The following is a 72,089-nucleotide window of genomic DNA, read 5'->3' as shown; positions in this document are numbered from 1 at the left end:
TAGCCCACACAGCCTATCTGGACCTCACAAAGGCATTTGACACAATACCCCACTCGGGCATCATAGATAAGCTATCCAGCCTAAATATAAACCCCTATGTCACAAGATGGGTTGCAAACTGGCTCAAAGACAGAACCCACAGAGTCAGAGTTGCTGGAGCCATGTCAGACTCGAAACCGGTCACAAGTGGTGTCCCACAAGGTTCTGTCCTGGGACCTCTCTTGTTTGGTATTTACTTTTCTGAGGTACAGGCCAACGTGGGAGGACTATGGCTCACCAAGTTTGCAGATGACTGCAAACTGGGTGCCATAATCAACTCTCCAGCTGATACAAACATCCTTCAAAAAGGTCTCGCAGAGATGGATAACTGGTGCCAGAGCCATGGTCTAAAGCTAAATGCCAAAAAGTGTATAGTCATACCCTTCGGCAAAATCGATGTGCCCACAAATTACCACATAGGTGGTAACCCATTAAGTACAGAGAAAGTAATTAGGGATCTGGGGACCCAAGTTGATAGCAATCTCTCCTTTGACAACCACATTGCCAAAGTGGTTAGAAAGACCTTCTACATAGCCCACCTCATCATGAAAGGATTCACATCTAGATCAAGAGAGGTAATCGTGCCCCTTTATTCATCCCTCATCAGGCCCATCATAGAATACAATGCCCCCTTTGGGATGTACCTTACCCGACACCTGCAGCAATTAGAAAGACCCCAAAAGTACCTCACCAGGAGGATCAAGGGACTCAAACAGATGCCATATGCTGCTCGGTTAAAAAAACTCCAGCTCTACTCAGTTGCATACCGCCTACTTCTAGGCGATCTATGCCTGACATATAAAGCTATGTCCAACCCAGAATTAATGGACATGCTCCACCTCAGTAAATCTAAATCCCTTAGAGCCACGCAATCGAGGGACTTGAACCTCAGCACAGAAATAAATAGAATGTGCTGGAGGGACAGATTCATAACCCGAGGCTCCCTTCGCTCTGGAATAGAATTCCAATTCATGTTAGGCAGAGCACCTCACTGACTCTCTTCAAGAAGAATCTTGATGTGTGGATGGGGGATCGTAGGTTTGTCCCGGGGATTACTTCCGTGTCACTATTAGACAGAGGCACAGTAAACTAAACTTTAAAAAGGGCACAGTATACTCAAATCAAGGGGTGGCGTAAGCCAAACACAATCGGGCTAGGCTTATAAATTCCCCAGGGCAGATAGCCTAGTATGAACCTATGAACCTATGAACCTAAAACAGACAAGATGACATGAACATGATATTGGTGTACGACATCATGTTAGGAAGGGATCTGGGGGAGGTGGGACCACAGGAAACAGATCATACAGACTAATGATTCCCAGGATCAGTGAAAGTACTTCACACAGAGAGTTGCGGACTTATGGAATAGGTTATCCAACTTAGTGGTAAGGAGGAGATCCATAGAGGCATTCAAGGACAGATAGACAGGTCTCAAGTGAAGGATATGGATAGAGCAGGTCTAGAATGTTAAATGCACTTAAAGAGTGTACTATATAGCCTTACTTTCTCCTGACATCAAGCAAATGTAATACAATGCAACAGTAACAGTTTCATTTCCCCATCCTATTCCTTTTTATCTCATTTTCCTTTCCAGCCATGCATGGACGTAATGAGCATAAACATACCCAAATCATCCATTATACACAATGTCGGATATACTGTACTTTGAGTCAGTACATCTATTAGTGAACTAGCTGACTTGTAACAGAGATGCATTCATAGGTCACAGTGGCCTAGAAGGTGAATACCACATTAGGAGGGTGTAGGAACTTTGAGAGTAGTTTACTGTTGCTCATGCTAAATCTGTTTTCAATGTGAGACTGTTTTGTTTGTTTAGAAAATGTCTGTCATTATTTTGCAAAAGATGAAATAAAAGTTTTAAATGAATTACAAATGTGATTATTGTTAAAGTAAAAAAGAAATAGTATGCACACTGACAGCTTTTATTTTTTATTTTTTTGTAATTAATGAGAGACAATTAAGTAATGGAATATTGATATGGCTGGGGAGGGGTGGCACTACATTATCCTGCCTATGGTCCTATTTGTCCATGACCCAGCTCTGACTAATCTCAGCAGCTTACTGGGCATATTCTTTAAGAAAGAAATTCTGTATGAACTCTAAACAATACAAAGTGGATAGCACATCTTCTAACTGCAGTCATAGCAATTGCCAGCACTGTTATTTCCCCAGATAGTTTCAGAAGTGCTTCAGGAGGCCAGCATGAATTATTCACAGCCCTCATTAGTTTATGGTGAGACACTACTTTCTTCATCATTCTGTGTTTTGCACCTGCAATTTGGAATATAGCTTGGAAATAAATGTTATAATATTTTTCACGGTTTTGGCTTTTTCATACTGGACAGCCAGTGTCATAGCTCTGTGGCAGTATGTGTATACTAAAATAATACTCTTTTGAATTATTCATGATTCTGGACATATTGTTTGCTAGTTAGAAAAGCCTGCCCCTTAAAGTGATGCACCTAAAAAATGTTGTCTTATTACTTGCTACTTCATCTATGATTAAAATTCAAGTGCACCTTGTCAAAGCAGTTTCATTATTGTATAAAACAATTTCAGATGAAAGAATATTACCTAAAAAAAGTACCCAGCTTTCTTATTGTCGTTATGGCAGACTGCTGAGCAGCCATCATTATGAAAGCTATCGCTTAACATGATAAGGGGAATAAAGGTCAAATTAAAAATAAATACTTATGAGGTGCATAAAACACTTCAAAGTGTTGGTTCAGCAAACATCTTCAATATTTGTACTTTCTTTAATTAAAATGTGAAACTGATGCAAGAAAGTGATAACAAGCAATGAGACAGTGACTCAACGATCATTGATGCGGAAGAAGCGTACCTTTAAAAATAAAAGATGCAATGTAAAAGAAGAAAATAAAAATGACAGCAAGACTAATTAGAACAAAATGCATATGTAATGAGGAGGTGTGAAATACAATTTTATATATGCCAGTTGTTCCAGATTCCATGATTTATTCAGAAGCATATTTTTCAGCTCCTGTTCAAGAAACTGTAAATAGAAAATATTGCCTCTTCAAAAGGTATTTGACATATAGCATTAATTATAAAAATAATTTTGGTAAGCTTCACTTGTCTGTCAACTGCATTTCTTTCATGATATTTATAAATCGTTATTTTAATTGGAGATATATAAATGGGGAATGTGCTGATAATTGCCAGGACGTCTAACACATGACCAAAAAGTATAATTTTTAAATACAGTGTATTATGCATCTTAATGGATGAGCTTTAGGAACAATTTGCATCCTATATGTGAGTATTTGCATGGTTTACTGACATTCAGATTGTTGATGATTCAAAGATAAAGGTTTGCTTAGTTTGTTTGTCTTTTCCTGGTTAGGAGTCACCACAGAGGAACTCTGGTCCACTAATGATTGGCAGTCGATTTTTATGGTGCTGAGTTGCCAGCCCAACGCCCAACCTTCAGCGAAGGCACGCCCATTCACGCATGTCTTTCGGAGGCCACTCGACTGTGGGGAGGACATGCTGACTCCACACAGAAGGCACTCCAGCCGAGAATCGAATAGGAGAACCTCTTGCTGTGAGGCAACAACACTACCGCTGTACCACTGTATGCAGTGCATTTAAAGTGAGTGACAGCATGCAAATAAGTGACTAAACAGATGTTGTAGCTTAGAAACTTTAACTAAACAAACTTGTCAGATGAAATGAACAAGTATAAACTGGACTGTACCAGACAGCGACAGAAATATTAAGAAATACAGCAGGACTGATTCAAATGGATGAATTTCATTTAGTCTGGGCAGTACAGGAAGCTGTCCTAATGAAAGTAAAACCACGCCTTACTTAATGTTGCCAAGTGACTATCAAATAATTCACATGGTCAAGTTGACAGTGAGTTAGTAAGCAGCATGACTGACATATCTTGGCAAAACATAGACAAGTGCATCATTAAAACACACAAGTGAGTGCAACACAGTGCAGTTTAGTCTGTACTGTAATGTTGTTAGTACATTAAAACCATTACAGCCCATATGATATAGTACATGGTCTGTTTACACTCTAGACCATGCACTGCCACACAAGATAAAAGCACAAACATGTTGCCTATGTCAGCTGCAAGTACTGGCACAAATTTCAGTGGATTCATGACTTATAATGACCAACTGTATACACTGTGAAAAGTGCAAGACACACATAGAATTAAGACAGACCAAATGTCACTGTTACATTGGGGGCTACCTATAGGCTTTTTCATAAGGTGAGGCACCCCACATGTTGCATATCATTACAGAGGTTGTTCTGCACTATTTTCCATGGATTTTTTATTGGTAGTCTAGGAGTATCCCCAAGGTTATTGTCTCTGGTATTCTATATGGTGTTCTTTTGGGACACCTCAGGATGTACTCTATGGTATTCTACAGTGAGGCATCACAGTGCTTACCTAGTCCACTGTCTGGAAGTCTTTCAGGACAGTATTCTCCAGTTTGTGCAGGGAAGATAACATTTATCAAGGTGTCATGCTCACGCTGTCTGGTATCACATTTTCAGAAAAGGCTATAGTTGTGTGAGATGATGATGATGATGATGATGATGATGATGATGATGATGATGATGCACAAGGCCATCCACATCATCAGATACTCATGGCATTCATGGTATCATAGTATCATACTAGAATACTAGGCTATTAACCCAACTGGCTTTTTTAGGCTTCATTCTTATTCCCAGTAAAATTTGATAGGTTTCAGTTATTAAGGGTATTGTGAAGTGTAGGTCACCTCCCAGCAGTCTGTATGAGACCAAATACAAGGACAAGGTTTTGAGGTCTGCATAGGACTTGTTTTCCTTTCCATGTATTATTTGTGATGAATATCTGAGAACACTCCAGTTATTACATACGCCTGTACAGGTACATACCAATGGAAACGCTGTACTGAATGATTGGTCTTATTAGAGAAGAGTACCATGAACTATGACTTGTTTAGATCTAGATGCCATCCATCTGCTTTTAAGTACTGCATCGTAGAATTATTCCCTCACTACAGTAAACACATGCTGGTCAAATACCAAATCACTGTCTACATCCTTTCCCAAATTCCTGACTACAGTCTACTCTTAGGGGTGTATTCACACAATAACTTGGCCCAAGCCAGTTGAGAATCTCAAAATCATCTCATAAAATCATCCAAGGCAAATTTTGAGAGAAAAATCGCCAAGGACTCTAAAGACAATCATAAGGCCTTCTTTAGCTATGTTAGAAACCTAGGAGGAAACTCCCAGATATGCTCAGAATTAGTTCAAAATGATGTGAAAATTACTGAACCTACACACATTGCTAACATACTGGCTGACAGGTTCAGTGCAAACTTCTCCCCCCCAAAAGGAGAGATATCTATTCCAGAGGATTGTAGCCCCCCACACATATCCAACGCCCAGGAGAAAACTGCCTCACTAAGGCAAAAACACAGCATCCATGGGACCGGATGGTGTCCCCGGCTGTGTGCTTCATGAACTCAACGAGGAATTAAACCCACAGTTAGGACAGCTGTTTAATCTTAGCCTCACCTCAGGATACGTACCCAAGGAGTGGCGACGCGACTGTGGTCCCACTTCATAAGGCGGTGCCTCCACAGACCCTGGAAATTACCGCCCCATTAGCTTGACAAGCCTTATCTGCAAAGCCATGGAGAGGATCATAATGGAACTCATAAATAAAGACATAGGGAACTTGCAGACTTTGGATCCAACCCAGTTTGGCTTTGTCAAAGGCAGATCCTGCCTCTTAAACTTGGTTGACTTTTTCGAGACAGTCACCAAGGCCATTGATGAGGAAAGGCAGTCCATACAGCCTACCTCGACCTGGCAAAGGCCTTGACACAATACCCCACTCAGGTATCATCGAAAAACTCATCAGCTTGAATGTAAACCCATACATCACAAGATGGGTTGCAAACTGGCTAAGCGACAGAACCCACAGGGTCAGAGTTGCTGGAGCCATGTCAGACTCAAAGCCTGTCACAAGTGGTGTCCCACAGGGCTCAGTCCTGGGTCCACTCTTGTTCGGCATCTACTTTTCTGAAGTACAAGCAAACACAGGAGGGTTATGGCTGACAAAGTTTGCAGATGACTGCAAACTGGGCGCCATAGTCGAAAACACATCTGACACAGATATCCTCCAGAAGGGCCTCACAGAAACGGATAACTGGTGCCAGAGCCATGGCCTGAAGTTAAACGCCAAAAATGCATAGTCATACCCTTGGGAAAAACAAGGTTACCCCTAGCTACCATATAGGTGACAATCCACTGAGCACAGAAAAGTCATCAGGGATCTGGGGACCCAAGTTGACAGTAGTCTTCGTTTGACACTCATGTTGCTAAAGTAGTTAGGAAAACCTTCTATATCGCCCACCTGATCATGAAGGGATTCACATCTAGATCAAGGGAGGTCATCGTCCCCTGTACTCATCACTCATTAGACCTATGATTGAGTACAATGCCCGTTCGGAATGTATCTGACCAGACACCTGATGCAGCTTGAAAGGCCCCAAAAGTTCCTCACCAAAAGGATAAAGGGTCTCAAAAATATGTCTTATGCTGCCCGACTGAAAGAACTCCAGCTTTATTCAGTCTCATACCGCTTGCTCAGAGGTGACCTGTGCCTGACATATAAGGCCATGTCAAACCCAGATTTGATGAATATGCTTCACCTCAAAAATCTAGATCCTCAGAACCACAAGGGCGGGAGACTTAAACCTTGACATGGTTATAAATAGAACGTGCTGGAGGGACAGATTCATCACCCAGAGACTCCCTATGCTGTGGAACAAAATCCTGGTACATGTGAGGCAGAGCACCTCGCTGGCCTTGTTCAAGAGGAATCTTGACCAATGGATGGGAGATCGCAGATATACCCCAGGGATTACTTCAGTGTCACTGCTTGACAGAGGCACGAAAAATGATAGGCATAGTTTTTATTCAAACTAAAGGGGTGGCGAAAGCCACATAACTATGGGCTAGGCTTATAAATGCCCTTGGGCAGATAGCCTAGTATGAACCTATGAACCTATGAACTAAGTTGCTGCAAGAACAGATTTATTACTAAAATATTTAACTACTTTCATCCCGTATATTCATTACTTCATCAGAACTAAGAAACTCATCTTGAGTTGATATCTATAATACAATTAATTAAAAAATCAATAATCAACAATTTTGTTTGCATAATAATTTAATCAATTCCAAATACAGTTGGAAAGACACTCTACAAAATGTATTTTTATGCATTTTTGTGTTATTTGGTATGAACTTGTAGGGGCTGGGTTAAGGTGTTCCCAGACAGGCTCATGTCTCTCAAGCCATGTTTCTCCAGAGTCACTTGAGAAACTGTTTATTTATTTAATTGTATTTAACATTTGTTTACCAGGAAAGTCAGACTTGGAATGAGACACTTTTCAGCAGAGGCCCAGGGAGAAATGCTCCAGAAACTACCTTGAGTCTTCAAGGTGGGTTGAGATGTGACAATGTGAGGTATTACCAGCTATACCAGGAGAAGTAAGGCAGTGGATGTGTAACATATGCCAGCATAGCTAGCAGGAGTTTTGTAAAGAATTATATGCCATTTGTATATCAAACTGATTTGTACAGATGTTTGTGTTAAAAATATATATTTGTAAAGCTGCTTACATTAAAAATGTGCCAACAGTGTGCCCTGCTGGGCAGAAAAACAAATACACTTGCATGTCAGACTGTATTATAACCATTCAAAGTAATATATTGTACCAGAGGATACTGGAAGAAAAGAGTTTAATCTCAGTCCAGCTAACTTTGAAATTAGGTTACCTAGTAGGCCATAAAAATTGTATCTTACAGTTCTGATTAAAGCCAGAGATTAAGTGTCTGTGAAAACAAGGACTAGGAATTCTTATTGTATTATCTGTAGCAGTGAACTAACTGTTACCCTGGAAGGGTGGACAAGTTGAAATGGTTTTCTGGCTTCCAGATGCTATAACACATCTTAGCAAAGCTTGATCTTTGTGTATGGTAACATATGTGCAAGATTCTGGTTCAGTTTCTAGTAATGGAGGTAGTATGGGAACCAGAAGTCAGATGACCAGATGTGCAGGATGTCATTCTGTCATCCAGGACTAAAATGATGTTTTAATACCAGATGAGACTGAAGTCTCAGGGCAGTCTGTTTTTGGAACCTGATACAGAAGGACCCCCCACCTACTTCATCTTGTGTTGCTCTAGTAAGTGACCAGGGAATAGTAATTATTTAGATTAGTCAAAATACTATAGTGAGATTAGTTAAATATTGTTTTTCTGTATCTGTGTGAATCTACTCATCTGTGTTATTTTAATATTCCTGTGGCTGAAACTCTGGTGTTTGCTGTAAATAGATATTCCATATTTTCATGTTCTTTAATTATTTAATATTAAATATATTTAAGCTTTTCATTGTGGCTGGTCCTTTACAGAATATTTTAAACTTTGAGAGTACTTATATCTATTTGGTGACTCTGCATCTACTCCTGAAAGCCTTAATGCGTTGGTCAGACAGTATCATTTGTATTAATATTAATTTCACGCATTATAATTGGGTACCCTTGTAAGATCCTTAGGTAGCTGGCTTTGGAGTGTCTGGTGGCAGTGTAACTACTTTATAGTCTGGGCAGAAGGGGGGCATAGTTAATAAATCTGTACCAGATTTTCCCAGGTGTCTATGTGTGTGTGTGTGTGTGTGTGTGTGTGTGTGTGTGTGTGTGTGTGTGTGTGTGTGTGTGTGTGTGAAAATCAAATCTCAAAGAGTGTATGTGTGTGAGCTGCCTGGAGCAAGGACACAGACCACTGGTTTCACAGAGAGAGTGGTAGAGGACTTGGCTTGGATACTGCTGAGTCCTCAACTCTGCAGCTGTGCCAGTGGGGAGACTTACTGCGGACCTGGGCAGAGAGAGAGAGAAACCTAAACCTTGGACTGAGTGTGTTCCCTAAGTGCTGTTAAAGAAAATTGTGCTTGATGCAGGAGCTGCATCTGGAAATACCATGGACATCTATATTTGTTCCAAGTGAATGTCCCTCTCCAGTGTCAGTGGTGAGGATTAAGGCTCCTTGATTACTTGCCCAGACAGGGGACATCACACAGCTATGAGTAACAGAAGATTCCCCAAAGTAAAGCTGCAATAAAACTGTGTGCAAAGTAAGGTCAAAAATAAGCAAATTATGCAGTTATATATGCATACCTGAGTGGCACACAAATGACTAGACCTTAGATGCCTATAAAAGAAACACCAGGGACAATACCCATGAAATATTATTATCTATATCTGTTCTGGATATAACCTTGTTTCATTTGTAAGTGATGCACTGACTAGACTGACCATCCTGTAAGACCTGAGATGTTATATCCTCACCAGCATCAGCATCATAGACACCACCAGGAATGATTCCATGGACAGTGTGGTAGCTTAGTGGTTAGGATGAAAGCATTATATCTTTAGGGTGAAAGGATCAATCCTAAACTCTGGGCACTGTGTAGGGTCTTCATGTGCTCCCTATGTCTTCTTGGGTTCTCTTCACATATTCCAGTTTTCTCTCACTTTCTAAAAAATATGCTTATCAGTTATGGTTAATGCAGGTACATGTATGAGACAGTCTTTCCAATTGTCACCTGGATTGCTCCTCATGGTTTTCAGGGAATTAGCAGTTCAGGTGCACACTTTTCCTGAAGAGGCACAACACTCAGAGAGTATTCAATGCTCCTTTCAGTTTTCACAGACAGCCGTGTGCTAATAAGAAGTGAGCTCCCTAAAGTCCTTGTAGGAGAGTTAAGCAATTTTCACTCTTTAGGAGAAGAGTTAGATTTAAAATGTAACCTTAATAAGTCACCAATAATTTATTGCAGGGGCTTGTACCTTAAAAAAAGACAGAGCAAATTTTGACAGTCAATGTTTTTGGATATTTGGTCCAAAAATCATAATGCACGAGTTATAAAAGTTGCAGATCTCATCCCTAAACTTGCATAAATTGACTCACTTTTAGGCAAAATCCTGGCAGTACAAACAATGATAACACCACATATCACAAATCTGTACGGGCAAATACCCATACAGGCTAAATATCTCACTCTCCTATGCTTGCAGGAACTTACTGATAAATATCCCTGGGATTCATTAAACCCTATACAGAGTGTAGAAATAGTGCAGCAGCTGCTGTACGGAACATGGCCGCTGAGTGATTCAGCAAAGGGCTCCTGGGACATGCATGAGCACTCCAACACTATTACTGCATAGACACCACTGTCTTATGCTAATTACCTAATTTGCTGGTAAAACTCATGCAAGTGAGGTGAATTAGTGATTCAGCAAGCAGGCAGGTGTTCGTGCAGAAATAGTGTAACCTGCAGAAATGTATTCAGTTACTAGCTGAATACATTTCTGCAAATGAGAAAATGGACGCATAACAGCTCAAAAGAAAGCATGTATTATATTAATTAGGCATGCCAATGGCCAAATATATGGCCATTGGCATGAAAAACAGTTGTAATTTTTTAAAATAAAACTTTTTTTGGCCGATCTCAGATGTTTAAGCATAGGGCAGTGGCTCACAAATGGGATCATGCTGAAAATAAAAAAAAAGGGGGGGGACAATTTTTACAGAAATCTGCACTTTGCCATTATATTTAATGGAATGCAGAATGAAAACAATACCAGGGAAGAGTGGTTGCTAATGGGGAAAGGTCCAGTGTAAGTGTGGTAACTATGGAGTAAGGCAGTAGTGTATGCAAATGAGGGGAGTTATATTGAATCACAAATTTCTTCTAAGTGTCAAACTGTGCCTAACCTTGTAGGCTCTCTAACACCACCGTGTAGACAGGAGGAGCAGCTTACATGAAATGGGGATGTGTCATGCTTGCTGTAAGCACATTGGAGCTCAGTGGCTCATGTTTGCCCTTAGCTAAGCACAGCTAAGGAAGTGAGTGTGTGTCTGAGCTTGTACTGTCTTATTCCATGAAATGCAGAGCATGTTTGTGTACAGGGAGGGCCAGTTATGCTTAAAACTGTTTACTTTAGCTAAATGGGTGTGCACGGCTCACACCAGGCATAAAAAAAACAACCCCCCCCCCAAAAAACAGGATATAGCAGAATTGATTACTACTGAGCACTGGGTATGTGCAGCGTGCATCGGGGCTTAAACTGGGAGGAAATGGGAAGGGGAAACAGGTAGAAGGAAAGCAATCAAGGAGAACTAGCATAGCTGGCAGGTGGAATGTATCAGAAACAGCAAATTACACAGGCAGTAGCCCAGCACACTACTATAAACTATGCTAACACCTTTCAGTCTGTATTTTAACACAAACTCTACACCACTGGTGTACACATTCAGGAGAATTCTAAACTGACAAATCTAACAAAACATGTTAGGGGATGCTGTTGCTCTGATCTATCAGTATGTGCTAGAGACTCAAGGTGGTGAGGAGGATAATGCTGACAACCAACTCAGACTGAGAGGAGAGGGTAACCTACCTGGGGCTACATGATCTGGAGATAATAGAGCACTACAGGGTGGACAGGGACATACTTCAGCAACTTGTTGAGCTGTGCTGGCCTCACCTCAGATCCAGAACCAAGAGAGGGGAACCCATCCCAGTGGATACCAAGGTATGTGTAGCCTTAAGAATACTAGCTACAGGTACTTTCCAAAGACCAACTGGGAATATCATGGGGGTCTCACAAGCATCTGCATCCAGGATACTCCACCAGTTCCTGGATGCCAAGCAACCACATGCCGCTGAGCACATTTACTTCCCCAGCACCTGTGAGGAGAGGACCAGCAATATGCCTCTCTTCCACCATGTAACAGACTACCCGGAGGTACTCGGTGCCATGGACTGCATGCACATCTACATCAAAGCACCACCCGATGACCAGGGTAGGGTCTACCTAAACTACAAGGGGTTCCACTCCATCAACTGCCAGATTGTGTGCGATGCTCAGGGCATTATCATGAATGTGTGTGCTGGCAGCCCTGGAAGCTATCATGGCTCCCACATCTGGCATTCATCACAGCTGTACCAGTCGTTTGCCAGTGGGGACATCCCATATGGCCATCTGGTGGGGGATGCTGGCTATGCACTGGAGGTGTGGATAATGACACCCATCAGAAATGCACACACACCTACACAAGAATGCCATAATGAGGCACACGCACAAACCAGGATCATTATAGAGTGTGCGTTTGGGATGCTCAAGTCACAGTTCCACTGCTTTGACATATCTGGTGGTGCCTTGCAGTAGTCTCCAGCCACATGTGCACACATCTTCATAGTATGTGCCATGCTACACAATATGATCCTATGGAAACAGCTGCAGCAGGAACAAAATGGAGAAAGGCCACACAGCCCCCCACCATTGCCAGGGTATCCACATGTACAGAGGGACTCGGAGGAGAAACCTCCTCAGCCTGCCCCTGTAGACAGATGGAGGCATGTCCAGTATGCCCTGGCCTTGGCAAAGAGGCAATGCATATCACATTCACTGACACTGTAAGGCCCAAGGGGCTTATCTCTCTCTCTGACTTGCACACACAGTAAAATGGATGCCAAACATCACAGAACCTATACCTTACCATGTATAGGCAGTGTACTGAATGTATGCAACATAGTCAGCTCTCAAGCACCATATTCACAATAGACTCAGGCACAAAGTAAGTCAGTCTCCTTAACAAAATAAATGAATGCAGTGGAATGTTCTGATAGCATATCTATGGTATTGATCAAGCATGCAAGGGAATGGGGTGGCTTATTGGGATAGCAGCAGACAACTGACAGCTCTGTAGGACAGCAGGAAGTGTATCCCCAGTACCGGCCTACCCATACCATGCAGTACCACCCTAGTTGACAAATACCACTGCAGTATATGTGGTGAGCCAAATAATTGGGGGGGGGTCATAGGTCACATGCATGGATGTCAAAGTGGGGGTCCCATACCACCCCAGCCTCACTCAGCAGATCAGCTGTAGAGAACCATAGAGAAATGTCTGGCAAAGGCCCCCACATGGCGACATCCATGAAATCCCCACCTACAGACTTTTACACAGTGATATCACAGCAGGTCTGGCAATGGCAGTATGGCTTTGAAAGGTAAGAAGTCTGAAACTACAAATGTTTATGCCAGAACAATCTGACCTGTGGTCAATACTGTTATGTCTGTAGTCTCAAAGATAGGGCACACCACTATGCTAAATGGGACCAAAATGTTAAGCAAATATCAGCACAGTCTCTGCAAATGTGTATTGTGTACAGATGTGTTCCCCCCACATAGTCCCATAGCAGTGCAGTAAGATGTCCCTAGACTTAAGCAGCATCCAGCTGTCAACTAGAGTGATGGCTCGACACAAACATAAAGCAATTGTCATTAACACCCACAGTCAACTTACTGGTATCATCCAGGGTAGTCTACTGCCTGGGAACATACGTTCATCAGAATGCACTGCCTTGCTACAGATGGCCTGCATCTGTCACACCTTGCCTACAGGCCTCTGGCGAATGTCTATGACTCACCCACAGTACCCTGTTAAGTAGTGTCATGGGGTCCATAACACCAACATAACTCAGTCTACAAAATGCAAAGAAAGGCCATGCTGCTAACTGCTAGGAGAAAACCTGACAGTGTCAGAGAGCCAGAAATCTGGACAAAGTCATGAATAATGGGGTGAAAAAGGTCCAAAGAGAAGGACACCTTTGACATACTACTTTAATAATGTTATAAAGTTGATGGAATGATTGTAGTAGCATGGAATGTCTGATGGGTACAAAGTCTGAAACTGCAATGTCGACTGTTAGTAATATCTGATTTCAACCCTGAGTGACTTGCAAAACAGTTTTGCTGGAAAACCACACTTGTGTGGGTAACCAACAAGATATATGAGTCATGGATGTGGACATTCTGTGATACTCTATACAGTCGACTGGCAGGGCTATGAGTCTTAACATAGGAATACACTCATTGCAGGCAGTCCTAACCCTGGAAGATGGTGACATGTCTGCACCCACAAAACCCTGGCCCACACCCATGGGGAGTAACGCACCCTTCCCTGATCATTCATCCTATGCAACATCCTGACCCCAAAATGTGGCCATCCAAGCAAAATGAGGTGGGCATACATATATGTGAGACAAACACACACCCCCAGGCTGGTCAAACAGTCTGACACACACAAGACCCTCCAAGTGCAGTCAACCATTGAGAAGACCCATATGTAAAGTCCTGGTAGCTACAGGCAAACATAGCTGACCCAGGACACCCCTCCACACATATCTTATCCCATACAAATCTTTCCAGAGTCTGCCTGTCACCCTGATCCTGTCTGACTTATATTACCCAACTCTGAACTGGAGATTAGACCAGGCCAGAACAGAAATGCACAGAGATTCCACCATTGTAATGTATCACCAAGGTGTTGGACCATTTCCACAGCATCAGCAGTCAATTGCTTGTAGGCACACCTCTCAACAGGCTGGATTGTGCATGAATGCCTAGAATTTGGCCCATGATCCTGGTGTGTGCATCATCTATCCTATATTCCTTTGGTAATTCACTGTGTTGATCTGACGAGATACGTCATGAGGTACTGAAACAATACATGACAGTGTCAAACAATATGTATGTCAGATGTCTGCTAAAACAAGCCCTGTAACCCTAGCAACCCATACATTACTGAGAGAAATAGTCGTAATCACCGTATAGCCCATTGTCTCCCCATTTGATAGGCTATCTCCAGATATCCTGCACCAACAGGTTGAGAGGTACGGCTGTAGCACAAAACAAACTGGACTGAAGTACAACAATCCCTGGAATAGAGCCCCACATATACTATAGAAGGTCACACTGGGCATGCTCATACACTTAGAGAAATGTCAATAGGATTTAGGAATAAACAGGCTTAAAGAAATGTCAGTAGGATTTAGGAATGAACAGGTCTTCTCCACCTAGTGCACTTCCCATCGCCCTACTTTAGCAGTCCTGAATATGTCTATCACCATACAAGTCCCTTTCGTGAGGTCTCAGCCCAATAAGCTATGTGGTGCGTGCGATTACTGTGTAACACTATAGTAGAAATAGCTAGTTAGGTAAGAGTTCTAATCTCAGTCCTGTCAAATATAAACGTGTGTGTGTGTGTGTGTGTGTCTGTGTGTGTGTGTGTGTGTGTGTGTGTGTGTGTGTGTGTGTGTGTGTGTGTGTGCGTGTGTGTGTGTGTGTTTACAAGTAAAAGCTTCTGGGTCCATTCAAACCCAGTACACTTCCCCTTTCCTTACTTTAGCAGTCCTGCAGATATCGGTCACCTTAGACATGCCTGTCATCAGGCCGTAGGCCCATCAAGTCTGTGGCACATGCACATGTGATAACTGTGTAACACTTTAGTATAAACAACTATTTAGATAGGAGTTCTAATCTCAGTTCTGGCAAATGTAAAAGTGAGTATGCGTGTGTGTGTGTGTGTGTGTGTGTGTGTGTGTGTGTGTGTGTGTGTGTGTGTGTGTGTGTGTGTGTGTGTGTGTGTGTGTGTGTGTGTGTGTGTGTTTACAAGTAAAAGCTTTTGGGTCCATTCAAACCCATTACACTTCCCCTTTCCCCACTTTAGCAGTCCTGCAGATATCAGTCACCTTAGAAGTGCCTTTCGTCAGTCCTTAGCCCCACAAGCTCTGTGATGCATGTGAGTACTGTGTAACACTGTAGTACAAATAATTAGTTTGGTAGGAGTTTTAATCTCAGTCCTGGCCAATGTAAAAGTGTGTGTGTGTGTCTGTGTGTGTTTGCAAGTAAAAGCTTTTAGGTCCATTCAAACCGAGTACACTTCCCCTTTCCATACTTTAGCAGTCCTGCAGATATCCGTCATCTTAGAAGTGCCTTCCATCAAGTCTCAGCCCCATAAGCTCTGGGGTGCATACAATAACTGCATACCACTATAATACAAATACCTGGTTAGGTAGGAGTTTGAATCTCAGCCCTGGTAAATGTAAAAGTGTGTGTTTACAACTAAAAGCTTTTGGGTCCATTCAAACCCAGTACACTTCCCCTTTCCCTACTTCAGCAGTACTGCAGATACCAGTCACCTTAGAAGTGCCTTTCATCAGGCCTTAGCCCCATAAGCTCTGTGGGGCATGCGATAATTGTGTAACACTATAGTACAAATAATTAGTTAGGTAGGTGTTCAAATCTCAGTCCTGGCAAATGTAGAAGTGTGTGTTTACAGGTAAAAGCTTTTGGGTTCAGTCAAACTCAGTACACTTCCCCTTTCCCTATTTTAGCAGTCCTGCAGATATCAGTCACCTTAGACATGGCTGTCGTCAAACCTTAGACCCATAAACTCTGTGGCATGTGCGATAACTGCATAATACTATAGTACAAGCAATTAGCTAGGTAGGAGTTCTAATCTCAGTCCTGGCAAATGTGAAAGTGAGTGTGTGTTTACAAGTAAAAGCTTTTGGGTCCATTCAAACCCAGTACTCTTCCCCTTTCCCTACTTTAGCAGTCCTGCAGATATCAGTCACATTAGAAGTGCCTTTCATCGGATCTTAGACCCATTAGCTCTGTGGCATGTGCGATAACTGGGTAACACTATAGTACAAATAGCTAGTTAGGTAGGAATTCTAATCCTTGTTCTGGCAAATGTGTAAGTGTGTATAGATGTAGTTTAAAATATTTTGTGGCCTCTCTCACCCAGTGCATCACCCATTGCTATACTTTACAAGGACTGGTGATGTTCCTCACCTTAGAAGTACCTTTGGACAGCCTTCACCCTATAAGCTCCATGGTGAGTGCAATAAATGCGTAACACTGTAGTAGCAATACATAGGTAGGGGTTCTAATCTAAGTCTGGGCAAGTATGTGTGTACTTTACAAGGGCTGATGATGTTCCTTACTCACCTTAGAAGTACCTTTGGACAACCTTCACCCTATAAGCTCAGTGGTGCATCTGATAAATGTGTAACACTGCAGTAGCAATAAGTAGATAGGTAGGGGTTCTAATCTCAGTCCGGGCAAGTGTGCGTTTCAACAGTATCCTGTCTGTGGTGGGGGTTGTGTTTTTGTGAGAACCATACCATGGGGGGGTGGTTTTGCTACTTTTTGCTGTTGCCCACCCAGTACATGTCCAAATGTCCACATTGCAATGCCCACAGTTGCCATCCACTGTAGAGGTACCTGTAGACACTCTGCAGCCCTATAAGCACTGTGCCATGTGCAATAACTTTGTGACAGTATGGAATAGATAAGATAGGCTGTCCATCTAATCCTTGGATATCACTCCTCACTCAGGAATCATACACAAACACACTCCAGTAGGCAGCCACACCTACATCAGTAGGTGGCCTGAAAACTGCCTCAAAGATAGAACTCACAGTGCGAAAGCAGCGGACTCCATGTCAGACTGCTGAACAGTCATGAATGGAGTCCCACAGGTTGTGGACCTGGGTTTCTTCATGTTTGGGATACACACCTCTGAGCACCAGCCCAATACAAAGGCGCCCTGGCTAACAATGTTTGCAGATGACTACAAGGTGGGTGCTATTATTACCCCCCCACGTGAGGTGGACAACCTTCACAAAGGCCTCTCTGAGACCTATGACTGTTGTCATAACTTTGGACATAAACTCAATGCCAGATGATGTGCCGCTATCCCCTTTGGGTACAATATGGTTCCCATAAAGTAATACATTGATGGTAGTCAACTGAACACTGAAGTTGGTATAATAGAACTGGAAACACAGGTTGACAGTGAGCTGCATGGTGACCACCACGGGGCACTGTTTTCCAAACGTCCTTCCACGTGTCACTTCTCTTGCCTCAGGGTGTTAAATCCGGGAAGTAAAAGGGCAGTGTTTCCCTGTACACACCCCTCAGTGAGTCAATCAGTGTGTACTATGGCCCATTTGCCATGTACCCCACTGGACACTGGTAACAACAGGAGAGGCTGCAAATGTACCTCACAAAGAGGATCTTAGGTACTGCACACTTGCCCCATATGGACAGACTCCAACAACTGCAATGAATTTCTGTCTCATATTGGCTACTTAGGTGCAATTTCTGCCTGACATACACAGCCATGTCTGACCCAACTCTGTCAGGAATGCTACATCCGAGGACACCAATCTGTCCACACAACATGCCCCAGATACCTCAACCCCATACACACAATCAACAGGACATGCTGGAGGGATAGGTTCCCAACCCAGAAACCGGCCACGCCATGGAATAGACGCCACATACATATCAAGCCGAGCACATCACTGGCCCTCTTCAAGAGAAATCAGGAGGAGTGGATGGGGAATAGAATACCCACCCTGGGGATCACGCCAGTAACAATACTCAGTAGATACACTGGGGAGTATCGTCAGGTTGCATGATGCCAGTGTATTCCCATGGGCTAGCCTTGTAAAGCCTCCATGGCCAATTGCCACGTACACACCTATGACTCTTTGAACTCATGGATCTCAGTACTGTGAAATGTGTGTGTGTGCATTAGTCTGTCTAAAAGTGTTTCTGAGTGTGTAAACATGTGGGTGAAAGTAGTTGGTGACCTGTCTCACCCAGTACAACTACCATTGCTATACCTTACAGGTGCTGTAGATATTATGCACTATATAGGTACCTTGGGACACTCCATAACCTATAAGCTCTGTGGTGTGTGTGTTAACTACATAACACTATAATACCAATAACCACATAGCTAGGGGTTCTAATATGAATCCTAGAAAATGCATGTGTGTGTGTGTGTAAGTGTGTACATCAGTAGGTTACAGTATATTGTGGCCTCTATCACCTAGTATATCCCTCATTGTCATAATTTGCAGCCTGGAGATGTCCCTTACCTTAGAAGTAACTTTGGACAAGTGGCACCCCATAATCTCTGTGGCACGTGTGATAAATGCGTAACAATGTAGTAACAATAAATAGATAGGTAGGAGTTCTACTCCCAGTCCTGGAAAATGTGTGTGAGAGAACAGTATCTTGTGTGTGTTTATGTGTGAATGAAATCCGTTGGATGGGCATGGATTCATATTTTATGCCATGGTATACACAGTACACATTCCTAAGTCTACTGTATTAGGTCCGCTGTTCACATCAACTGTAGTGGTATCTGTAGACCCTCTTCAGCACTATAAGCCATGTGCTACAGTATGGAATAGTATGGCATGAATAACAAGATATGTTGGTCTGTTGATGTCAGTACTGGCAAGTGTTTGTGTGTGTGAGTGTGTGTGTGTGTGTGTGTGTGTGTGTGTGTGTGTGTGTGTGTGTGTGTGTGTGTGTGTGTGTGTGCATTGGTGTGTATAGCAGTGGTTGTGAGAATGTGTAGACTTGTATGCGACAATATACTCTCACACCCAGTACAGCCACCATTGCCATACCCCACAAGACCACGTGATGTTATTCACCTTACAGGTACCTTGTAACACTCATCACACTAGTAGTCCTGTGCCACCTGCAATAACCACATAATAATGTGGTAGCACAACTTGACGGGTAGGGGTTCCAAACACAACACTGGCAACTGCGGTCCCAAGTGCATGTGTGTGTGTGTGTGTGTGTGTGTGTGTGTGTGTGTGTGTGTGTGTGTGTGTGTGTGTGTGTGTGTGTGTGTGTATGTGTAAACAGTATTCACTGTGTGCTTGGTCAACACGTTAGCAATCTGAAGTGTGTTCCACCCACCACACTTACCATTGTCCACTATACTAGAGCTGATGTCAACCACCACAGACTGAGATACATCTCCTCAGCCCCATAATCTGTGAGGCACATGCAAGAACTGATACAACTGTACCCCGACAATGATGTGGTCAATGCGTTACTACATAGCCATACCCCTTGTTGTTGATGTCTGCAGGGCCATATCCTACTGGCACACAGACACCTGGAACACAAACAGAATAGAGAATGTGAGAACACATTCACTTAGTGTTACTAACAGCAATAATGCATCATGGCTGAAAAGGTACACACACTCTGATGTGTATCCTTTACAAATGCCAGATGACAGCACCTTACACAGCATTAAATAACTACACTGTACTAAAGTCCCGGCACCCCAATAGGAGTTTTAATCTCAGTCCGGGCCCAAATTTTGGGTGTGTGGGGGGGGGGGGGGGGGGGGGGGGGCAAGTAAAAGCTTTTAGGTCCATTCAAACCCAGTACACTTCCCCTTTCCATACTTTAGCAGTCCTGCAGATATCAGTCATCTTAGAAGTGCCTTCCATCAAGTTTCAGCCCCATAAGCTCTGGGGTGCATGCAATAACTGCATTCCACTATAATACAAATACCTAGTTAGGTAGGAGTTTGAGTCTCAGCCCTGGTAAATGTAAAAGTGTGTGTTTACAACTAAAAGCTTTTGGGTCCATTCAAACCCAGTACATTTCCCTTTTCCCTACTTTAGCAGTACTGCAGATATCAGTCACCTTAGAAGTGCCTTTCAGCAGGCCTTAGCCCCATAAGCTCTGTGGGGCATGCGATAATTGTGTAACACTATAGTACAAATAATTAGTTAGGTAGGTGTTCAAATCTCAGTCCTGGCAAATGTAGAAGTGTGTGTTTACAAGTAAAAGCTTTTGGGTCCAGTCAAACCCAGTACACTTCTCCTTTCCCTATGTCCTGCAGATATCAGTCACCTTAGACATGGCTGTCGTCAAACCTTAGACCCATAAACTCTGTGACGTGTGCAATAACTGCATAATACTATAGTAGAAGTAACTAGCTAGGTAGGAGTTCTAATCTCAGTCCTGGAAAATGTGAAAGTGTGTGTGTGTTTACAAGTAAAAGCTTTTGGGTCCATTCAAACCCAGTACTCTTCCCCTTTCCCTACTTTAGCAGTCCTGCAGATATCAATCACATTAGAAGTGCCTTTCATCTTAGATCTTAGACCCATTAGCTCTGTGGCATGTCCGATAATTGGGTAACACTATAGTACAAATAACTAGTTAGGTAGGAATTCTAATCCTTGTTCTGGCAAATGTGTAAGTGTGTATAGATGTAGTTTAAAATATTTTGTGGCCTCTCTCACCCAGTGCATCACCCATTGCTATACTTTACAAGGACTGCTGATGTTCCTCACCTTAGAAGTAGCTTTGGACAGCCTTCACCCTATAAGCTCCATGGTGAGTGCGATAAATGTGCAACACTGTAGTAGCAATACATAGGTAGGGGTTCTAATCTAAGTCTGGGCAAGTGTGTGTGTATTTACAAGGGCTGATGATGTTCCTTACTCACCTTAGAAGTACCTTTGGACAACCTTCACCCTATAAGCTCAGTGGTGCATCTGATAAATGTGTAACACTGCAGTAGCAATAAGTAGATAGGTAGGAGTTCTAATCTCAGTCCAGGCAAGTGTGTGTTTCAACAGTATCCTGTCTGTGGTGGGGGGGTGTTTTTGTGAGAACCATACCATGGGGGTGGTTTTGCTACTTTTTGCTGTTGCCCACCCAGTACATGTCCCAGTGTCCACATTACAATGCCCACAGTTGCCATCCACTGTAGAGGGACCTGTAGACACTCTGCAGCCCTATAAGCACTGTGCCATGTGCAATAACTTTGTGACAGTATATAATAGATAAGATAGGCTGCCCATCTAATCCTTGGATATCACTCCTAACTCAGGAATCATACACAAACACACTCAGGTAGGCAGCCACACCTACATCAGTAGGTGGCCTGAAAACTGCCTCAAAGATTGAACTCACAGTGTGAAAGCAGCGGACTCCATGTCAGACTGCTGAACAGTCATAAATGGAGTCCCACAGGCTGTGGAACTGGGTTTCTTCATGTTTGGGATCCACACCTCTGAGCACCAGCCCAATACAAAGGCGCCCTGGCTAACAATGTTTGCAGATGACTACAAGGTGGGTGCTAGTATTACCCCCCCCACGTGAGGTGGACATCCTTCACAAAGGCCTCTCTGAGACCTATGATTGTTGTCAGAACTTTGGACATAAACTCAATGCCAGATGATGTGCCGCTATCCCCTTTGGGTACAATATGGTTCCCATAAAGTAATACTTTGATGGTAGTCCACTGAACACTGAAGTTGGTATAATAGAACTGGGAACACAAGTTGACAGTGAGCTGCATGGTGACCACCACAGGGCACTGTCTTCCAAACGTCCTTCCACGTGTCACTTCTCCTCCCTCAGGGTGTTAAATCCGGGAAGTAAAAGGGCAGTGTTTCCCTGTACACACTCCTCAGTGAGTCAATCAATGTGTATTATGGCCCATTTGCCATGTACCCTACTGGACACTGGCAACAACAGGAGAGGCTGCAAATGTACCGCACAAAGAGGATCTTACGTACTGCACACTTGCCCAATATGGATAGACTCCAACAACTGCAATTAATTTCTGTCTCATATTGGCTACTTAGGTGCAATTTCTGCCTGACATACACAGCCATGTCTGACCCAACTCTGTCAGGAATGCTACATCCGAGGACACCAATCTGTCCACACAACATGCCCCAGATATCTCAACCCCATACACACAATCAACAGGACATGCTGGAGGGTTAGGTTCCCAACCCAGAAACCGGCCATGCCATGGAATAGACGCCACATACATATCAAGCCGAGCACATCACTGGCCCTCTTCAAGAGAAATCAGGAGGAGTGGATGGGGAATAGAATACCCACCATGGGGATCACGCCAGTAATAATACTCAGTAGATACACTGGGGAGTATCGTCAGGTTGCATGATGCCAGTGTATTCCCATGGGCTAGCCTTGTAAAGCCTCCATGGCCAATTGCCACATACACACCTATGACTCTTTGAACCCATGGATCTCTAAACTGTGAAATGTGTGTGTGTGTGCATTAGTCTGTCTGAAAGTGTTTCTGAGTGTGTAAACATGTGGGTGAAAGTAGTTGGTGGCCTGTCTCACCCAGTACAACTACCATTGCCATACCTTACAAGTGCTGTAAATGTTATTCACTATATAGGTACCTTGGGACACTCCATAACCTATAAGCTCTGTGGTGTGTGCGTTAACTACATAACACTATAATACCAATAACCACATAGCTAGGGGTTCTAATATGAATCCTAGAAAATGCATGTGTGTGTGTAAGTGTGTACATCTGTAGGTTACAGTATTTTGTGGCCTCTATCACCTAGTATATTCCCCATTGTCATAATTTCCAGCCTGGTGATGTCTCTTACCTTAGAAGTAGCTTTGGAGAAGTGGCACCCCATAATCTCTGTGGCCCGAGTGATAAATGTGTAACAATGTAGTAACAATAAATAGATAGGTAGGCGTTCTACTCCCAGTCCTGCAAATTTGTGTGAGAAAACAGTATCTTGTGTGTGTTTGTGTGTGAATGAAATCCATTGGATGGGCATGGATTCATATTTTATGCCATGGTACACACAGTACACATTCCTAAGTCTACTGTATTAGGTCCGCTGTTCATGTCAACTGTAGTGGTATCTGTAGACCCACTTCAGCCCTATAAGCCATGTGCTACAGTATGGAATAGTATGGCATGAATAACAAGATATGTTGGTCTGTTGATGTCAGTACTGGCAAGTGTCTGTGTGTGTGTGTGTGTGTGTGTGTGTGTGTGTGTGTGTGTGTGTGTGTGTGTGTGTGTGTGTGTGTGTGTGTGTGTGTGTGTGTGTGCATTGGTGTGTATAGCAGTGGTTGTGAGAATGTGTAGACTTGTATGCGACAATATACTCTCACACCCAGTACAGCCACCATTGCCATACCCCACAAGACCACGTGATGTTATTCACCTTACAGGTACCTTGTAACACTCATCACACTAGTAGTCCTGTGCCACCTGCAATAACCACATAATAATGTGGTAGCACAACTTGACGGGTAGGGGTTCCAAACACAACACTGGCAACTGCGGTGTGTGTGTGTGTGTGTGTGTGTGTGTGTGTGTGTGTGTGTGTGTGTGTGTGTGTGTGTGTGTGTGTGTGTGTGTGTGTGTGTGTGTGTGTGTGTGTGTGTGTGTGTGTGTGTATGTGTAAACAGTATTCACTGTGTGCTTGGTCAACACGTTAGCAATCTGAAGTGTGTTCCACCCACCACACTTACCATTGTCCACTATACTAGAGCTGATGTCAACCACCACAGACTGAGATACATCTCCTCAGCCCCATAATCTGTGAGGCACATGCAAGAACTGATACAACTGTACCCCGACAATGATGTGGTCAATGCGTTACTACATAGCCATACCCCTTGTTGTTGATGTCTGCAGGGCCATATCCTACTGGCACACAGACACCTGGAACACAAACAGAATAGAGAATGTGAGAACACATTCACTTAGTGTTACTAACAGCAATAATGCATCATGGCTGAAAAGGTACACACACACTCTGATGTGTATCCTTTACAAATGCCAGATGACAGCACCTTACACAGCATTAAATAACTACACTGTACTAAAGTTACCCTGTGCACCAGACCCATATAAGCATGTCCCTGCATTGATGGTATGGATGACATGGATGTGGCACAGGTATCATCAAATGCACAAGGTGTTGTGTGAGTTTGCCTAGGCTGGGCCACATGGCTGGCATCATGTGTGTGTGTGTTTGGGGGGGGGTGTTCATTAAATGGGCAGTGCAGGGGTGGCGTGTGTGTGTGTGTGTGTGTGTGTGTGTGTGTGTGTGTGTGTATTTTGGACAGCTGTGGCTGTACATGGCAGGGTGTACAGTTCACAGCCAAGGGTATCACTGGCACCACCAGAGCTGAATCCAGATGAAGTACTACTCCCCGCTGGTGACTGCTGCCTGCTGAATCCGCTGTTGGGACCAGCCAGGATCACATGACCATGGCCTGCTGCATCATGGCATGAACAGCACACCCCCTTCAGTAGTGCTGATGGTACTGCCAGCATGGGAATGTGATGGCGCATGTCAACGTAGACCCTCAGCTGATCATGGTGCTGCCCTACAGCCATGTGGCTGCTGGCCAGTGTCCACCAAATGCTCAGGCACAGATATTCCATTGTTCAATGAGTGCGAAGATCTCCCCCCACCATCTATCCATGACCCCAGTATGCTCACAAATGGCTGCAATGAGTTTATATTGCCACGGACATCAGGAACATGCTCATCCACGACCCTGCTTATATGTCTGGTATAACATTCTTTATGTGCCTTTGCTCCCATGACAGCCTGAAACACCTGTCTGGTGACTGCTGCCATGGCACTTGCAACAGGAGTATGACAGGCTGCAGTCCTCCTCCGAGCACCCCTGTCCATCTGCCTGTGTGGGACCTCAACCCAGCACTCTGGCTATGGCTTGTGCCTGCACCCTCACTTGCCATAGTTACTGTGGTAGCCTGTTCCATGCCACCACCCACCAACTGTCCATTATCTGTGGCCACTGGTGAAGGGGGTATGTGTGGCAATTGTGTGTGCGGGAATGGGTTTGACAATAGTGGGATTCCAACCAATGACACAGTATCAACCCCTGACAACCCCACCTGTGCCTCAATATGAGTATCATCATGGTCAGATTCTGAAGAGACACTGACATCAGTATCAGAGCAGGAGGGACTGCAGCCACCATGTCCACCGGTGAGGGAAAAACAACATATGTAAATCACTACTGGCACTATAATATTTGCTGCTACACACACACACACACACACACACACACACACACACACACACACACACACACACACACACACTCACACACACAGGCAGGTGAGCTGCCTCAAAGGCATTAAACAGACCTCACATTAGCTGACTGGGGGCATTCACGCCACACAGTCAGACAATAACATACACACTCTGGATGGATGCTCAGCATCATGCAGTGCAGCCCTTTCCAATTATTGTAACTACTAATATACACCTCTGGGATATGTGAGTGGTGTTAGTAGGTGATGGCCCTTCACCTAGCACACACTGCACCCTTGTACATTGTAGCTGTTCACCTGTATAGCACTGTGGCAACCCCTACAGAATATACTCCCCAACCGTACAGGGTTTTTCTGAATGTCTACATGTGTGGCTCATATGTTTGGTCTGATCCTCACAACTCCTGTGTTTGTCCAATACATTACTGTGTTGGCCTGTGGACTGGTGCCACTAAGTAATGTCCTAATTGGAGGTGCAGACTGCATAACCTGCAGTACATGTATTTTAAAACAAAGCTGGTTACTCAAACAACTTCCCATGCTTACAGTGCATATAGTAAGTGTACACACACCTGTTTAACATGCCAGGTTTTCATGATATATCACAGGTGACTCAGAAATCAGGTCATAATATTGTCACCATTTCATATGACATAAGACCTGTGCAATCCATATAAAGAACATACACATCAGTTACAGGTAAAATCTGGTAACTGAAATAGGTACAAATGCTGTTTGAATGAGTGTGCAAACCCTTAAGGTAATACTGTGGTAAAGCAACCTCTGATTTAATCACAGCATGCAATCCTCTTGGGAAGGTGTCTATCAGCATGGCGTATCTTGACTTGCCAATGTTTGCACACTCTCCCTTGCAAAACACCTCCAACTATGTCAGATTGCAAAGGCATCCCCTGTGCACTGCCCACTTCAGGTCACCCTGCATATATCCTATTGGACTTAAGTGTGGGCTCTGAATCAGCCAGTGCAGAAAGTTGCATGTGTTCTGGTAAAGATCATCCTTTTGTTGATATTGATGTATGGTTTGGGCCATTGTTATGTAGAAAAGCAGAATTTCTCACCATCCACAGCTATGTGGTAGACACCAGAACATTTTGGAGCTACAAGGGACCAGTGTTTGGAACTGTTCATAATCCCCTCTAACTTGGATACAGCCCCAGTTCCAGCTTGTGAGCAGCAACCCAAAGCAGGACACTGCCATCCCCATGCTTCACCGTGGGAGTGGTGTTGTTGTGGTGATGTGCAGTGGTGATACTGTGGCAAACACACCTGTCAGAATTGTGGCCAATGAGTACAACTGTGGTCCCATATTACCATAACACATTTTCCCACTTGCTTTTTAGAGACCTGATGTTTTTTTGTCAGACTTTCACCAGGCCTTGAAATAGTTTGGTGTGAGGAACGTTTGCCATCTTCTAACCCTACCCTATAGGCAGGACATATGGAGACCATGGAAGGTTGTTGTGACTGTAGTATGCACCCAGTCCTTGCTGAAGATTCCTGCTACTCCTTCACTGTTGCTGTAGGGTTCCTGGCAGCCTCCCTGGCCAGTTTTGGTCTTGTAGTCCCATAGATCCTGGTGGGATGTCCACTCCTTCACAATGTCACTGCAGCCCCATATTTTCAACACCTTTTGATGACTGTATGCACTGTGTTCCATGGTATGTGCAATGCTGTTGAAATGTTTTGATACCCTTCTCCAGGCTGATACATCTCAAACATGTGGTCCCTTAGCAGCTTTGTCAGCTCTATGTGAACCATGGCTGTTGCTGTAGCAGGCAACTGGGTATATATTAGGATATTCCTGGCAGGACAGCTGACCTTAGTTGCTGTTAATCGATGAGTCTCTGTAATAGATGACTGTTGTGTACCCAAGAAGATGTACTGCTGTAGTTATAGTGAAAGCTGCCTCAACAGTGCTAGCTTCATCCTGTACACACATATGCATCTAGGTTGTTGGACTATTGTTATGTGTAATTATTGTTCCCCTAACAGATTTGTTTCCTTTACAATTGAATTGTACAGATCATAGGTCACATGAAAGGTTGGCAGTATTTTGAACTTGTCTATTGTGCTCTCATTTTTGTATATCACATATACTTGGCATTCTAACAGGTGTGTACATCATTCATATGTACTGTATACCACTAATTTCTAGAATATGACCCTATTTCTGGGCCTTTGCCCCCCCCCCTCCATTTTGTCAGTCTTTGTCCAGGTGTCGTGCAATGACAGGTTGTGAGGTATGATACAGATATGTGACATCACCTGCAAATAGGCCCCTGTGATGACCACCATGATGCAATGCAGTAAACACCATCACAAGTGAACATGCAGATATTGGCAAATGGCTGTGTGTAACAGTTATGTGCATGGTCACATGCATTAACTTTAGCATGCCTGGGGTACTGGTGAGCCACAACAAGGAATCCCCATACTTACTGGGTTCAGGTTGCTGCCCCATGTGCAGACCAGAGGGACCTATGTAGTTGTGAGGGACAGGTATTGTCAGAAGATTCACATTGGTACAAGATGAATGCTACATTTCTGCACAGGTATGGTACACACTATGATATTACTCAATTTGTTGTCCTTCACCATAGATGTGCACTTGTGTGCATTACTACACCCCACTCACTAATCCATTTTGCACTGACATATGCATCTAGAGAATCTGTAGAAGACAGTTTAAATGATACCTCATTACTGATGTGCACTTTGGCCTTACCTGGATTCTCCTCACCTGTTGCCTGGGTGCCACCCACCTACACAACTGCTGTTTCCTGTGTTTGAGTTTGTGTGGGGGTAACCCCCAGGTTGGCAAGGAGCTCCTCTGTCACTGTAAGTGGAACCTGTGCGGCTGGCACCCCACTGGTAGCAGTACAGTCCCTCGCTACAGCAGCAGTCCTTTGCCAGGCATGGTGTACCAGGTCAGTTGCTCTATGCCTAACCTAATCAAATGTGCATCCATGGTGGCCCAACACGTTCAGTCTGTGGATGATCTCATCTGACAGGGCAGTCCGTTCCTGCAGATTTTGCCAGCTACGGCCAGAAAGGATGGCATAGGTTAAGATTATAGCTTCTGTGATGGCTGCTGTCTCTGCATCAGTGTAAGGCATTTGCCACTACATGGCACTTGGAGGACATACACAGGGAAACACATCACAGGACCTCAGACATTGCCCAGAGTTCTTTACAGAGCCACCACTTACAAACATATCATACCCCTAAACCTGGCACACTGTATGAACATGCATTGTACTCCTGGTCTTGATGTGTCATGTTCCCCCAATGAGGGCTAGTACACTGCATAAACCACCATTCATCATCCATATTTGTGTAGAGGGATGACAGTGGCTGTGTTCTTTGCAGATGGGGTGTCAGTGGTGCTCAGGGTTTGCTTGCATACAGTGTGCAATGGAGCTGGAAGCATATACCTGGGTTCATGTAGGATGCAGACAGGAATGTTATCAGGCCCCAAGGGGACTTGCTTTTGTCAACTTTGATTAGGCAGTTTGCACCTGATCCATGATGATGAGGGGAGGGGTGCATGTGCTGTGCATATCCACCTATACTGGTGTTGATCGAGGGTGGTGATGTTTGCCCTAAACCTGTTTGCAGCAGGATGGCTGTAGCTATGGTGTGTGTGTGTATGTGCTGTGATTGACCATCATTTCAGGGTGGGTTAGACTGGTGCCTCTGAGACTGCATACAAATGTGAAGATGGCCTTGAGATTGCTCTTAGTGGATGTGTTCAATTTGTACTCATAGTTAGCCTTACAGTAATCCACCTGTGACCTATTATTCTCATTCAGACAAAGGTGCCTGCTCCTACTTTACCCTGTACAACCAGTATAGCATCGCATTATGTGCTTTGTGCATTGCTGCTGTCCAGCAAATGGGTGTTCTCTACTTTGGTGAAGAGGAGACAGGTTTTACTAGTACAGTTTTGCTGAGGCCATACAGCTATGTGTGTGGTCGGGTCCCTATCTATTCACCGACAATTCATTTCACTGACACTCATTTTAAATGCGACAGTTCATTTCGATACGACAGAAAGTTGTGCCCCCCAATGTTGTGCAACCCTGGAGTTGATATATATAGTGGGGAAGGGCACATCTTTCGAAATGAAAATAGATAGGGACCCGTGTGGTCATATATCTGTTTGTACTAGGCAAGGACACATGGTCAGAAAACAGCTGGCCACCTCTACAATTTCAATGTGATACTCATGCTTATTATACAACCCATGTCTGTCAGGGCAATGACACCACCAGTAGCTGTAGAGGTGTAACTCAGTTGGATGCACAACAACTAGGGTTACACACGTGTACAACATGTACAGCTTATTCACCTGACATTTTGCATCCCATGTCAGCTGTTGTGAGGCAGCCAGGTACACCTACCAGTACATACCTATGCACAAGTAATACCTGCTATACATTTCTGTTCTTTGTCATTATGGCACACTGTAATGACAGTCTTGCTACTCAGTCAGTCATGTCAACCTGTCAGGGTAGGACATATGTAGGACAACGCACATATATGGTGGGCTATGGGCCACAATTAGTGACTCTTTCTTCATATTGCTCTAACACACATATGTCATTTGATAGTGCAGTAGCCTTTGTATTCACAGACAAACCCTGGAGAATGTCTGATGCTCATATGGCAGGCAAATAGATGAATGGCTAGGTGTGTGGTAGTCAGGGAAGGAACTGTTAATGTTGTGAGTATGACTGGTATGGGGACAGAGCTAGCTGATATGCTGGACAGAGGAAATGTGGATATATTGTGTGTGCCAGAGACTAGATGTAAGGGTTGTACAGCTTTGTGTATCGGAGTAGGTTACAAATTGATCTATCATGGTGTGTATGGGAGGGGACATGGTGTAGGGGTTAACCTGAAGGAACATTATGCCAAGACTGTTTGTGGAGGTGATAACAGTGCTGGGTAGAGTGATGTTCAGGAGGCTGGGAATTGATGGTGTAATGTTGACAGTTGTTAGTGCATATGTTCTGCTAACTGCGTGTGTGATGGATGAGACAGACGTACTTTGGTGTGGTTGGATGTAGTGTTGATGTCTGTACCCAAGGGTGAGTGAGTGGTGATTGGAGCAGATTCCAATGGGCATGTCTGGGCAGTTTGTCCATCTCTCTAAACTTTCTGATTTAAAATGCCACATTTGCACTTGTCCCCCCCCCCTTTCCTATGACTAGTCTAGTCCAGATACAGATTTGCTGTATCCAGGACTGTTTGTAAGCTCCTGAACGCCCCAAAGCCTTTCTTTTTGGAGGGAAGCCAGCTAGCTTATCAGTGGGAGTGGTAAGCACTAGGTAACCTATCTACCACATAAGGAGTGGTTTCAGGCCCAGAAATTGTACTTATCAGCCGCTTGGGCAGTTTTTCCATCTCTCTCAACTTCCTGATTTAAAAGCCCACATTTGCACTTATTTCCCTCCTTTATTTTAACTAGTCTAGTCCAGATACAGATTTGTTGTACCCAGCAATGTTTTTGAGCTCCTGAGCCCCACAAGCCTTTCTGTGTTGGAGGGAAGCCTTCTAGCTTAGCGGGAGTGGTAAGCACTAGGTAGCCTATCTACTACATAAGGAGTGGTTTCTGCCCAGAAATTGTATTTATTGGCCATTTGGGCAGTTTTTCCATCTCTCTCAACTTTCTGATTTAAAAGTCCACATTTTCACTTATTTCCCACCTTTCCTTTAACTATTCTAGTCCAGATATAGATTTGCTGTACCCAGGACTGTTTGTAAGCTCCTGAGCCCCCCAAGCCTTTCTGCATTGGAGAGAAGCCTTCTAGCTTATCAGTGAGAGTGGTAAGCACTAGGTAGCCTATCTACCACAAGAAGAGTGGATTCTGGCTGAGATATTGTAGTTTATTGGCCTTTTGGGCAGTTTCTTCCCTATCTTTCAACTTTCTGGATTAAAAGCCTACGTTTGCTTTTGTTTCCTCCCTTTCCTGTAACTAGTCTAGTCCAGATACAGATTTGCTGTGACCAAGACAGTTTGTAAGCCTCTGAGCCCCCTCCCAAGCCTTTCTGTGTTGGAGGGAAACCTTCTAGCTTATCAGTAGGAGTGGTAAGCACTAGGTAGCCTATCAACTACAAGATGAGTGGTTCCTGGCCGATAAATTGTAGTGTATTGGCTGTTTTGACAGTTTTTCCATCTCTTTCAAGTTTCCAGTTTAAAAGCCCATGTTTGCACTTGTTTCCCACATTTCCCGTAACTAGTCTAGGCCAGATACAGACTTGCTGTACACAGGACTGTTTGTAAGCTTCTGAGCAGTGCCAGAGTCTGCTCTTCGATATTTCCCTTAGATCTACTAGTTCTCTCCTTTCCTGCACTTATACTAGCTTATTAGTCTAGCACTTTACCAGACTTCTTGTACCAATTATTGTAGCACACAAAAGTGCTACTAGCACTAAACATTCTACAATGAAACAGATCCAGAACTTATTATCAATGCCCACCCCTCCAGGCATGTCTAAAGGTCAGATCCTTGTGCTTTCTCCTATGAACCTGGTGAACTTGGGCTTTCTGAGGCAATGTAGAAACTGCCTCATGTACATCGACAACTCTCTCCTTTTACCTTCCAACGTTCAGACTTGTGAGAGATGCACTTATATATCCAAATTGGAAGCCACACACTCTCCAGCCAAGACCAGCATAGCTGGTCAAGAGGAGAAGGACAACACTTGCACCACACCACATGGAACACATAGCCCTCCAGAACACACACCAGCACTGCCTTCACATAAAAACACAAACCACACACCCACCTTTACTGAGGCTCTCAATAAAAATCTACCCAAGCAGCAGAGACTGTGCAGAAATGCACTCAACCACCAAAAAAACAACACTAACCACATGACGCATAACTCTCCTAAACAGTGTATCACTCAACCAAAGCCCCTAAGGCAAAACAGTATGCCCAACACATTAGTCATAGGTGACTCAATAGTGAGGCACACTGATGTCCCACTCACTAGGTTGAATAAGGAGAAAGTAACTGTCAGCTCCCTGTCAAGTGCCAGGATCCACCACATAATGCATGCATTCAGGTCCCTCAACAATAGGTACAAATATGACTCCACCGTTGTACATGTGGGTGTGAATGACCTGAAATGTACCTCCCTGGACTACATGAAAAGAGACATGGAGGAGCTCTTGGATTATGTAGCTCAGGTGAGTATGACCCTAGTCCTGAGCTGCATCCTACCATCACCCAGAATGATACCATAATACAAGCAGAAAATGATTGATGTCAATAATTGGCTAAGTTACTGGTGTCATTCTACGGGGATCCAGTATCTGTCTGCCTGGGATGCCATGATTTACAGGCCTTGATGCTTTGCCAGAGATAGCCTGCATCTGTCCCCTGGGCTTCTGGATAAAGGCTAAGGCTCTTGCAACCCCTATAGTGCCTTTTTTAGGCCGCGTTCCAAAGACCAAATTATCACTGTAATAGCTACAAACAACACAGAGCTAGAGTCAAACCCAGAGCTGCTGGACATGCTCCATTTAAAGAAATCACAATCTCTCCGAGCTACATGCTCTAGGGACCTAAACCTTATCACCACAATAAACAGAACATGCTGGAGGGGTAGATTCCTTTCGCAGAGACTTCCCATACTCTGGAACAAACTACCTATCTATATCAAACAAAGCTCCTCATTAGCATTCTTCAAGAAAAATCTTGATGACTGGATGGGAGATAGGAAATTCACCCTGGGGTTCACTTCTGTGACTCTGCTCGACCGGGGCACAGGAAAATAATTTTCTTGGGTTGCGAAAGCCAGGGTACCTTTTTAGATAGGCTTATATAAGCCCTAGAGCCAATAGTCTACTACCTACCTATGAACCTATAAATGTAATCTGAGGGTCATGCTGCTCAATGCTAAAGTCTAAATCTCAAAATGCACTTGCTTGAAGCACTCCTTAAAATGGAGAACATTGACATTTGTGCTGCAACAGAGATCTGGTTCAAGGCAGCAGAAAGCACCCCTTCACTACCAAGCTATAACTCATTCCACGCCTATCAGCCCCAGAACTTGGACCAAAGCTCCAAAGGCGGTGGTGTTTCCATATTCATAAAGGATGTACACATCTCCAGACTGGTAGCCCAACATAACTATCAGAGATACTTCAGCTAACATTGGGTAAGACAGCAATTCAGGTCGTAGCCTGATATAGGTCCCCAACCATGTCCCAAGACTTGCACTTCATTTTCCTAAGCACCCTGGAGAATATTAGGGTCCAACCTAACAGTCTCTTACTAGGTGACTTCAACTACCCCTCCATTAACTGGGTAAACTACTCATGTACCAATACACTTGCCCAATGTTTCCTGGAATTCATTAATTCCAATGGCCTGGACTAGCTCATTCTTACCCCCACTAGAGGTAGCAACATCCTTGACCTGGTCATTACTAACATGGGCAAACATTGCTCTAGACCAATGGTCAGCACCTCCCTGGTTAGATCTGACCACAAACTAATCACCTTGGAAGTCTGCACCCCCCCACAAAGGTAACCACCATGAAAAACTTCTCCAAAGCTAACTTTGTGCTCCTAAAGATAGAGGTGGCTAACTTCATGACACCCATGCAAATGGAGAATAGTTGCGTAACCGCAGAATCATAGATCAATGCACCGCACAAACACAATTGCATGGATCTTGCCATACCCAATAGAACCAAGACGCACTCCTCCAAAAAGGGAAGCCAATCTGGTGGTCCCCTGCCATAAACAAACTCTACAACAGAAGGAGGAAACTGATGCAAAATAAGGTGAAGTCCCAAGACTGCAAAAAAACTCCCTTATCAGCCTCAACAAAAAGTTGAGATCCCTCATCAAATCCTCTAAAGCTAGCTATGAAAACAGAATTGTAACAGACAGTAAAGACAACCACAAGGCCTTCTAGAGATATGTAAAGCATCTCCATGGCAATACCTAGATTTGCTCTGAGCTACTGCACAAAGCTGCCTCCTATACCAAGCCAACAGATATTGCCAGTATACTGGCCAACAGATTCAGTGTCAACTTTATGCTCCCCAAAGGACCAATCACAATACCAGTAGATTGCCAGACACCCAGTATTACTGCTGCACAGGTTAAAACAGCACTGTCCAAGGCCAAGAATACAGCTTCTGTGGGACCTGACAATATCCCTGGTTGTGTTCTACATGAACTACAGAGGGAACTGGCACCTCACTTGTGTGCTCTGTTCAATCACAGCCTCACATCAGGCTTTGTCCCTACCAAATGGCACACTGAATCCACAAAGGAGGAGTGACTACAGAGCCTGGGAACTATCACCCCATTAGCCTGACAAGTCTGATATGCAAAGCTATGGAACGCATCATAATGGACTTAATAAACAAGGATATAGGGACTCGCCAAACTCTGGATCCCACACAGTTTGGTTTTATGAAGGGTAGATCATGCCTGCTCAACTTGGTTGACTTCTTTGAGTCAGTCACCAGAGCTATGGATGAAGGCAAGGTGGTTCATACAGCCTACCTTGATCTGGCAAGGCTTTTGATACCATTCCCCACTCAGGAATCATAGAAAAACTCACTAAGATTGGCATCAACCCCTATATCACTAGGTGGGTTGCAAACTGGCTCAAAGATAAAACCCACAGTGTGAAAATAGCTGACTCCAAGTCAGACTGCCAACTAGTCATGAGTGGAGTCCCACAGAGTTCAGTCCTGGGTCCTCTTCTGTTTGGTATCTACTTCTCTGAAGTCCAAGACAACACAAAGGGACTCTGAATGACAAAGTTTGCAGACAATTGAAAGTTGGGTTCTATTATTAACTCCCCAAGTGATGTTGACATCATACAGAATGGCCTCACTGAGACCAATGACTGGTGTCAGAACCATGGCCTTAAGCTCAATGCCAAAAAATGTGTCATAATCCCCTTTGGGAAAAACATGGTTCCCATGAATTACCACATTGATGGTATTCCACTGAACACAGAAGAAGTTATAAGAGATCTGGGAGCACAGGTTGACAGCAACCTCTCTTTTGATCACCACATTGCCACTGTGGTCAGAAAGTCCTTCTATGTGGCACATCTCATTACTAAGGGATTTGCATCCAGGAAGAAAGAGGTCATTGTCTCCCTCTACTCTTCCTTCATTAGGCCAGTCATCGAGTACAATGCCCCATTTGGCATGTACCTCACTAGACACCGACAACAACTGGAGAGGCCACAAAAGTACCTCACAAAGAGGATCCTAGGCCTTAAACATTTGTCCTATATGGACAGACTCAAAAATCTCCAACTATTCTCTGTATCATATCGCCTACTTAGAGGTGATCTTTGCTTGAGTTACAAAATCATATCTGACCCAGCTCTGTTAGAAATGCTACATCTAAAGAAATCCCAATCCCTCCACACCACATGCTCCAGAGACATCAACCTTATTACCACAATTAACAGAACATGCTGGAGGGACAGGTTCATAACCCAGAGACTACCCATGATATGGAACAGACTTCCCATACATGTCAAGCAGAGCACCTCGCTGACCCCCTTCAAGAGAAATCTTGATGAGTGGATGGGAAACAGAAAATTCACCCTGGGGATAACTCCAGTGGCTCTACTCAACAGAGGCACTGGGAACTAAGGTCAGGTGGCACTATGCCAGGGTAATCCTATGGCTGGGCTTGTAAAGGCCCAAGGGACATTAGCCTTGTACACACCTATGAACCTATGAACCTATGTTGGTAAAGGGGAGAGAGGGGATGCAGAAGTGATGTGTAGGTATGGTGTTAAGCAAAGTAATGCAGAAGATGAGATGGTGGTGGATTTTGCAATAAAGGTTGGACATGGGGTGTGGTGAATACATAGTATTGCAAGACTGAGGGGCATATGGTGACATACAAGAGTGCACACAGATGGGTCATCTCCTATGCAGGTGGGCCTGTTTGAAGGGGATTGGTAAATGTAAAGTGGTGACAGGTGAAAGTATAGTAAGACAGCATGGAAGGTTGGTCTGTGGGATGACATTTGTGATCATAAAGAGGGGAAAAAGTGTGTGGGCGGCACCACAGATTAAATGGTGGATACTGAGAAAGGGTGATTGTGAGGTTGAGTTCAGGGAAGAGTTAAGACAGGCGGTGGGTGGCAGTGAAGAGTTAGCAAATATCTGGGTAACTACATCTGAGCTAGTAAGGGAGATGAGTAGAATGGGGCTTGGTGTGACATCTGCACAGAGGAAGGAGGACAGAGAGACCTGGTGGTGGCATGAGGAAGTACAGGGGAGTATACTGAGAAAGAGGTTAGCCAAGGAGAAGAGGGATTGTCAGACAGATGCGGACAGTAGACAGGTGTATAGGGAGATGGGGTGCATGGCAAAAAGAGTGGTGGCAAAGGCTGAGGATGGAGCATCTGAAGGGTTGGATGTCAGGTTGGACACCAAGGATGGAAAATAGGACCTGTACCAATTGGCTTGACAGAGGCATGTAGTTAGGAAGGATGTGCAGCAGATAAAGCTGAGAAAGGATAATGGTGGAACTGCACTCACCAGCAAGGAGAGTGTGTCGAGCAGTTGGAAACAGTACTTTGGTGGGCTGTTGAATGAAGAGAATGAGAGAGTGAGAAGGTTGGATGATGTGGGTATGGTGAATCAGGATGTGTAACCGATTATCAAGGGGGAAGTAAGGACAGTTATGAAGAGGTTTAAGAATGGAAAGGTTATTGGTCCAGATAACATACCTGTGGAAGCATGGATGTGTTTAGGACAAATGGCAGTGGTCATTTTAACCAGATTGTTTACTGTAATCTAGGAAAGTGAGAGGTTGTGTGAGGAGTGGATGAAATGTGTTTGGGTACTAATTATGAGAATAAGGATGGTGTGCAGATCGTAGTAATTACAGAGGGATAACTTCGATCAAGTCAAAGCATGAGGTAATGGTAAAGGGTGGTGGAAGGTAGGCTAAAAAGGGAGATGAGGATTACTGATCAATAGCATGGTTTCATGCCAGGATAGAGCAGTACAGATGTGATTTTTTTTTTTTTTTTTTTTTTTTTTTTTTAAATTCTAGTCTCCCATCAGGACACAAGTGCTTTCAGCAATTACATTCTGCTAGCCGAGCACACTCAAGCAAATCTGCAGTCTGGGGCTACCACTCCATCTATAAAGTGTAAGAAGGAATCAGTATTGCAAACTAAACAAGGATATACATTTTGAGCCTCAAGAGCAGGAGCACACTCAAGCAAATCTGCAGTCTGGGGCTACCACTCCATCTATAAAGTGTAAGAAGGAATCAGTATTGCAAACTAAACAAGGATATACATTTTGAGCCTCAAGAGCAGGAGCACACTCAAGCAAATCTGCAGTCTGGGGCTACCACTCCATCTATAAAGTGTAAGAAGGAATCAGTATTGCAAACTAAACAAGGATATACATTTTGAGCCTCAAGAGCAGGAGCAAACTCAAGCAAATCTGCAGTCTGGGGCTACCACTCCATCTATAAAGTGTAAGAAGGAATCAGTATTGCAAACTAAACAAGGATATACATTTTGAGCCTCAAGAGCAGGAGCACACTCAAGCAAATCTGCAGTCTGGGGCTACCACTCCATCTATAAAGTGTAAGAAGGAATCAGTATTGCAAACTAAACAAGGATATACATTTTGAGCCTCAAGAGCAGGAGCACACTCAAGCAAATCTGCAGTCTGGGGCTACCACTCCATCTATAAAGTGTAAGAAGGAATCAGTATTGCAAACTAAACAAGGATATACATTTTGAGCCTCAAGAGCAGGAGCACACTCAAGCAAATCTGCAGTCTGGGGCTACCACTCCATCTATAAAGTGTAAGAAGGAATCAGTATTGCAAACTAAACAAGGATATACATTTTGAGCCTCAAGAGCAGGAGCACACTCAAGCAAATCTGCAGTCTGGGGCTACCACTCCATCTATAAAGTAGCACACTCAAGCAAATCTGCAGTCTGGGGCTACCACTCCATCTATAAAGTGTAAGAAGGAATCAGTATTGCAAACTAAACAAGGATATACATTTTGAGCCTCAAGAGCAGGAGCACACTCAAGCAAATCTGCAGTCTGGGGCTACCACTCCATCTATAAAGTAGCACACTCAAGCAAATCTGCAGTCTGGGGCTACCACTCCATCTATAAAGTAGCACACTCAAGCAAATCTGCAGTCTGGGGCTACCACTCCATCTATAAAGTGTAAGAAGGAATCAGTATTGCAAACTAAACAAGGATATACATTTTGAGCCTCAAGAGCAGGGTCAGTCCACCCAGGCATTCTACTTGTATGTTTTATGAGAGTGAAGCTATTACATTAGCAGTATTTCTTGGTAGTTCTCAGCTTGCTAATAAAACTGACTGTTGAAGCCTTGTGTCCCCCCCCCCCCCGATAGTACATTAATCCTAACTGTCCAATAGACAGTATAGATTTAATTCACATCCCTGTGACTAAATTAAATTAACCATCAAGCAGCCCTCTCAGTTCTTTCTGCCTTAGTTTGTATCACTTGGAGGATCACCTGCTTATTTGCATCTCTATCATTGCTAATGTATCTCCCTACTCTAATCGGTGCACAAACTGGTTACTAATCAAGTCAATGTAAAGACACACTCCCAACCTTAATAAACTTTGCTGTCTCTTCTCTCCTTCACTTTACAGGTAGTTTGAATTACTTACCCTCTGAGGCCTTCACTGATTTCCACTGATTGTCTCTCTGGTTTCTTTGCATTCCACCTGGTTTACACCCCTTGTGCTATCTCCCTCCCCAACACAAAGTCTATATTAGAATCCTGCTGAGCATGGAGCCATCTTTAAATTTCTAGTCTCCCATCAGGACACAAGTGCTTTCAGCAATTACATTCTGCTAGCCGGTAAGCCATTAGACCTCAGGAATTTGTTTTAAAAGTGTTCAGATTTGTCAAGTAATACTTACTTTTTTCTCTGGCCTTGGCTCTGGCTCTGCCCGCTCCGTTCACCCTAACGCTCGGGCTCTCTCCGCTCCCTGCCCTGCCCCTATTCCCTCCCGCCCAACTACCTCTACATTTATAGTAATCATAGCCACACCCACAGCTCACCCTCACATCACCTCCACCAATCACAGCTCCTCAAGTCATATCACATTAAACCTCACCAACTTGCTCCACACAAAATACTCCCAATTACTCTCATTCCCACTAGGCATCTTTTGCATCACCCACATTACTTCCCCATCCACATATAGTGCAACCCTATAATTCCTATTCAGAGTCACCCCCACCTAGAAACAACATAAACTTTATAACCATGACTATCACACAACTAAATCTAGTCTGTCTTCTCATAATTCTTTACAACACCACAAGTTATCACTCTAGCAATATCCCTAAACGTAGTAGCACAACACTGCATTATGCACTCTCATACACAGACACCACACATTATAATAATATCTGCCCACACTTATTCAAGAACTACATAACGGACCAATTCAGAACTAAACACATATGCTCTCATTCCTACTCCAAAAACACAATACTTTCTCACACTCCTCACCAAACTCCAACATCTGTATAACCATTTTAACTCCAGGCTCACCATAAGTGGGGATATCCACCCCAACCCAGGCCCAAATCCATCCTGTCCAACACAAACTGCTCAAACACAAATGTCAGAACATAACACCCCACTTCCTTCATCCCTGGGCAAATCAACAACAGCAGCATAACCAACCATCTTTTAATGCTAAATCTTAATAGTAGAAGTATCCAAAATAAAATGCCTGAACTCCAGGCCACAATAGCACACTACTCCCCAGACATAGTTGCTTTAACAGAAACCTGGCTAAATAAAAACATAGCTAACTCAGAAGTTCTCCCTACTGGCTACAATATCATTAGACAAGACAGACCACTTCGTAAAGGGGTGGAACTGCCTTACTCTACAAGTCCAACTTAACTGTCCGTCAATTACCAGACTCTTACCTCCCCCAATAATTGGGACATACTTATCTCACAACTTCAACTTCACCCTAAAAAGGTCATCACCATAATTGTGATCTATATTCCACCTGGTAATACACCTGCTAGCCTTGAAGACGTCTTATCCTGGTGTTCTTCCACATACTCACAAGAAACCCTTATTCTGGGGGACTTCAACCTAGATTGGTTCACCTGTATATCAGAACCACCAAGTAATCTAATAAATCTCCATGGCTACCAGCAGCTAGTCCAAATTCCAACTAGGTGTAATACAAAATCTAAAAGGGAATCCATCCTTGACTGGGTCCTAACTAGCAACCCCACATTGTACCCTCACACAGGCAGTCTCCCAGACACCTTAAGTGACCACAACATAATATACTTTATACGTAGTAGAACAAGCATATGCAAAACCACTAACTATATATCCACTAGAAACAAAAAAATTCTCTCCTGAGGTCCTCAACACTTTACTGTGTAACTGTGACTGGACCCTCCTAGAAACCCTCCCACTTGACCAGGCTGTAGCATATTTCAACAAAACATTTCTACAACACCTAGACACTGTCGCTCCATTGCGCAAAATCAAGGTTAGAACCTCTACAAACCCATGGCTCAGTAAAGAAACCAAACAAATCCTCAAGTCCAGAGACACTGCCTGGCGTTACTATCAAAAACAAAGAAACACAAGCCCTAACTAAGTACCAAGAACTGCGAACCGTGCAAAAAATGCATTCGGCTGGACAAAAATCCTACTACACAACATTACAAACTAAATACCAACACAACCCACAAAATTTTGGCAAAATGTAAACCAGCTACTAAAATCCACCCAAAAGGCTACCCCAAACCAACCACCCTGACACTAAAGTTCCCATCGAAACACAATTCAACTCCCACTTTGTGAACTCAATTCTATCCTTAGTATCACAGGACATTTCCTTCCTCAGTATCCCTCTCAACAAAAATAACTCTAATACTAGCTTTACCCTCAAAACAGTTTCCACCACTTCAATCAAAGGCATGCTCTCCAAACTAAAACCTCATCAACAGCAGCCGACCTACTCCCCAGCTATTTCTTGAAACTTACAGCAGATGCTATTGCTATCCCAGTCTCCACTCTCATAAACAGATCAATTGTTGAAAACTATGTGCCTAAACTCTGGAAAATATCCTATGTTACACCCATACATAAAGGCGGGACCTCCACTGAACTTAATAACTACAGACCCATTGCTTTACTCTCCCCTGGCCAAAATCCTAGAAAAATGCATCCATACCCAGATGCTAAACTATCTCCTAGACTGCAACATCCTGTCACCTACTCAGCATGGTTTCAGACCTGCCCATAGTACCACTACAGCTCTCCTCTGCTTCACAGATGCAGTAAACCGTCTCAAAATGAAGGCCTGCAAGTGTCAACTCTTTTTGGATATGTCCAAAGCATTTGACACAGTCTCGCACCAAATCCTGCTAAACAAACTAAACCAATATCATCTATCTAATTCCACTCTTACCTGGTTCCAAAGCTACTTAACTGACAGGTACCAAGCTGTGAAATGGGAAAATTCTCTCTCCTCAGCTGCCCATAACTATAGGAGTCCCTCAGGGTTCTATCTTAGGACCACTACTATTCACAGTCTTCACAAATGACCTCCACACCTCCACACAGCATGCATCTATAATTCAGTATGCAGATGACACTACCTTAATCTGTGCTGCACAAAACATTCCCACCCTCCTGCAAACAACTCAACTAGCATTCTCTGACATTGAAAACTACCTTACCAAAGCCCAACTTATCCTCAATCCAAAGAAAACTCAGCTTATGATTATAACCAGTTCTAACAAAAACACTAACAGTCAATTCACTATCTACTCCACAAATGCTACTCCAATTGCTCCAGTGGCACAGGCTAAGCTATTGGGAATAACCATAGACTCCCACCTAAAATTTGATAGTCATCTGAACTTAACTATTAAAAAAGTACATGCCAAACTGGGGTCACTCTACCGCATCAAACCATTTCTTACCAACAACACAAGATCAGCCATTGCTCGCTCCCAACTTCTATCCACCCTACTGTATGCATCTCCCATTCTGACTAATCTCAACAAAACTGAACTAAGCAAAATGGAAGCTTGCTATAACAGAATTGCCCGTTTTGCTGCAAATTGCTCATATAGAACTCATCACTGTACTGCTTTGAGACAGCTCCAATGGCTAGTACTGCCCAACCTCCTAACCTACAATCAGCTCTGCCTCTGTCATTCTATCTATTACCTCCCCAATAAGTGTCCTGCCCTCAAAACCTAGTACAACATCACTCAGCCAAAGGCCTCTTAGATCATCAAGCAAACTACTACTAGAAGTCACCAACAGCTACAATAGCTTTGGAGATGCACTATATAGTAGTTCCGTGGCTAAAAAATGGAACTCTGTCCCTACTAGCATTCAAAACACATCATCCAAAGCCTCCTTTAAAGACCTCATCAGGCAACATCTCAAGCAAAGTTGGCAGTGCCATGATTGCTCCCAGGCTAGTGAAAGCGGATAACATATGCATACTAAATCTAGAGCAATTGATAATAGTTTTTCAATCTTACTCACAAACACTGGCTAATCTACAATGTATGTACTGTACCTGTGTACTATGTATGTATTCTACCTACATTCCAAAGTTCAGCTGTACACCACAAATCTATTACTTACCTTTATTTTTAAAATTAATATTTTTTTGATTGTTCTCTCCACTGTAACTGTTTGTGCCGCATACCACTGTAAAAACATGTCTCTTGTAATTTGTGTGTATACTGATTATGTCTAAATAACTAAATGTGTCTGTAATTTTTCTTTGTGGAGCTTTTCTCCCCGGGCCTCTGCTGAAAAAGGGCCTTTTCGGCTCAGTCAGACACCCCCGGTTAACAAATGTAAAATAAAATAAAAATAAATGTTTGCTCGGAGAGTGTTGATGGGTACATGCCGAGAAGGTCAGATGTAGCTGCGTCGTGTCTTGGTGTATCTGTCTGCCTGGGATGACATGATCGACAGACCACTATGCTTTGCCAGAGATGGTATGCACTTGTCGCCCCTGGGGTTCAGGTTACTTGTTAAGGCTCTTGCCACCCCTATAGTGCCTTTTTTAGGCAAAGTTCAAAGGACAAAACCACCACCGTAACAGGTACAAGCATGCAAAATCTGAAGGTAATACTACTCAATGCTAGAAGTCTAAATTTCAAAATTCAATCTCTCGAGGCACTCCTAAAAATGGAGAACATCGATATCTGTGCAGTAACTGAGACCTGGCTGAAGGCTCCAGAGAGTACCTGTGCAATACCCGGCTACAACTCTTACCACACTTTTCGGCCACCAAACCTGGACCGAAACACTGAAGGTAGAGGAGTGTCCATATTCACCAAGGACATTCACATTACCAGGCTAGTTGTATTTATATAGTTGTATTTAACATTTGTTTACCAGGAAAGTCTGAATTGAAATGAGATGATTTTCATCAGAGGCCCAGGGAGAAATGCTCCAGAAACTACCTTGAGTCCTCAAGGTGGGGAGAGATGTGATGATGTGAGGTATAGCCAGCTATACCAGGAGAAGTAAGGCAGTGGATGTGTAACATATGCCAGCATAGCTAGCAGGAGTTTTGTAAAGAATTATATGCCATTTGTATATCAAACTGACTTGTACAGATGCTTGTGTTAAAATAATATATTTGTAAAGCTGCTTATGTTAAAAATGTGCCAACAGTGTGCCCTGCTGGACAGAAAAAAATACACTTGTATGTCAGACTGTATTATAACTATTCAAAGTAATATATTGTACCAGAGGATACTGGAAGAAAAGAGTTTAATCTCAGTCCAAAAAACTTTGAAATTAGGTTACCTAGTAGGCCATAAAAATTGTATTTTACAGTTCTGATTAAAGCCAGAGATGAAGTGTCTGTGAAAACAAGGAATAGGAATTCTTGTTGTATTATCGGTAGCAGTGAACTAATTGTTACCCTGGAAGGGTGGACAAGTTGAAATGGTTTTCTGGCTTCCAGATGCTATAACACATCTTAGCAAAGCTTGATCTTTGTGTATGGTAACATATGTGCAAGATTCTGGTTCAGTTTCTAGTAATGGGGGTAGTATGGGAACCAGAAGTCAGATGACCAGATGTGTGGGATGTCATTCTGTCATCCAGGACTAAAATGATGTTTTAATACCAGATGAGACTGAAGTCTCAGAGCAGTCTGTTTTTGGAACCTGATACAGAAGGACCCCCCACCTACTTCATCTTGTGTTGCTCTAGTAAGTGACCAGGGAATAGTAATAATTTAGATTAGTCAAAAAACTATAGTGAGATTAGTTAAATATTGTTTTTCTGTATCTGTGTGAATCTACTCATCTGTGTTATTTTAATATTCCTGTGTCTTAAACTCTGGTGTTTATTGTAAATAGATATTCCATATTTTCATTTTCTTTAATTATTTAATATTAAATATATTTAAACTTTTCATTGTGGCTGGTCCTTTACAGAATATTTTAAACTTTGAGAGTACTTATATCAATTTGGTGACTCTGCGGCCACTCCTGAAAGCCTTAATGCGTTGGTCAAACAGTATAATTTGTATTAATATTAATTTCACGCATTATAATTGGGTACCCTTGTAAGATCCTTAGGTAGCTGGCTTTGGAGTGTCTGGTGGCAGTGTAACTACTTTTGAGTCTGGGCAGAAGGGGGGCATAGTTAATAAATCTATACCAGCTTTTCCCAGGTGTGTATGTATGTGTGTGTGTGTGTGTGTGTGTGTGTGTGTGTGTGTGTGTGTGTGTGTGTGTGTGTAAATCAAATCTCAAAGAGTGTATGTGTGTGAGTTGCCTGGAGCAAGGACACAGACCACTGGTTTCACAAAGAGAGTGGTAGAGGACTTGGCTTGGACACTGCTGAGTCCTCAACTCTGCAGCTGTGCCAGTGGGGAGACTTACTGCGGACCTGGACAGAGAGAGAGAGAAACCCAAACCTTGGACTGAGTGTGTTCCCTGAGTGCTGTTAAAGAAAATTGTGCTTGATGCAGGAGCTGCATCTGGAAATACCATGTACATCTATATTTGTTCCAAGTGAATGTCCCTCTCCAGTGTCAGTGGTGAGGATTAAGGCTCCTTGATTACTTGCCCAGACAGGGGACATCACACAGCTATGAGTAACTGAGAAGATTCCCCAAAGTAAAGCTGCAATAAAACTGTGTGCAAAGTAAGGCCAAAAATAAGCAAATTATGCAGTTATATATGCATACCTGAGATGCACACAAATGACTAGACCTGAGATGCCTATAAAAGAAACATCAGGGACAATACCCATGAAATATGATTATCTATATATGTTCTGGATATAACCTTGTTTCATTTGTAAGTGATGCACTGACCAGACTGACCATCCTGTAAGACCTGAGATGTTATATCCTCTCCAGCATCAGCATCATAGACACCACCATGAATGATTCCATGGACAGTGTGGTAGCTTAGTGGTTAGGATGAATGCATTATATCATTAGGGTGAAAGGTTCAATCCTGAACTCTGGGCACTGTGTAGGGTCTTCATGTGCTCACTATGTCTTCTTGGGTTCTCTTCACTTATTCCAGTTTTCTCTCACTTTCTAAAAATATGCTTATCAGTTATGGTTAATGCAGGTACAGGTATGAGACAGTGGTTCCCATTGTCACCTGTATTGCTCCTCATGGTTTTCAGGGAATTAGCAGTTCAGGTGCACACTTTTCTTGATGAGGCACAACACTCAGAGAGTATTCAATGCTCCTTTCAGTTTTCACAGACAGCCATGTGCTAATAAGAAGTGAGCTCCCTAAAGTCCTTGTAGGAGAGTTAAGCAATTTTCACTCTTTAGGAGAAGAGTTAGATTTAAAATGTAACCTTAGTAAGTCACCAATAATTTATTGCAGGGGCTTGTACCTTAAAAAAAGACAGGGCAAATTTTGACAGTCAATGTTTTTGGATATTTGGTCCAAAAATCATAATGCACGAGTTATAAAAGTTGCAGATCTCATCCCTAAACTTGCATAAATTGACTCACTTTTAGGCAAAATCCTGGCAGTACAAACAATGATAACACCACATATCACAAATATGTACAGGCAAATACCCCTACAGGCTAAACATCTCACTCTCCTATGCTTGCAGGAACTTACTGATAAATATCCATGGGATTCATTAAACCCTATACAGAGTGTAGAAACAGTGCAGCAGCTGCTGCACGGAACATGGCCGCTGAGTGATTCAGCAAAGGGCTCCTGGGACATGCATGAGCGCTCCAACACTATTACTGCATAGACACCACTGTCTTATGCCAATTACCTAATTTGCTGGTAAAACCCATGCAAGTGAGGTGAATTAGTGATTCAGCAAGCAGGCAGGTGTTCGTGCAGGAATAGTGTAACCTGCAGAAATGTATTCAGTTACTAGCTGAATACATTTCTGCAAATGAGAAAATGGATGCATAACAGCTCGAAAGAAAGCATGTATTATATTAATTAGGCATGCCAATGGCCAAATATATGAAAAACAGTTGAAATTTTATTTAAATAAAACTTTTTTTGTCCGATCTCAGATGTTTAAGCATAGGGCAGCAGCTCACAAATGAGATCAGGCTGAAAATAAAAAAAATAAAGGGGGGAGGGACAATTTTTAGAGTAATTTGCACTTTGCCATTATATTTAATGGAATGCAGAATGAAAACAATACCAGGGAAGAGTGGTTGCTAATGGGAAAGGTCCAGTGTAAGTGTGGCAACTATGGAGAAAGGCAGTGGTCTACGCAAATGAGGGGAGTTATATTGAATCACAAATTTCTTCTAAGTGTCAGACTGTACCTAACCTTGTAGGCTCTCTAACACCACTGTGTAGACAGGAGGAGCAGCTAACATAAAACGGGGATGTGTCATGCTTGCTGTAAGCACATTGGAGCTCAGTGGCTCATGTTTGCCCTTAGCTAAGCACAGCTAAGGAAGTGAGTGTGTGACTGAGCTTGTACTGTCTTATTCCATGAAATGCAGAGCATGTTTGTGTACAGGGTACAGAAAAGGTAAGAAGTCTGAAACTACAAATGTTTATGCCAGAACAATCTGACCTGTGGTCAATACTTTTATGTCTGTAGTCTCAAAGATAGGGCACACCACTATGCTAAATGGGACCAAAATGTTAAGCAAATATCAGCACAGTCTCTGCAAATGTGTATTGTGTACAGATGTGTTCCTCCCTCATAGTCCCATAGCAGTGCAGTAAGATGTCCCTAGCCTTAAGCAGCATCCAGCTGTCTACTAGAGTGATGGCTCAACACAAACAGAAAGCAATTGTCATTAGCACCCACAGTCAACTTACTGGTATCATCCAGGGTAGTCTACTGCCTGGGAACATACGATCATCAGAATGCACCGCCTTGCTACAGATGGCCTGCATCTGTCACACCTTGCCTACAGGCCTCTGGCAAATGTCTATGACTCACCCACAGTACCCTGTTAAGTAGTGTCATGGGGTCCATAACACCAACATAACTCAGTCTACAAAATGCAAAGAAATGCCATGCTGCTAACTGCTAGGAGAAAACCTGCCAGTGTCAGAGAGCCAGAAATCAGGACAAAGTCATGAATAATGGGGTGAAAAAGGTCCAAAGAGAAGGACACCTTTGACATACTACTCTAATAATGTTATAAAGTTGATGGAATGATTGTAGTAGCATGGAATGTCTGATGGGTACAAAGTCTGAAACTGCAATGTCAGCTGTTAGTAATATCTGACTTCAACCCCGAGTGACTTGCAAAACAGTTTTGCTGGAAAACCACACTTGTTTGGGTAACCAACAAGATATATGAGTCATGGATGTGGACATTCTGTGATACTCTATACAGTCGGCTGGCAGGGCTAGGAGTCTTAACATGGGAATACACTCATTGCAGGCAATCCTAACCCTGGAAGATGTTAACATGTCTGCACCCACAAAATCCTGGCCCACACCAATGGGGAGTAATGCACCCTTCCCTGATCAGTCATCCTATGCAACATCCTGACCCCAAAATGTGGCCATCCAAGCAAAATGAGGTGGGCCATACATATATGTGAGACAAACACACACCCCCAGGCTGGTCAAACAGTCTGACACACACAAGACCCTCCAAGTGCAGTCAACCATTGAGAAGACCCCTATGTAAAGTCCTGGTAGCTATAGGCAAACATAGCTGACCCAGGACACCCCTCCACACATATCTTATCCCGTACAAATCTTTCCAGAGTCTGCCTGTCACCCTGATCCTGTCTGACTTATATTACCCAACTCTGAACTGGAGATTTGACCAGGACAGAACAGAAATGCACAGAGATTCCACCATTGTAATGTATCATCAAGGTGTCGGACCATTTCCACAGCACCAGCAGTCAATTGCTGGTAGGCACACCTCTCATCAGGCTGGATTGTGCATGAATGTCTAGCATTTGACCCATGATCCTGGTGTGTGCATAGTCTATCCTGTATTCCTTTGGTAATTCACTGTGATGATCTGAGGAGGTACGTCATGAGGTACTGAAACAATACATGACAGTGTCAAACAATATGTATGTCAGATGTCTGCTAAAACAAGCCCTGTAACCCTAGCAACCCATACATTACTGAGAGAAATAGTCACAATCACAGTATGGCCCATTGTCTCCCCATTTGATAGGATATCTCCAGATATCCTGCACCAACAGGTTGAGAGGTATGGCTGTAGCACAAAGCAAACTGGACTGAAGTACAACAATCCCTGGAATAGAGTCCCACATATACTATAGAAGGTCACACTGGGCATGCTCATACACTTAGAGAAATGTCAATAGGATTTAGGAATGAACAGGCTTAAAGAAATGTCAGTTGGATTTAGGAATGAACAGGTCTTCTCCACCTAGTGCACTTCCCATCGCCCTACTTTAGCAGTCCTGAATATGTCTATCACCATACAAGTCCCTTTCGTGAGGTCTCAGCCCAATAAGCTATGTGGTACATGCGATTACTGTGTAACACTATAGTACAAATAGCTAGTTGGGTAAGAGTTCTAATCTCAGTCCTGTCAAATATAAAAGTGTGTGTGTGTGTGTGTGTGTGTGTGTGTGTGTGTGTGTGTGTGTGTGTGTGTGTGTGTGTGTGTGTGTGTGTGTGTGTGTGTGTGTTTACAAGTAAAAGCTTCTGGGTCCATCCAAACCCAGTACACTTCCTCTTTCCTTACTTTAGCAGTCCTGCAGATATCGGTCACCTTAGACATGCCTGTCATCAGGCCTTAGGCCCATCAAGTCTGTGGCACATGCACATGTGATAACTGTGTAACACTGTAGTACACACAACTATTTAGATAGGAGTTCTAATCTCAGTCCTGGCAAATGTAAAAGTGTGTGTGTGTGTGTGTGTGTGTGTGTGTGTGTGTGTGTGTGTGTGTGTGTGTGTGTGTGTTTACAAGTAAAAGCTTTTGAGTCCATTCAAACCCATTACACTTCCCCTTTCCCCACTTTAGGAGTCCTGCAGATATCAGTCACCTTAGAAGTACCTTTCATCAGTCCTTAGCCCCACAAGCTCTGTGATGCATGTGATAACTGTGTAACACTGTAGTACAAATAATTATTTTGGTAGGAGTTTTAATCTCAGTCCTGGCCAATGTAAAAGTGTGTGTGTGTGTGTGTGTGTGTGTGTGTGTGTGTGTGTGTGTGTGTGTGTGTGTGTGTGTGTGTGTTTGCAAGTAAAAGCTTTTAGGTCCATTCAAACCCTTTACACTTCCCCTTTCCATACTTTAGCAGTCCTGCAGATATCGTTCTTCTTAGAAGTGCCTTCCATCAAGTCTCAGCCCCATAAGCTCTGGGGTGCATGCAATAACTGCATACCACTATAATACAAATACCTAGTTAGGTAGGAGTTTGAGTCTCAGCCCTGGTAAATGTAAAAGTGTGTGTTTACAACTAAAAGCTTTTGGGTCCATTCAAACCCAGTACACTTCCCTTTTCCCTACTTTAGCAGTACTGCAGATATCAGTCACTTTAGAAGTGCCTTTCATCAGGCCTTAGCCCCATAAGTTCTGTGGGTCATGCGATAATTGTGTAACACTATAGTACAGATAATTAGTTCGGTAGGTGTTCAAATCTCAGTCCTGGCAAATGTTGAAGTGTGTGTTTACAAGTAAAAGCTTTTGGGTCCAGTCAAACCCAGTACACTTCCCCTTTCCCTATGTCCTGCAGATATCAATCACCTTAGACATGGCTGTTGTCAAGCCTTAGACCCATAAACTCTGTGGCGTGTGCAATAACTGCATAATACTATAGTACAAGTAACTAGCTAGGTAGGAGTTCTAATCTCAGTCCTGGAAAATGTGAAAGTGTGTGTGTGTTTACAAGTAAAAGCTTCTGGGTCCATTCAAACCCAGTACTTTTCCCCTTTCCCTACGTTAGCAGTCCTGCAGATATCAATCACATTAGAAGTGCCTTTCATCGGATCTTAGACCCATTAGCTCTGTGGCGTGTGCGATAATTGGGTAACACTATAGTACAAATAACTAGTTATGTAGGAATTCTAATCCTTGTTCTGGCAAATGTGTAAGTGTGTATAGATGTAGTTTAAAATATTGTGTGGCCTCTCTCACCCAGTGCATCACCCATTGCTATACTTTACAAGGACTGGTGATGCTCCTCACCTTAGAAGTACCTTTGGACAGCCTTCACCCTATAAGCTCCATGGTGAGTGCGATAAATGTGCAACACTGTAGTAGCAAAACATAGGTAGGGGTTCTAATCTAAGTCTGGGCAAGTGTGTGTGTACTTTACAAGGGCTGATGATGTTCCTTACTCACCTTAGAAGTACCTTTGGACAACCTTCACCCTATAAGCTCAGTGGTGTATCTGATAAATGTGTAACACTGCAGTAGCAATAAGTAGATAGGTAGGGGTTCTAATCTCAGTCCGGGCAAGTGTGCATTTCAACAGTATCCTGTCTGTGGTGGGGGGGTTGTGTTTTTGTGAGAACCATACCATGGGGGTGGTTTTGCTACTTTTTGCTGTTGCCCACCCAGTACATGTCCCAGTGTCCACATTACAATGCCCACAGTTGCCATCCACTGTAGAGGGACCTGTAGACACTCTGCAGCCCTATAAGCACCGTGCCATGTGCAATAACTTTGTGACAGTATAGAATAGATAAGATAGGCTGCCCATCTAATCCTTGGATATCACTCCTCACTCAGGAATCATACACAAACACACTCAGGTAGGCAGCCACACCTACATCAGTAAGTGGCCTGAAAACTGCCTCAAAGATAGAACTCACAGTGTGAAAGCAGCGGACTCCGTGTCAGACTGCTGAACAGTCATGAATGGAGTCCCACAGGTTGTGGACCTGGGTTTCTTCATGTTTGGGATCCACACCTCCGAGCACCAGCCCAATACAAAGGCGCCCTGGCTAACAATGTTTGCAGATGAATACAAGGTGGGTGCTATTATTACCCCCCCCCCACGTGAGGTGGACATCCTTCACAAAGGCCTCTCTGAGACCTATGACTGTTGTCAGAACTTTGGACATAAACTCAATGCCAGATGATGTGCCGCTATCCCCTTTGGGTACAATATGGTTCCCATAAAGTAATACATTGATGGTAGTCCACTGAACACTGAAGTTGCTATAAAAGAACTGGGAACACAGGTTGACAGTGAGCTGCATGGTGACCACCACAGGGCACTGTCTTCCAAACATCCTTCCACGTGTCACTTCTCCTGCCTCAAGGTGTTAAATCCGGGAAATAAAAGGGCAGCGTTTCCCTGTACACACTCCTCAGTGAGTCAATCAATGTGTACTATGGCCCATTTGCCATGTACCCCACTGGACACTGGCAACAAAAGGAGAGGCTGCAAATGTACCGCACAAAGAGGATCTTAGGTACTGCACACTTGCCCCATATGGACAGACTCTAACAACTGCAATTAATTTCTGTCTCATATTGGCTACTTAGGTGCAATTTCTGCCTGACATACACAACCATGTCTGACCCAACTCTGTCAGGAATGCTACATCCGAGGACACCAATCTGTCCACACAACATGCCCCAGATATCTCAACCCCATACACACAATCAACAGGACATCCTGGAGGGATAGGTTCCCAACCCAGAAACCGGCCATGCCATGGAATAGACGCCACATACATATCAAACCGAGCACATCACTGGCCCTCTTCAAGAGAAATCAGGAGGAGTGGATGGGGAATAGAATACCCACCCTGGGGATCACGCCAGTAATAATACTCAGTAGATACACTGGGGAGTATCGTCAGGTTGCATGATGCCAGTGTATTCCCATGGGCTAGCCTTGTAAAGCCTCCATGGCCAATTGCCACATACACACCTATGACTCTTTGAACCCATGGATCTCAGTACTGTGAAATGTGTGTGTGTGTGCATTAGTCTGTCTGAAAGTGTTTCTGAGTGTGTAAACATGAGGGTGAAAGTAGTTGGTGGCCTGTCTCACCCAGTACAACTACCATTGCCATACCTTACAAGTGCTGTAGATGTTATTCACTATATAGGTACCTTGGGACACTCCATAACCTATAAGCTCTGTGGTGTGTGTGTTAACTACATAACACTATAATACCAATAACCACATAGCTAGGGGTTCTAATATGAATCCTAGAAAATGCATGTGTGTGTGTAAGTGTGTACATCTGTAGGTTACAGTATTTTGTGGCCTCTATCACCTAGTATATTCCCCATTGTCATAATTTCCAGCCTGGTGATGTCCTTTACTTTAGAAGTAGCTTTGGACAAGTGGCACCCCATAATCTCTGTGGCACGTGTGATAAATGTGTAACAATGTAGTAACAATAAATAGATAGGTAGGAGTTCTACTCCCAGTTCTGCAAATGTGTGTGAGAGAACAGCAAATTGTGTGTGTTTGTGTGTGAATGAAATCCGTTGGATGGGCATGGATTCATATTTTATGCCATGGTACACACAGTACACATTCCTAAGTCTACTGTATTAGGTCCGCTGTTCACGTCAACTGTAGTGGTATATGTAGACCCACTTCAGCCCTATAAGCCATGTGCTACAGTATGGAATAGTATGGCATGAATAACAAGATATGTTGGTCTGTTGATGTCAGTACTGGCAAGTGTTTGTGTGTGTGTGTGTGTACATTGGTGTGTATAGCAGTGGTTGTGAGAGTGTGTAGACTTGTATGCGACACTATACTCTCACACCCAGTACAGCCACCACTGCCATACCCCACAAGGCCACGTGATGTTATTCACCTTACAGGTACCTTGTAACACTCATCACACTAGTAGTCCTGTGCCACCTGCAATAACCGCATAATAATGTGGTAGCACAACTTGACGGGTAGGGGTTCCAAACACAACACTGGCAACTGCGGTCCTGTGCGTGCATGTGTGTGTGTGTGTGTGTGTGTGTGTGTGTGTGTGTGTGTGTGTGTGTGTGTGTGTGTGTGTGTGTGTGTGTGTAAACAGTATTCACTGTGTGCTTGGTCAACACGTTAGCAATCTGAAGTGTGTTCCACCCACCACACTTACCATTGTCCACTATACTAGAGCTGATGTCAACCACCACAGACTGAGATACATTTCCTCAGCCCTATAATCTGTGTGGCACATGCAAGAACTGATACAGCTGTACCCCAACAATGATGTGGTCAATGTGTTACTACATTGCCATACCCCTTGTTGGTGATGTCTGCAGGGCCACATCCTGCTGGCACACAGACACCTGGAACACAAACAGAATAGAGAATGTGAGAACACATTCACTTAGTGTTACTAACAGCAATAATGCATCATGGCTGAAAAGGTACACACACACTCTGATGTGTACCCTTTACAAATGCCAGATGACAGCACCTTACACAGCATTAAATAACTACACTGTACTAAAGTTACCCTGTGCACCAGACCCACAGAGGCATGTCCCTGCATTGATGGTATGGATGACATGGATGTGGCACAGGTATCATCAAATGCACAAGGTGTTGTGTGAGTTTGCCAAAAACCTAGGCTGGGCCACATGGCTGGCATCATGTGTGTGTTTGGGGGGGGGTGTTCATTAAATGGGCAGTGCAGGGGTGGTGTGTGTGTGTGTGTGTGTGTGTGTGTGTGTGTGTGTGTGTGTGTGTGTGTGTGTGTGTGTGTGTGTGTGTGTGTGTGTGTAGGTGACTTTTCTGATTGTGATGTGTACGTGTTTGTTTTTTGGTAACAGTTGACATAGTAGATCTTTTTTCAAGCATACCCCAGGAAGAAGGGCTTAGTAGATTTAATAATAGTATTGAAAAATTTAGTGGACTAAAGTGGGATGAAATACGTATGGTTATGGAGTTTATGGAAACAGTCCTGTCTTACAATTACATTCTATTTGAAGGAGAGTACTATAGGCAATGTAAACGGGTAGCTATGGGGGCAGCATGTGCCCCCATTTTTGCTAACTTGTTTTTATTGGATTGGGAAACCGAATATATTTTCCAATCTGAATGGAATGACAATATATTGTGTTACCTAAGATTTTTGGATGATGTGTTTCTAATATGGAAGGGGGAAGAGAATAGACTCAACGAGTTTAAAATGTACTTGAATACTAGGAGTGAATATCTGAAATTTACATTTAGTGCTGATCAGAGGTCCATATCTTTTTTGGACACTCGTATTACAGTAGAGAATGGGAGATTCAAATCAAATATATACAGAAAGGACACGTTTAGTAATGCATATTTAGAATATTCTAGCTGCCATCCTAGTCATCAGAAAAGGAGTATAATTAAAGGTCAGTGCATAAGGGCAGCTAGAATGACATCTGATTTCTCTGATATGGTACTCGAAATGGACACTATAGGGAGTATGTTTAAGGCAAGGGGTTACCCCATGGGAATGATAGTGGATATAAAAGAGTATGTGAAAAAAGAATGGGGGAATAAATATAAACCCATATTGGGAACAGGGATAGACTATACACAGGAGATGAATGTGACAAATAAAGACATGGTCACTAATGAATTCACTAGGGCATGTATTTTGCAACATGCCCCCCAGGTGGGAGATATTAAGAAAATAATTGAAAACAACTGGAATATACTGAAAACTGATGATAGTGTATACAAGAAGGTGGGGGGGAACCCAAGTTTGTATCTAAGAATGGATGCAATTTGAAAATGAGACTATAAAAGAAAACTATGGACAGTAATCATGGACACAATTCCATAGGTACCACAAAATGTGGGAGCTGTAACCAATGTGGGTATATTATTCGGGTACCCTATTTAATTCTGGAAGACAAAAATAAAACAGAGGTTAGATTCAGAAAAGGCAACTGCAGAACCTCTTATCTAGTTTATTTAACTAAGTGTACCAAATGTCCTTGTTTTTATGTGGGGAAGACGGAGAGATGTCTTAGAAATAGAATTTACGACCATATTTACAAAATAAGAAAAAAGGATACCAATAATGCTTTATGGAGACATCTCAGTGGTAATACACATTGTGATTCCTTTAATTTTGGTATTTTAGAATGTATTAAAGCAAACCCTAGAAAGGGAAGTATGAAATATAAACTTGGAGAGGAAGAAACTAGGTGGCAAATTAAACTAAATGCCTCTACATTTCCTGGACTTAATGAAACAGTCTCCATCAAACCCATTCTGGAAAATAGAGGGTAGCTAAGAGAGTGGTGGAGATTTACAAAAGTTTAGTTAAAGCAAGGCATGTATTTTATGGTGGCATGTGTGTCATTATTATAAATGTCAATGTCACATATATATTTGTTGGTATATTCATTTTTATGTGGTACGCAATTGTTTTTTAACATGTGTGAAGTTTGAATGAATATTCTTTGTTCTTTTTTTCTTTTTTACATAGGTAAGGCAATGGATAAGGAAATTAAGCACTGAGCACTTTAAATTCTCGTATCTTATTATGTTTTAATTGTTTTATATAATTGATGAAATTAATTGATTTATGTTTGTATATAAGAGGGTAGTGGTTAGGATGATTCAGTTCTGAGGAAGTCTACATAGAGTAGATGAAAGCGCTTAACTCTGATGTGTGTTTTGGATTCCAGCTTGTTTTATTTCCAATAAACGTATTTTGTTCAACAAGAAGTGTTCGGTGCTGTTGCTACTACTGACTGAGAGCGGATATTGGTGTTATTTTATATTGTTGACCGTTCCAGGTGCTTTTTATTTTTGTATGCACATGATCATGCCAGGGGTATTTTGGACAGCTGTGGCTGTACATGGCAGGGTGTACAGTTCACAACCAAGGGTATCACTGGCACCACCAGAGCTGAATCCAGATGAAGTACTACTCCCCGCTGTTGACTGCTGCCTGCTGAATCCACTGTTGGGACCAGCCAGGATCACGTGCCCATGGCCTGCTGCATCATGGCATGAACAGCACACCCCCTTCAGTAGTGCTGATGGTACTGCCAGCATGGGAATGTGATGGCGCACGGCAACGTAGACACTCAGCTGATCATGGTGCTGCCCTACAGCCATGTGGCTGCTGGCCAGTGTCCACCAAATGCTCAGGCAGAGATATTCCATTGTTCAAGGAGTGCCAAGGTCTGCCCCCACCATCTATCCATGACCCCAGTATGCTCACAAATGGCTGCAATGAGTTCATATTGCCACGGACATCAGGAACATGCTCATCCATGACCCTGCATGTATGTCTGGTATAACATTTTTTATGTGCCTGTGCTCCCATGACAGTCTGAAACACATGTCTGGTGACTGCTGCCATGGCACTTGCAACAGGGGTATGACAGGCTGCAGTCTTCCTCCAAGCACCCCTGTCCATCTGCCTGTGTGGGACCGCAACCCAGCACTCTTGCTATGGCTTGTGCCTGCACCCTCACTTGCCATAGTTACTGTGGTAGCCTGTTCCATGCCACCACCCACCAACTGTCCATTATCTGTGGCCACTGGTGAGGGGGTATGTGTGGCAATTATGTGTGGGAATGGGTTTGACAATAGTGGGATTCCAACCAATGACACAGTATCAACCCCTGACAACCCCACCTGTGCCTCAATATGAGTATCATCATGGTCAGATTCTGAAGAGACACTGACATCAGTATCAGAGCAGGAGGGACTGGAGCCACCATGTCCACCGGTGAGGGAAAAACAACATATGTAAATCACTACTGGCACTATAATATTTGCTGCTACACACACACACACACACACACACACACACACACACACACACACACACACACACACACACACACACACACACACTCCCACACACACAGACAGGTGAGCTGCCTCAAAGGCATTACACAGACCTCACATTAGCTGACTGGGGGCATTCACACCACACAGTCAGACAATAACATACACACTCTGGACGGATGCTCAGCATCATGCAGTGCAGCCCTTTCCAATTACTGTAACTACTAATATACACCTCTGGGATACGTGAGTGGTGTTAGTAGGTGATGGCCCTTCACCTAGCACACACTGCACCCTTGTACATTATAGCTGTTCACCTGTATAGCACTGTGGCAACCCCTACAGAACATACTCCCCAACTGTACAGGGTTTTTCTGAATGTCTACATGTGTGGCTCATATGTTTGGTCTGATCCTCACAACTCCTGTGTTTGTCCAATACATTACTGTGTTGGCCTGTGGACTGGTGCCACTATGTAATGTCCTAATTGGAGGTGCAGACTGCATAACCTGCAGTACATGTATTTTAAAACAAAGCTGGTTACTCAAACAACTTCCCATACTTACAGTGCATATAGTAAGTGTACACACACCTACTAACATGCCAGGTTTTCATGATATATCATAGGTGACTCAGAAATCAGGTCATAATATTGTCATCATTTCATATGACATAAGACCTGTGCAAGCCATATAAAGAGCATACACATCAGTTACAGGTAAAATCTGGTAATTGAAATAGGTACAATAGGCTGTTTGAATGAGTGTGCAAACCCTTAAGGTAATACTGTGGTAAAGCAACCTCTGATTTAATCACAGCATGCAATCCTCTTGGGAAGGTGTCTATCAGCATGGCATATCTTGACTTGCCAATGTTTGCACACTCTCCCTTGCAAAACACCTCCAACTATGTCAGATTGCAAAGGCATCCCCTGTGCACTGCCTACTTCAGGTCACTCTGCATATATCCTATTGGACTTAAGTGTGGGCTCTGAATCAGCCAGTGCAGAAAGTTGCATGTGTTCTGGTGAAGCCATCCTTTTGTTGATATCGATGTATGGTTTGGGCCATTGTTATGTAGAAAAGCAGAATTCCTCACCATCCACAGCTATGTGACAGACACCAGAACATTTTGGAGCTACAAGGGACCAGTGTTTGGAACTGTTCATAATCCTCTCTAACATGGATACAGCCCCAGTTCCAGCTTGTGAGCAGTAACCCAAAGCAGCACACAGCCATCCCCATGCATCACCGTGGGAGTGGTGTTGTTGTGGTGATGTGCAGTGATGATACTGTGGCAAACACACCTGTCAGAATTGTGGCCAATGAGTACAACTGTGGTCCCATATTACCATAACACATTTTCCCACTTGCTTTTTGGAGACCTGATGTGTTTTTGTCAGACTTTCACCAGGCCTTGATATTGTTTGGTGTGAGGAACTTTTGCCATCTTCTAACCCTACCCTATAGGCAGGACATATGGAGACCATGGAAGGTTGCTGTGACTGTAGTATGCACCCAGTCCTTGCTGAAGATTCCTGCTACTCCTTCACTGTTGCTGTAGGGTTCCTGGCAGCCTCCCTGGCCAGTTTTGGTCTTGTAGTCCCATAGATCTTGGTGGGATGTCCACTCCTTCACAATGTCACTGCAGCCCCATATTTTCAACACCTTTTGATGACTGTATGCACTGTGTTCCATGGTATGTGCAATGCTGTTGAAATGTTTTGATACCCTTCTCCAGGCTGATACTTCTCAAACATGTGGTCCCTTAGCAGCTTTGTCAGCTCTATGCGAACCATGGCTGTTGCTGTAGCAGGCAACTGGGTATATATTAGGATAATCCTGGCAGGACAGCTGACCTTAGTTGCTATTAATCAATGAGTATCTGTAATTGATGACTGCTGTGTACCCAAGAAGATGTACTGCTGTAGTTATAGCGAAAGGTGCCTCAACAGTGCTAGCTTCATCCTGTGCACACATATGCATCTAGGTTGTTGGACTATTGTTATGTGTAATTATTGTTCCCCTAACAGATTTGTTTCCTTTACAATTGAATTGTACAGATCATAGGTCACATGAAAGGTTGGCAGTATTTTGAACTTGTCTATTGTGCTCTCATTTTTGTATATCACATATACCTGGCATTCTAACAGGTGTGTACATCATTCATATGTACTGTATACCACTAATTTCTAGAATATGACCCTATTTCTGGGCCTCCCCCCCCCATTTTGTCAGTCTTTATTCAGGTGTCGTGCAATGACAGGTTGTGAGGTATGCTACAGATATGTGACATCACCTGCAAATAGGCCCCTGTGATGACCACCATGATGCAATGCAGTAAACACCACCACAAGAGAACATGCAGATATTGGCAAATGGCTGTGTGTAACAGTTATGTGCATGGTCACATGCATTAACTTTAGCATGCCTGGGGTATTGGTGAGCCACAACAAGGAATCCCCATACTTATTGGGTTCAGGTTGCTGTCCCATGTGAAGACCAGAGGGACCTATGTAGTTGTGAGGGAGAGGTATTGTCAGCAGATTCACATTAGGCATTGGTACAAGATGAATGCTACGTTTCTGCACAGGTATGGTACACACTATGATATTACTCAATTTGTTGTCCTTCACCATAGATGTGCACTTGTGTGCATTACTACACCCCACTCACTCACTAATCCATTTTGCACTGACATATGCATCAAGAGACTCTGTAGAAGACAGTTTAAATGATACCTCATTACATTGATGTGCACTTTGGCCTTACCTGGATGCTCCTCGCCTGTTGCCTGGGTGCCACCCACCTACACAACTGCTGTTTCCAGTGTTTGAGTTTTTGTGGGGGTAACCCCCAGGTTGGCAAGGAGCTCCTCTGTCGCCGGAAGTGGAACCTGTGTGGCTGGCACCCCACTGGTAGCAGTACAGTCCCTCGCTACAGCAGCAGTCCTTTGCCAGGCATGGTGTATCAGGTCAGTTGCTCTATGCCTAACCTAATCAAATGTGCGTCCATGGTGGCCCAACACGTTCAGTCTGTGGATGATCTCATCTGACAGGGCAGTCCGTTCCTGCAGATTTTGCCAGCTACGGCCAAAAAGGATGGTATAGGTTAAGATTACAGCTTCTGTGATGGCTGCTGTTTCTGCATCAGTGTAAGGCATTTGCCACTACATGGCACCTGGAGGACATACACAGGGAAACACATCACAGGACCTCAGATGTTGCCCAGAGTTTTTTACAGAGCCACCACTTACAAACATATCATACCCCTGTACCTGACACACGGTATGAACATGCATTGTACTCCTGGTCTTGATGTGTCATGTTCCCCCAATGAGGGCTAGTACACTGCATAAACCACCATTCATCATCCATATTTGTGTGGAGGGATGACAGTGGCTGTGTTCTTTGCAGATGGGGTGTCAGTGGTGCTCAGGGTTTGCTTGCATACAGTGTGCAATGGAGCTGGACGCATATGCCTGGGTTCATGTAGGATGCAGACAGGAATGTGATCAGGCCCCAAGGGGACTTGCTTTTGTCAACTTTGATTAGGCAGTTTGCACCTGATCCATGATGATGAGGGGAGTGGTGCATGTACTGCGCATATCCACCTATACCGGTGTTGATCGAGGGTGGTGATGTTTGCCCTAAACCTGTTTGCAGCAGGATGGCTGTAGCTATGGTGTGTGTGTGTATGTGCTGTGATTGACCATCATTTCAGGGTGGGTTAGACTGATGCCTCTGAGACTGCATACAAATGTGAAGATGGCCTTGAGATTGCTCTTAGTGGATGTGCTCAATTTGTACTCATAGTTAGCCTTACAGTAATCCACCTGTGACCTATTATTCTCATTCAGACAAAGGTGCCTGCTCCTACTTTACCCTGTACAACCAGTATAGCATCGCATTATGTGCTTTGTGCATTGCTGCTGTCCAGCAAATGGGTGTTCTCTACTTTGGTGAAGAGGAGACAGGTTTTACAAGTACAGTTTTGCTGAGGCCATACAGCTATGTGTGTGGTCATATATCTGTTTGTACTAGGCAAGGACACATGGTCAGAACACAGCTGGCCCCCTCTACAATTTCAAAGTGATACTCATGCTTATTATACAACCTATGTCTGTGTCAGGGCAATGACACCACCAGTAGCTGTAGAGGTGTAACTCAGTTGGATGCACAACAACTAGGGTTACACACATGTACAACATGTACAGCTTATTCACCTGACATTTTGCATCCCATGTCAGCTGTTATGAGGCAGCCAGGTACACCCACCAGTACATACCTATGCACAGGTAATACCTGCTATACATTTCTGTTTTTTGTCATTATGGCACACTGTAATGACAGTCTTGCTACTCAGTCAGTCATGTCAACCTGTCAGGGTAGGACATATGTAGGACAACGCACATATATGGTGAGCTATGGGCCACAATTAGTGACTCTTTCTTCATATTGCTCTAACACACATATGTCATTTGATAGTGCAGTAGCCTTTGTATTCACAGATAATCCCTAGAGAATGTCTGATGCTCATATGGCAGGTAAAGAGATGAATGGCTAGGTGTGTGGTAGTCAGGGAAGGAACTGTTAATGTTGTGAGGATGACTGGCATGGGGACAGAGCTAGCTGATATGCTGGACAGAGGAAAGGTGGATATATTGTGTGTGCCAGAGACTAGATGTAAGGGGTGTACAGCTTTGTGCATCGGAGTAGGTTACAAATCAATCTATCATAGCGTGTATGGGAGGGGACATGGTGTAGGGGTTAACCTGAAGGAACATTATGCCAAGAGTGTTTGTAGAGGTGATAACAGTGTCGGGTAGAGTGATGTTCAGGAGGCTAGGAATTGATGGTGTAATGTTGACAGTTGTTAGTGCATATGTTCTGCTAACTGCGTGTGTGATGGATGAGACAGACATACTTTGGTGTGGTTGGATGTAGTGGTGATGCCTGTACCCAAGGGTGAGTGAGTGGTGATTGGAGCAGATTCCAACGGGCATGTCTGGGCAGTTTTTCCATCTCTCTCAGCTTTCTGATTTAAAATCCTGCATTTGCACTTGTTTCCCCCTTTTCTGTAACTAGTCTAGTCCAGATACAGATGCTGTACCCTTGACTGTTTGTAAACTCCTGAGCCTACCAAGCCTGTCTTTGTTGGAGGGAAGCCTGCTAGCTTATCAGTGGGAGTGGTAAGCACTAGGTAAACTACCTACCACGTAAGGAGTGGTTTCTGGCCCAGAAATTGTAGTTATTGGCCGAATGGGCAGTTTTTCCATCTCTCTCAACTTTCTGATTTAAAAGCCCACATTTGCACTTGTTTCCCTCTTTCTGGTGACTAGTCTAGTCCAGATACAGATATGCTGTAATCTAGACTGTTTGTAAACTCATGAGCTTCCCAAGCCTGTCTGTGTTGAAGAGAAGCCTGCTAGCTTATCTGTGGGAGTGGTAAGTACTAGGTAACCTGTCTATCACATAACTGTGTGTGTGATGGATGAGACAGACGTACTTTGGTGTGGTTGGATGTAGTGGTGATGCGTGTACCCAAGGGTGAGTGAGTGGTGATTGGAGCAGATTCCAATGGGCATGTCTGGACAGTTTGTCCATCTCTCTCAACTTTCTGATTTAAAATCCCACATTTGCACTTGTTTCCCCCCCTTTCCTGTGACTAGTCTAGTCCAGATACAGATTTTCTGTATCCAGGACTGTTTGTAAGCTCCTGAATGCCCCAAAGCCTTTCTTTTTGGAGGGAAGCCAGCTAGCTTATCAGTGGGAGTGGTAAGCACTAGGTAACCTATCTACCACATAAGGAGTGGTTTCAGGCCCTGAAATTGTACTTATCAGCCGCTTGGGCAGTTTTTCCATCTCTCTCAACTTCCTGATTTAAAATCCCACCTTTGCACTTATTTCCCTCCTTTACTTTAACTAGTCTAGTCCAGATACAGATTTGTTGTACCCATGACTGTTTTTGAGCTCCTGAGCCCCCAAGCTTTTCTGTGTTGGAGGGAAGCCTTCAAGCTTAGTGGGAGTGGTAAGCACTAGGTAGCCTATCTACTAAATAAGGAGTTGTTTCTGCCCAGAAATTGTATTTATTGGCCATTTGGGCAGTTTTTCCATCTCTCTCAACTTCCTGATTTAAAAGCTCACATTTCCACTTATTTCCCACCTTTCCTTTAACTATTCTAGTCCAGATACAGATTTGCTGTTCCCAGGACTGTTTGTAAGCTCCTGAGCCCCCCAAGCCTTTCTGCATTGGAGAAAAGCCTTCTAGCTTATCAGTGAGAGTGGCAAGCACTAGGTAGCCTATCTACCACAAGAAGAGTGGTTTCTGGCCGAGATATTGTAGTTTATTGGCCTTTTGGGCAGTTTCTTCCATCTCTTTCAACTTTCTGGATTAAAAGCCTATGTTTGCTCTTGTTTCCCCCCTTTCCTGTAACTAGTCTAGTCCAGATACAGATTTGCTGTGACCAAGACTGTTTGTAAGCCTCTGAGCCCCCTCCCAGGCCTTTCTGTGTTGGAGGGAAACCTTCTAGCTTATCAGTAGGAGTGGTAAGCACTAGGTAGCCTATCAACTACAAGATGAGTGGTTCCTGGCCCAGAAATTGTAGTATATTGGCTGTTTTGACAGTTTTTCCATCTCTTTCAAATTTCCAGTTTAAAGGCCCATGTTTGCACTAGTTTCCCACATTTCCTGTAACTAGTCTAGGCCAGATACAGACTTGCTGTACACAGGACTGTTTGTAAGCTTCTGAGCAGTGCCAGAGTCTGCTCTTCGATATTTCCCTTAGATATACTAGTTCTCTCCTCTCCTGCACTTATACTAGCTTATTAGTCTAGCACTTTACCAGACTTCTTGTACCAATTATTTTAGCACACAAAAGTGCTACTAGCACTAAACGTTCTACAATGAAACAGATCCAGAACTTATTATCAATGCCCACCCCTCCAGGCATGTCTAAAGGTCAGATCCTTGTGCTTTCTCCTATGAACCTGGTGAACTTGGGCTTTCTGAGGCAATGTAGAAACTGCCTCATGTACATCAACAACCCTCTCCTTTTACCTTCCAACATTCAGACTTGCGAGAGATGCACTTATATATCCAAATTGGAAGCCACACAATCTCCAGCCAAGACCAGCATAGCTGGTCAAGAGGAGAAGGTCAACACTTGCACCACACCACATGGAACACATAGCCCTCCAGAACACACACCAGCACTGCCTTCACATAAAAACACAAACCACACACCCACCTTCGCTGAGGCTCTCAATAAAAATCTACCCAAGCAGCAGAGACTTCCAAGGCAGAAATGCACTCAACCACCACAAAACAACACTAAGCACATGACACATAACTCTTCTAAACAGTGTACCACTCAACCAAAGCCCCTAAGGCAAAATAGTATGCCCAACACATTAGTCATAGGTGACTCAATAGTGAGGCACACTGATGTCCCACTCACTAGGTTGAATAAGGAGAAAGTAACAATCAGCTCCCTGTCAGGTGCCAGGATCTACCACATAATGCACGCACTCAGGTCCCTCAACAACAGGTACAAATATGACTCCACCGTTGTACATGTGGGTGTGAATGACCTGAGATGTACCTCCCTGGACTACATGAAAAGAGACGTGGAGGAGCTCTTGAATTATGAAGCCCAGGTGAGTATGACCCTAGCCCTGAGCTGCATCCTACCATCACCTAGAATGATACCATAATACAAGCAGAAAATGATTGATGTCAATAATTGGCTAACTTACTGGTGTCATTCTAAGGGGATCCAGTATCTGTCTGCCTGGGATGCCATGATTTACAGGCCTTGTTGCTTTGCCAGAGATAGCCTGCATCTGTCCCCCTGGGCTTCTAGATACTGGCCAAGGCTCTTGCAACCCCTATAGTGCCTTTTTTAGGCGGTGTTCCAAAGACCAAATTACCACTGTAATAGCTACAAACAACACAGGGCTAGAGTCAAACCCAGAGCTGCTGGACATGCTCTATTTAAAGAAATCACAATCTCTCCGAGCTACGTGCTCTAGGGACCTAAACCTTATCACCACTATAAACAGAACATGCTGGAGGGGTAGATTCCTTTCGCAGAGACTTCCCATACTCTGGAACAAATTACCTATCTATATCAAACAAAGCAACTCATTAGCATTCTTCAAGAAAAATCTTGATGATTGGATGGGAGATAGGAAATTCACCCTGGGGATCACTTCTGTGACTCTGCTCGACCGGGACACAGGAAAATAATTTTCTTGGGTTGCGAAAGCCAGGATACCTTTCTAGATAGGCTTATATAAGCCCTAGAGCCAATAGTCTAGTACCTACCTATGAACCTATGAACCTATAAATGTAATCTGAGGGTCATGCTGCTCAATGCTAGAAGTCTAAATCTCAAAATGCACTTGCTTGAAGCACTCCTTAAAATGGAGAACATTGACATTTGTGCTGTAACAGAGATCTGGTTCAAGGCAGCAGAAAGCACCCCTTCACTATCAAGCTATAACTCATTCCACGCCTATCAGCCCCAGAACTTGGACCAAAGCTCCAAAGGTGGTGGTGTTTCCATATTCATAAAGGATGTACACATCTCCAGACTGGTAGCCCAACATAACTATCAGAGATACTTCAGCTAACATTGGGTAAGACAGCAATTCAGGTCATAGCCTGCTATAGGTCCCCAACCATGTCCCAAGACTTGCACTTCATTTTCCTAAGCACCCTGGAGAATATTAGGGTCCAACCTAACAGTCTCTTACTAGGCGACTTCAACTACCCCTCCATTAACTGGGTAAACTACTCATGTACCAATACACTTGCCCAATGTTTCCTGGAATTCATTAATTCCAATGGCCTCGACCAGCTCATTCTTACCCCCACTAGAGGTAGCAACATCCTTGACCTGGTCATTATTAACATGGGCGAACATTGCTCTACACCAATGGTCAGCACCTCCCTGGTTAGATCCAACCACAAACTAATCACCTTGGAAATCCGCACCACCCCCCCCACAAAAATAACTACCATGAAAAACTTCTCCAAAGCTAATTTTGTGCTCCTAAAAATAGAGGTGGCTAACTTCACGACACCCATGCAAATGGAGAATAGTTGCATGACCGCAGAATCATACATCAATGCACCGTATGAACACAATTGCATGGATCTCGCCATGTCCAATAGAACAAAGACGCGCTCCTCCAAAAAGGGAAGCCAATCTGGTGGTCCCCTGCCATAAACAAACTCTACAACAGAAGGAGGAAACTGATGCAGAATAAGGTGAAGTCCCAAGACTGCAAAAAAACTCCCTTATCAGCCTCAACAAAAGGTTGAGATCCCTCATCAAATCCTCTAAAGCTAGCTATGAAAACAGAATTGCAACAGACAGTAAAGACAACCACAAGGCCTTCTAGAGTTATGTAAAGGATCTCTATGGCAATACCCAGATTTGCCCTGAGCTACTGCACAAAGCTGCCTCCTATACCAAGCCAACAGATATTGCCAGTATACTGGCCAACAGATTCAGTGCCAACTTTACACTCCCCAAAGGACCAATCACAATACCAGTAGATTGCCAGACACCCAGTATTACTGCTGCACAGGTTAAAACAGCACTGTCCAAGGCCAAGAATACAGCTTCTGTGGGACTTGACAATATCCCTGGTTGTGTTCTACATGAACTATCAAGGGAACTGGCACCTCACTTGTGTGCTCTGTTCAATCACAGCCTCACATCAGGCTTTGTCCCTCCCAAATGGCACACTGCTACAGTCATCCCTCTCCACAAAGGAGGAGTGACTACAGAGCCTGGGAACTATCACCCCATTAGCCTGACAAGTCTGATATGCAAAGCTATGGAACGCATCATAATGGACTTAATAAACAAGGATATAGGGAATCGCCAAACTCTGGATCCCACACAGTTTGGTTTTATGAAGGGTAGATCATGCCTGCTCAACTTGGTTGACTTCTTTGAGTCAGTCACCAGAGCTATGGATGAAGGCAAGGTGGTTCATACAGCCTACCTTGATCTGGCAAGGCTTTTGATACCATTCCCCACTCAGGAATCATAGAAAAACTCACTAAGATTGGCATCAACCCCTATATCACTAGGTGGGTTGCAAACTGGCTCACAGATAGAACCCACAGTGTGAAAATAGCTGACTCCAAGTCAGACTGCCAACTAGTCATGAGTGGAGTCCCACAGGGTTCGGACCTGGGTCCTCTCCTGTTTGGTATCTACATCTCTGAAGTCCATGACAACACAAAGGGACTCTGGCTGACAAAGTTTGCAGACAATTGAAAGTTGGGTGCTATTATTAACTCCCCAAGTGATGTTGACATCCTACAGAATGGCCTCACTGAGACCAATGACTGGTGTCAGAACCATGGCCTTAAGCTCAGTGCCAAAAATTGTGTCATAATCCCCTTTGGGAAAAACATGGTTCCCATGAATTACCACATTGATGGTATTTCACTGAACACAGAAGAAGTTATAAGAGATCTGGGAGCACAGGTTGACAGCAACCTCTCTTTTGATCACCACATTGCCACTGTGGTCAGAAAGTCCTTCTATGTGGCACATCTCATTACTAAGGGATTTGCATCCAGGAAGAAAGAGGTCATTGTCTCCCTCTACTCTTCCCTCATTAGGCCAGTCATCAAGTACAATGCCCCATTTGGCATGTACCTCACTAGACACCGACATCAACTGGAGAGGCCGCAAAAGTACCGCACAAAGAGGAATCTAGGCCTTAAACATTTGTCCTATATGGACAGACTCAAAAAACTCCAACTGTTCTCTGTATCATATCACCTACTTAGAGGTGATCTTTGCTTGACTTACAAAGTCATATCTGACCCAGCTCTGTTATAAATGCTACATCTAAAGAAATCCCAATCCCTCCACACCACATGCTCCAGAGACCGCAACCTCATTACCACAATTAACAGAACATGCTGGAGGGACAGGTTCATAACCCAGAGACTACCCATGATATGGAACAGACTTCCCATACATGTCAAGCAGAGCACCTCGCTGACCCCCTTCAAGAGAAATCTTGATGAGTGGATGGGAAACAGAAAATTCACCCTGGGGATAACTCCAGTGGCTCTACTCATCAGAGGCACTGGGAACTAAGGTCAGGTGGCACTATGCCAGGGTAATCCTATGGCTGGGCTTGTAAAGGCCCAAGGGCCATTAGCCTAGTACACAACTATGAACCTATGTTGGTAAAGGGGAGAGAGGGGATGCAGAAGTGATATGTAGGTATGGTGTTAAGCAAAGTAATACAGAAGGTGAGAAGGTGGTGGATTTTGCAACAAAGGTTGGACATGGGGTGTGGTGAATACATAGTATTGCAAGACTGAGGGGCATATGGTGACATACAAAAGTGGAGGAAGATGCACACAGATGGGTTATCTCCTATGCAGGTGGGCCTGTTTGAAGGGGATTGGTAAATGTAAAGTGGTGACAGGTGAAAGTATAGTAAGACAACATGGAAGGTTGGTCTGTGGGACGATGTTTGTGATCATGAAGAGGGGGAAGAGTGTGTGGGCAGATTAAATGGTGGATACTGAGAAAGGGTGATTGTGAGGTTGAGTTCAGGGAAGAGTTAAGACAGGCAGTGGTTGGCAGTGAAGAGTTAGCAAATATCTGGGTAACTACATCTGAGCTAGTAAGGGAGATGGGTAGAACGGGGCTTGGTGTGACATCTGCACAGAGGAAGGAGGACAAAGAGACCTGGTGGTGGCTTGAGGAAGTACAGGGGAGTATATTGAGAAAGAGGTTAGCCAAGGAGAAGTGGGATTGTCAGACAGATGCAAACAGTAGACAGGTGTGTAGGGAGATGGGGTGCATGGCAAAAAGAGTGGTGACAAAGGCTGAGGATGGAGCATCTGAAGGGTTGGATGTCAGGTTGGACACCAAGGATGGAAAATAGGACCTGTACCAATTGGCTTGACAGAGGCATGTAGCTAGGAAGGATGTGCAGCAGATAAAGCTGAGAAAGGATAATGGTGGAACTGCACTCACCAGCGAGGAGAGTGTGTCGAGCAGTTGGAAACAGTACTTTGGTGGAGGGCTGTTGAATGAAGAGAATGAGAGAGTGAGAAGGTTGGATGATGTGGGTATGGTGCATCAGGATGTGTAACCAATTATCAAGGGGGAAGTAAGGACAGTTATGAAGAGGTTTAAGAATGGAAAGGCTATTGGTCCAGATAACATACCTGTGGAAGCATGGATGTGTTTAGGACAAATGGCAGTGGTCATTTTAACCAGATTGTTTACTGTAATCTAGGAAAGTGAGAGGATGTGTGAGAGTGGATGAAATGTGTTTGGGGGTTTTTTAACTTAAAGGACCCAAGCATACCCAGGAAGAATTGTAGATTTAATAATAGTTTTGTTTAGTGGACTAAAGTGGGATGAAATTTATGGTTATGGGATAAAAAGTCCTGTCTTAAAATTACATTCATAAAGGGAGATACTATGGCAATGTATGCTATCAGGGCCCCTTTTTTGTTTTTGATTGGTTTGGGGAAAAATATAAATCTGAATGGAATGACAATATATTGTGTTACCTAAGATGGATGATGTGTTTCAAATAGGGAAAGGGGGAAAAAAAGACTCAATTTAAAATGTATTTGAATACAGGTAATATCTGAAATTTACATTTAGTGCTGATCAGAGGTCCATATCTTATGACTTTTACAATGATGGGTTCAAATCTATAACAGGGCCTTTAGAAACATATTTAGAATATTCTGTGCCACCCTGCATGGGGTAAAAAGGTCAGTGCATGGGCAGCTAGAATGCATCTGATTTCTTTTGGGTTTAAATGGACACTATAAGTATGTTTGGCGGGGACCCATTGATAGTGGATATGAGTTGTAAAAAAAACCCATATTGGGAACAGGGAAAACTATACACAGGAGATGTGTGACAAATAAAAAATGGTCACTAATAAACACTAGGATTTTGCAACATGATGATTTTGTAATTAAAAACCTGGTATACTGAAAACTGTGGTTATACAAGGGTCCCAATTTGTATCGTGGATGCAATTTAAAAATGAGACTATGAAAACATGGACAGTAATCAGGGACACAATTCCATAGGTACCACAAAATGTGCTGAAACCCAATTTGGGGGTATATTCCCCCCCATTTAATTCTGGAAGAAAAAAAAAACAGAGGTTAGATTCAGCAACTGCAGAACCTTTTATCTGTTTATTTAATTTCCCAAAATGTCCTTTTTTATGTAAAGGAAAATGTCTTAGAAATAGTTACATATTTACAAAAAAAAAGGTAAATAATGTTTTATGGAACACTCATGGTAATCCCGTTTTCCCTTTAATTTTGGTATTTTAGAATGTATTCAAACCCTGAAAGGGAAGTAAATTAAAACGGAGGGAAAAAACTAGGGGGAAAATTAAAACAAATGTTTTTCCTGGACTTTGAGTCTCCATCAAACCCATTCGGGAAAAATATAGCAAAATGGTAGTTTTACAAAAGTTTAGTTAAACAAGGCGTATTTTATGGTGCATGTGTGCATTTTTAAAATGTCAATGAAATATTTTTTGTTGGTATATTAAATTGTGCCAATTGACATGTGTGGTTTGAATGAATATTTTTTGCCACATAGGTAAAATGGATAAAAATTACACTGGCATTTTAAAACTCGTATCATTATTTTTTAATTGATATAATTGATGAAATTAATTGATTTATGTTTGTATAAAGAGGGTGTGGTTGGTGATTCAGTTCTGAGGAAGTCACAGGGGGGTTTAATTGATGTGTTTTTTGGTTGTTTTTTTCCCAATTTATTTTTTAAAAATTTTGGGTGTGTTGCACACTGTGGGGGGATATTGGTTTATATTTGTCCGGTGTTTTTGTATGCAATGATCTGCCGGGGGTATTTTGGACAGCTGTGGTGTACATGGCGGGGGACAGTTCCCAAACACTGGCACCCCCAAACTGAATCCAGATTACTACTCCCCGCTGTTGACTGCTGCCTGCTGACCCACTGTTGGGACCAGCCAGGATCACTGCCCATGGCCTGCTGCATCATGGCATGGGCCCCCCTTCAGTAGTGCTGTGGTACTGCCAGCATGGGAATGTGAGGGGCACAGTGCCCCTCAGCTGATCATGGTGCTGC

This window comes from Protopterus annectens, chromosome 1.part1, assembly GCF_019279795.1.
Source record: "Protopterus annectens isolate FY-2018-M chromosome 1.part1, PAN1.0, whole genome shotgun sequence".
Taxonomy (NCBI): Eukaryota; Metazoa; Chordata; order Ceratodontiformes; family Protopteridae; genus Protopterus; species Protopterus annectens.
This window is presented reverse-complemented; position numbering follows the sequence as displayed.